This window comes from Myxocyprinus asiaticus, chromosome 23 (genome assembly GCF_019703515.2).
Source record: "Myxocyprinus asiaticus isolate MX2 ecotype Aquarium Trade chromosome 23, UBuf_Myxa_2, whole genome shotgun sequence".
NCBI classification, from domain to species: Eukaryota; Metazoa; Chordata; class Actinopteri; order Cypriniformes; family Catostomidae; genus Myxocyprinus; species Myxocyprinus asiaticus.
In genome coordinates this window covers 9,931,550-10,003,638 of record NC_059366.1, presented here as the reverse complement: position 1 = coordinate 10,003,638, position 72,089 = coordinate 9,931,550, and the positions used below count along the sequence as shown (strand labels likewise).

Here is a 72,089-nt window from a genome sequence, read left to right as displayed (position 1 = left end):
TTTTTTTGTAAATGGGAATAAAGAAACTTGCTGTTCAAAATTTCTGGAAATTGGTTTGGCGCTGAAGTTAAGCTCACCTCTGAAGCTTGCCTGGACAGTAACATTTGCTGTGCATTATCTAGTGAAGTGTGTTTAATGATGTCTTGATTTGAGATTGGGGGGCTTGCCTTGAGGCCCTGACCTATTCTGCCAAGCCCCTGCTGTTGTACCCCCTGTGGACCAACAACATGGGGACCCCCAAAACCTGAACTGATGGCGAACACCAAGGGGGGACCGAGCGATCTCCTTACCTCATCAAATGCAAGCAACCCTGATCCCATCTGTCTTTTTAATTTTCAGTTTCTGACAACTTGCAGTACCTTAATGTGGCCCTGAACAGACTTAACGATTTTCAATGAAAAATGACTTACATTCAAGTTGTTTGCTTCATAAGACTTAGAATATGACACACAAGTCACATTAACTTTTATGAAAATTTTTGGTCCTTTTTTAAACTTTAAAGAGAGTCACTATCAACATTGTTTTAAAAATACAGGCTGGTATATTGATTAAAATGTAGCATTAAAATTGTAAACCTCATATAAAATAAATAGCAAATAGAAAAACATCTTATACAGTAATCTGGCTGACCTTGGACCCTCCGTTACAGCCATCAGGGTTATTTCTGAAGGACTGTGATATTGGTCTCTCCAAAGGCCCCGTCTCTAATGGAAAACTACAACAGATCGTGCAAGTCAGCAGGTCTGAGAGATACACTGCTCATCTTTCAATATATAGTTGTTGACAGATGACAGCATCGATATAAAAGTCATCTTCTTGTACTTCAGACATCAAAGGCCAAGAGCAGTACAGTATGTCAAACCTGAAATAGCATCTCACTTCACCACCTCCATTGCACCATCCCTGACCACCACTAAGAAACACACAAGGAACAGTTGCATTATGGGAACTCCTAAGGGAGCAAAAGAGCAGCTGCTGAGGTACAGCCGAAAGAAACAGCAAACTTGCTTATAATGTTCAGTGTTATTGCTGAATTTACCAAACAGCTATCGCTATAGTACAATCTCACAAATGTGTATCTCTTGCATGTTCCCTCTTTGTGTGCAGTCAAATTAGATAGAATTTTGTGATATTGTAGGTGTAAAGTTGAGTTTTAAGCTGAACCAGTAGTAAACCAGTTTTTTGTATTAGATCTACATACAAATCTGATTTTGAAATGACATTCTACATGTGAAATATGGCAAAACGTCCTGGTTACTTTCGTAACCTCCATTCCCTGATGGAGGGATTGAGACGTTGTGTTGATGTAGTGACACTAGGGGTCGCTCTTGGGAGCCCCAAACACCTCTGATCTTTGAGAAAAGGCCAATGGGAATTGGCGAGTGGAATTTGCATGCCACTCCCCTGGACATACAGGTATAAAAGGAGCTGGCTCGCAACCACTCATTCAGGTTTTGTGCTGAGGAGCCGAGACAGGGTCCCGGCCATTTCAGCGGGTAGTTCAGTGTTGTGGCAGGAGGGACACAACATCTCGTTCCCTCCATCAGGGAATGGAGGTTACGAAAGTAACCAGGACGTTTCCTGTCTGTCACTCACTCAACGTTGTGTTGATGTAGTGACACTAGGGGTACCTATACAAAACGCCACGACTAGCTGAACTGTGTTACGTGGACTGGCATGGCAAGACGGGCAAACCACTGTGTGCCTCGTAACCAGCGCACCCGGCAGTCACGTAACCTCCCCCAACGGCCCTATGAGTGTCGTACGGTCCCCCGCACCTCTGGGACAGGTTGACCGCCCAAAATGGGGACAGGCCGCCCCAGCCCTTTTTCTCCCCAAAAAAGAGTGGAAATCGTTCAGCTGGGGGCCATAATTGTCCACGTCAGGGGGCTGTCCTTTCCCAAAGGGAAGACACCACGGAGATCACACCCTGCCCGAAGGGGAGGTAATTGTGTGGAAATATGTCACATGGTCTTAACGAGTCTTGTCGGCAGTGTCGCATGTGGAGAAGTCCCCGTGGTAGGTCCTACCAAGAGGGGATAGAGCTCTACAAACATGGTGACCAGTGGCAGAAGGGGACTCTCCCCAAGGAAGACGTGGGTCTCGTGGAAGATACATCACACAGGGTTACATACAGGCAACCAGCGAATGTAAAGCACCTACCACATTACAGGGCCTATTAGCACACATACTGGGCCGGCATCAATTTTCTCCACAAATTTGCCTGCCACAGGGCTAAGGAGGAAGGAAATCCAGGGTCCATGACCTCGTGAACATGGCTGGGGGGTAAAAAGCGCACGTCTCCCCCTCCAGGAGGGGAAAGGCACTGTACGCAAGCGGTACACCTGGCCAGTTGTCCCGCAAACTTACCTGTTTGTACCTGACAACACACGGGACGAAACCGGCTCAACCCAGAGATTGTAGAACCTCGTGAATGTATTGGGTGTTGCCCAGCCTGCAACATCTACAGATGTCTGCTAAAGAGGCGCCATTGGTCAGGGCCCAGGAGGCTGCCACACTCCTGGTAGAGTGTGCTCCAAGGGGGGAGGCATGCCCTGGGCGTGATATGCCAAAGTATTGGCGTCAATGACCCAGTGGGCGATCCTCTGTTTGGAGACAGCGCTCCCTTTCCACTGTACTCCAAAGCAGACAAAGAGCTACTCAGAGCATCTAAAGCCAAGATAATCCAAATAGATGCGCAAAGCATGCACCGGACACAGCAACAACAAGGCTGGGTCTGCCTCCTCCTGGGGCAGCACTTGCAGGTTCACCACCTGATCCCGAAATGGGGTCGTGGGAACCTTGGGCACATAGCCCGGTCGGGGTCTCAGGACCATGTGAGAATATTCTGGACCGAACTCCAGGCACATGTCACTGACAGAGAATGCCTGCAGGTCCCCTAACCTATTGATGGACGTGAGTGCAGTCAGGAGGGCAGTCTTCAAATAGACCGCCTTAAGCTCAACTGACTCCAAGGGCTCAAACGGGGTTCCCCGCGGGCCCCGCAGGACCACAGAGAGATCCCATGAGGGAATGAGGCACGGTTTGGGAGGATTCAGCCTAGGAACAAATGAACCAGGTCGTACTTCCCGAGAGACCTACTGTCAACTGCATCATGGTGCGCCACTATAACGGCCATGTACACCTTCAAGGTGGAGGGTGACAGCTGCCCCTCTAGCCTCTCCTGCAGGAAGGAAAGCACCGACCCGACTGCACATCTCTGGGGGTCTTCGCATCAGGGAGAACACCACTTAGCAAACAGACGCCACTTCAAGGCATACAGGTGCCTCGTAGAGGGAGCCCTAGCCTGAGTGATTGTGTCTATCACTGCGGGTGGTAGGCCACTTAGGTCTTCTGTGTCCCATCCAAGGGCCAGACATGGAGATTCCAGAGGTCTGGTTGTGGGTGCCAGATGGTGCCCCATCCCTGAGAGAGGAGATCCCTTCTCAGGGGAATTCACCAGGGAGGGGCTGTCGCGAGGAGTGTGAGGTCTGAGAACCAAGTCTGGGTGGGCCAGTAGGGTGCTACTAGGATGACCTGCTCCACGTCCTCCCTGACCTTGCACAGGGTCTGTGCAAGTAGGCTTACTGGGGGGAACGCATACTTGCGCAGCCTCTGGGGCCAGCTGTGTGCCAGCGCTCTGTGCCGAGGGGAGCCTCGGTCAGAGCGTACCAGAGCGGGCAGTGGGAGGATTCCCGTAAAGCGAACAGGTCCACCTGCGCTTAACCGAATTGACTCCAAATCAACTGGACCACCTGGGAGTGGAGTCTCCACTCTCCCCTGAGCGTGACCTTCCATGACAGCATGTCTGACTTGAGTCACTGCTGACTCCAGAGGAGGAGACGGTGGGCGAGTTGCGACATGTGACGTTAGAGCAAGCCGCCTTGGCGGTTGATGTAAGCTACCGTCACCGTGTTGTCCATCAATGGCTGAAGCCTCCGCAGGGTGAGCAACACTGCCAGCATCTCAAGGCAGTTGATATGCTAATGCAGTTGTGGCCCTGTCCAGGAGCCCGTGGCTGTGTGCCCGTTGCATGCTAAGAGGTTTCTGTCATAACCACGACGCGCCTGGGCACTTGCACTAAGGGGACCCCTGCCTGCACAAATGCAAGGTCCGTCCAAGGGCTGAACAAGCGGCGGCAGATCAGCATGATGACCACGCTATGTGTGCCGCAGTGCCATGCCCATCTTGGGACTCGAGTCTGAAGCCAGTGCTGAAGCGGTCTCATATGCATCAACCAAAGCGGTGTGACTGCCGCCAAGGACGCCATATGCCCCAGGAGCCTCTGAAATTGCTTCAGTGGGACCGCCATTCTCCGCCTGAACGACTTCAGGCAGTTCAGCACTGACTGCATGTGCTCGCTCGTGAGGTGCGCCATCATAGAGACTGAGTCTAACTCCAACCCGAGAAAAGAGATGCTCTGTACTGGGGAGAGCTTGCTCTTTTCCCAGTTGACCCGAAGCCCCAACCGGCTGAGGTGCCTCCGCACCAGGTCCCTGTGCACCCACAACAAGTCTCGAGAGTGAGCTAGAATCAGCCAGTCATCGAGATTGTTGAGGATGCGGATGCCCATTTCCCTTAGCAGGGCAAGGCCTGCGTCTGCGACTTTTGTGAAGACGTGAAGCAACGGGGACAGACTGAAGGGGAGGACCTTGTACTGGTATGCCCGGCCCTCAAAGGCGAACCACAGAAAGGGTCTGTGCTGAGGTAAAACTGAGATGTGGAAGTACGTGTCCTTCAGGTCTACCGCCACGAATGGGAGTCTGTGCAAGGCTCGGTTCAGTACTCGCAGGTCCAAGATTGGCCGCAACCCACCACCTTTCTTTGGTATGATGAAGTAGGGGCTGTAGAACTCCTTCTTCATCTCGGCTGGAGGGACAGGCTCTATCGCGTCCTTCCGCAGAAGGGTCGCGATCTCCACACACAGGGCAGCAGCTTTCTTGCCCTTCACTGAGGTAAAATGGACGCCTCTGAACCCGGGCGGGCAGTCCTGGTCAGCCATTGCGAGGGTTTGGGGAGTGCAAGCCATGCATTAAAGCTCCAGGTGAGGGGGACCAAGGGGACAATCACGTCGGATGTACCGGCGGGTGGGGCCTTGCAGCGGGGCGGAGCAGGAGGCGCCACACTGAGGGGGCTCGGACCCTGAGCTCGTGGCCGTGCTGAGTCTGGGGACATCGAAGCACTTACCTGGTTCTGGGTACCCACCATAGGACCGGTCAGTGATGGGGGAGGAGGGGAACCATCCGTGAAATCCATCACAACCACTCGGGTGTGGGTGTGATTGTGCCGCAGCTGGGCGCGCAGGGGGCCCATAAAGGTGCGGTGTCTGGCGATCATGATAACGACGGACATAAACACTGGGTGTTTGACCCAGGGAAACAGCACTTTTTCTGAAAATGTGGGTACCGCAGCCCCTCGGGCATGTGGCGAAATCAAAAGAAAAGGCAACAAAAGATTCTACTCCCAGCCCTCCACCAGGGGATGGAGTGCTCTGCTTACCACCTCCAGGCCTGTAGTGGGTCTCCACATCCCTGGGTAACCCATCCCTGGGCATCTGCTTCCTGTGGGGGGCTCTACGCCGAGTCCGGGCTGCTGGCCCGGGCTGCAGCGGAGCTGGTGTTGTTGCCGCAGTGGGACGCCCCTGGCGACGAGCAGATGGGGTGCGGGATCTTGATCCGCGCTGGGGCAGGATATGCTGGATGGCCTCCCTCTGCTTCTTAACTGCCGAGAACTGCTGCGCAAAGTCCTCATCGGTGTCGCCGAATAGGCCAACCTGGGAGATGGGGGTGTCAAGGAACCGTACCTTGTCAACCTCCCTTAACTTGACCAAATTGAGCCATAGGTGGCGCTCCTGGACCACCAAGGTGGACATCGCCTGCCCGAGAGTTCGTGCCGTGACCTTCGTTGCATTAATCCCTGGTCAGAACTACCCTCGTGCAGTTCTCTCAACGCCTTGGCTTGGTGCACCTGCAGGAGAGCCATGGCATGCCGGGTGGAGGCGGCCTGTCCAGTGACGACGTAAACCTACAGGTCCTGGACGGGAGTCTCGGACGTTTCCACCAGGTGGCTGTGTTTTGTGGGCACAGGTGCACCGCAACCGTCTTGTCCACCTGGGGAATCGCTGAGTACCCACTGGCAGCACCACCATCGAGGGTAGTGAGAGCGGAGGAGCTCAGAGATCGGGTCCGGGCAGTGAAAGGTGCCCACCACGACTATATATATATATATATATACTCTATATATATATATATATATATATATAAAATACAGAATACAGAAATACAGAAATGACAATATATAATTTAAATTGTATTAAAAGTATTCTTCAGTGTAGTATTTGCTGCACTGATTTAAAAAAAGATTTAAGCCTGTTTATAAGATTTACACATTTTAATTTCATAACAAATTTCCATCAAATTGAATTGTGTGATCTTTAACTAAATTAAATAAATTTGTATTTGAAATGAAATGTGTAATATTAAGAATATTTTTTGAAGGTAAAACAATTGCATTACAGTTTTTTAATGCACACACACACACACACACACACACACACACACACACACACACATATATATATATATATATATACAGTGGTGGCCAGAAATATTGGCACCCTTGGTAAATATGAGCAAAGAAGGCTGTGAAAAATATGTCTTCTATTGGATAGCAAACAATTTCAAACACAACACAAGTTTTATCAAAAAACTAATATTTTGTCAAATATGTGTGTGGCACAATTATTGGCACCCCTAGAAATTCTTATGAGTAAAATATATCTGAAGTATATTCATATTCATATTTTAAATTTTTTAGTACACCTGGGTGACTAGGAACATGAAATTGTTCAGCCATGACTTCCAGTTTCAGAGGGGTATAAATATTAAGCAACACACAAGCCAAATTCCCTTAGTCATCTATCACAATGGGTAAGACCAAAGAATACAGTTATGATGTGCAGCAAAAGGTTGCTGAGCTTCACAAAATGGAAAATGGCTATAAGGAAATAGCTAAAGCATTGAAAATACCCATTTCCAACATCAGGGCAATAATTAAGAAGTTTCAATCAACTGGAGATTTTAAGAATCGGCCTGCAAAAGGACATATGTCTATATAGTCTCCAAGCACAGTGAGGAGGATGGTTCGAGTGGCCAAAAATTCTCCAAGGATTACAGCTGGAGAATTGCAAAATTAGTTGGGTCTTGGTGTCAGAAAGTCTCCAAAACTACAATCAGACATCACCTATATCACAACAAGTTGTTTGGGAGGGTTTCAAGAAAAAACCTCTCCTCTCATCCAACAACAAACTCAAGTGTCTTCTGTTTGCCAGACACTACTGGAACTTCAAATGGGACCGGGTTCTATGGTCAGATAAAACAAAAACAGAGCTTTTGGCAGCAAACACCAGAGATGAGTTTGACGCACACAGAGAGGGAGCCATATGGCAAAGTACCTCATGCCCACAGTTAAATATGGTGGTGGATCTTTAACGTTGTGGGGCTATTTTTATGCCAAAGGTCCTGGACATCATGTTCGGATACATGGCATCATGGACTCTATCAAATACCAACAGATAAAAATCAAAACCTGACTGCCTCAGGCAGAAAGCTTAAAATGGGCCATGGTTGGATCTTCCAGCAAGACAATGATCCATAACACACCAAAAAAACACAAAAATGGTTCACTGACCACAAAATCAAGGTTCTACCATGGCCATCCCAGTCTTCTGACCTGAACCCCATAGAAAACCTGTGAATAGAATAGAATTAAACTGAAGAGGAAAGTCCACCATGTGGACCTCTGAATTTGAAGGATCTGGAGAGATTCTGTATCGAGGAATGGTCTCAGATCTCTTGCCATGTGTTCTCCAACCTCATTATGCATTATAAGAGAAAACTCAGAGCTGTTATCTTGGCAAAGGGAGGTTGCACAAAGTATTGAATAAAAGGGTGCCAGTAATTGTGGCACACATATATTTGACAACAATATTAGTTTTTTGATAAAAACACAACTTGTGTTGTGTTTGTAATTGGTTGATATTAGAGGATAGATTTTTGTGAATATTTTGAATGAAAGATCAAAAGAATAAACAATAAAGACATATTTTTCACAGCCTTCTTTGCTCATATTTACTAAGGGTGCCTATATATTTGGCCACCAGTATATATAAGGTATATGGTATATATATATATACACTACCGGTCAAAACCTTTGAAACACTTGACTGAAATGTTTCTCATGATCTTAAAAATCTTTTGATCTGAAGGCATATGCTTAAATTTTTGAAATTAGTTTTGTAGACAAAAATATAATTATGCCACCATATTAATATATTTTATTATAAAACTAAAATGTAATAAAAAAAATAAAAAAAAGTTTGGACCAAATAATAAAGAAAAGCAGCCAGTAAGTGCCCAACATAGATGGGAACTCCTTCAATACTGTTCAAAAAGCATCCCAGGATGATACCTCAAGAAGTTGGTTGAGAAAATGTCAAGAGTACATGTCTGAAAATTCTAGGCAAAGGGTGACTACTTTGAAGATGCTAAAATATAACACAGTTTTGATTTATTTTGGATTTTGTTTAGTCACAACATAATTCCCATAGTTCCATTTATGTTACTCCACAGTTTTGATGACTTTACTATTATTCTAAAATGTGAAGAAAAATTAAAAATAAATAAAATTATAATAAAGAATGAGTAAGTGTTTCAAAACTTTTGACCGGAGTGTATATAAAAAAGGGAAAATAATGTTATTTATTTATATTTGGGGCAGAACTATATCTCTGGACATATTTTCGTGAGATTTACCAAACTATAATTGTTTTCCAATGACTTCTAGTAATCTGGAGGGTGGGGGAACTGTTTCTTAAACTGTGTATCTTTTAAATTAAACATGAAAACTACATGTTTTTTTTTTCATTTCATACTTTCATAGTCGCATCTGTCTTCACATGACATCTCCCTTCTTTTCGCCCTGTCCTTGCTTGTCACCTTTTCTGTCTGTTGATTGATACACGATGTCTTACTAATATCTTCACCCCCCTTCGATCAGCAGTCAGAGATCAGGTGTCCAGTTATTTTAGCCATCTAATGGTGACGCAGACCTCTTTGAGGTGGCATAGGATGAAACACACACGTGATCTCTTCTGCTTTGAGTCCAAATCTTAATTTTTTTCCAAAACAGTTAGAGGGGGGATTTCTCACATCCATGAGAAATGCTATGAGATAGAGGTACGGGGTGATAGCCAGGGCTTGTATGATGGTTGTGCTCAGTATAGTCCTATACATGTTGAAGGCTCCTTTACACAGTCAGGCTACATATGATTTAAAGCTGACAGGTGTGTGAATACATTATGAACACTTATATCAACAGTTTCATTTAACACTATAACCTTTAAATCAATCAAAGATCTGCCAAACATGGAAAATGGCTCACACACAGTCACATAGGCCATTGCCTATGTACTGTAAACACAAATACACTGTAAAACAGTAGTAACCTGCTATATACCTCAAGGACCTATTTCTGTTTAATCAAACCCATAGAAATTTCTTACGTTGGTGTAAACTAATTTGTCAGGTATTTTAAAAAATAAAAATTGGAATTGGAATAAAACCAGTAAATGTATACATTATCACATGAAGTGCATTTTTTAGGTTACCTGACAAAATTCTTTTTACAGTGTACTATAGGCACTTTCCACATACTGAAGTCCCACTACTGTTTTAGAGCATTAGAGACACACATTTCTTGATATGAGAAAAATATATATGTTAGATATACTATTATCTGCCATAAAATTAAACTAGCATAAAAAGCAGGTATTTTTAAACACATTAAATGTCTGTCACACCTCAAAGGTTTTGACCTTTTTGATTGCATCGAACAATTAAAATCATACAGCAATGTCTTAATTTTGACAATCTGTTATCTGATATACAATGTATTCAATTCACTGTATTAAAAAACAATGAACTATGTTTGTCACATATTTTGCATGCAACCTTGTTCCAATTTTTGTTAAATTTTTACACAAATTGTGTTGGCAAACTTTGTCCCCATTCATCCCCAACTCAAGCATTCAAGCCTGTTAATAAAGTTATAGACAAATGATCAAATAAATTATCAACGTAATTAATATAAGTATATATTTCCATATCCCAAACTACCTAGCCCCAGTTGAGATATAGCTTATTTTAGGCTAAAATTGCAACTACCTGTACCCTGTTATCCATTCTACTGGATATTTTCAATCTGATTCAGTAAATTTAGACTATTTAAAAAACTCATCCTGTATAACATAAAAAAGAGAATAAAACAGTTCAAGTCATATTCAGTTTAAACTCCTGAGGTTGACAATAAACATTTTCTGAAGGTTAAATTCCTACAGTACATGTTGAAAAAGACAGAAAACTGACTTACTGTACATTTTTTAGAATTTCAGGTATTTTATAACCTATTCATGACATTGCCAACTGATCCGTTTATGTCAAACACAGTATTAAATATGGCCTGGTTTTATCACTCTCTTGACACATCTTTGATTTCATTCACAGACAGATCTTAGATCTGTGTAGCCCCCACTTCATTTACAGCACTGTCACTCAATAGTGTGTGAACTCCGAGATCTACTGTTGCTGTTATAACTCTCCTATTACTTTCACATATAAGATGATGAACTGCTTAAAAAATGACTGCATTCAGCTTGTGACAATGTTCATGACTTACTGATCAGCTCTAAACCCTTTCACAGTCTTTTATCATATACTCAAACTGCTATAAATATTTAGTTGGCCTTTGTATGTCTCACACATTGGCAATGTCACATCTGCATTATCATTTAATAACAGTGACGTATGGAACAGGATCAGCCAACAGACAGGTGGTTCCCAGCATACAGTTGCACTCGAGTGCCGTGTGAATAAGATCACAGATTGCAGTAAGCAATAAACAGCCTCAGAGAGTTTGTTCTGCTGTCATAGAAGAGTGTGATGGTGATCTGGAAGAAAAAGAAGAAAAACAGCATTATTTTGGACTGCCGGTTTAAGGTTTCCCTCCTTTCAGACTCAAGCACAGGTAAATCTTTCCTGCTTTGTGAGCTTGTGGCATTTAAACATAATTAGACACTTTCAAGCAAGCGTAGACACGTGTGCTGGAGGAGAGGAACCATCTGTTAAACACATGGACTCTTTTCATCACGCTACTTTGAAGAATGGTTTCACTAAACATTTATTTTAAAAAGAGCAAATGCTATAATATGCTAAATATATAATGTTACTAACTGTTTGATCAGTTCATAAAAAATTTGATAGACTTTTGATTTATATAGATTCAAAATTCTGACATGCAGATAAATAATATACACACACAGGCTTAGCATTACAAATGCTCCCTTTTGAAGTCAACTGACCCTAATTACTTTCTTAACACATATTCCGGGTCTGACCGTATTGCATTTATTGTAATTTACACTATTAGTTGCTTACAAAAAAAAAAAAAAAAAAAAAATTATTTAGTGATCATATATAATTGCAAACTTTTGAATGGCCTTTAAATAAGAAACATGCTTTTTGCAGACATAATGGTGAAGTTACGGTATCTACCAATAGGGGCTAACTGCCGAAACCAACCAGTCAATCCTTGACCCCCTGACAAATCCCTATCACTTTTTTCACTTTTTTGTTATGCCCATGCCCAATTCCTGATCAAGACCTGTCCAAATTGTTTTCATTGAACATTTTTTTCACTTGCATTTTTAAATTGACTTGGTGGTTGTATTAATCTCAAGACAAGGTTTTTTGTTTTTTTTTTGACAGTGAGAAAGCATTTAATCAACAAACTTAGAAGACAGAAGAAGGTTTTTCAGATTACAAGAAACATAAATTCATTTAAATGTGTCCAAACCTTTGACTTGTAGATTATGTATGGTGTTTTTATTTTTTTTGTAGCCAAGTGGAGAAATTTTAATTAACTCGTCATAAATTGGACATGGCCCCTTTAAGAACCAGAGTTTTTCGACACCTGTTTTCTGGCATTCGCTCCTGTTAGAGACATGAAAACATACATTGGGCAGGAGAGCTCCCGGTTTTGTTCATCGGTTGAGAATTCTTTGGGTAAATATCAAATTTTACTTAAAATGCTTATAAATTGCATTAAATATGTGTTCAGAAGAGTTGTATGTTAAAACTGAGTGTTTGTTATGGATCATTTTTGAAGGATGCATATGGACTGCTTGTGTGGAGTTTGACCACGTTTGTGCATACATGTGAGAACTGGGTATGTAAATTTAGTATTAATCATATCGTATTTAATGATTTATAGCCCAGAGTGTTTTCCAGTTTAGTGAATAAGTGTAATACGTTTTATACGTGAAAATATGTGTAATGAGAATTTTATTGTTTAAACTGTTATACATGTCCTTAAAGCTTGGTTAAAAATGCATAAAATGCTTTGAGTGATTTAAGCATGTGTTAAATATTTGTTGAAGTATATGGGTAGGCTAATGCCCTGTTTGTATTTTCATTTAATATTAGCCTCTACCATATTTCTTTCTACTTATTTTTCATTGTGCTGTAATTCAGTGAATAATTTTGTTCTCATTTGAGACATTGTTCTTCACAGTTTATATATTTTTAAATATTTTTTATTCCCTTTTTCAATACGGCCTCATCAACCACTATACTTTTTATGGGACAGCAATCAGTATAAAACACCAAAAGATATTTTTGTATCCATTGTTGTGAATATTTACAACCCACCAGCTCCAATTATTTTAAATAAAGGGCAGAATTGTATAAGGACCTTCTTGTTATACTGTATATGGGTCATTTTTAAAATACGCTTTACATTCCTGTGGTTGAGAGATGCAAGAATTAATAATGTAGCCCAAGCTTTCGCCATGTGCTGCAGAGGTAAAGATCAGATGTCATCTATGCCATAGACGTAGACTTTCTGTACATGCAGTACCTAGTCTACATGATACTTCGCTGGCAAACACGTAGCATTCATTTATATTTGATTGAGGCCCAAGACAACCTTGACAGCCACGCTTATTCACTTTTTACTATCACTTAGCCTAAGAAGGCAAGAGGATATCAGTCAATTCACTAAGTGTTCACATTGTCAGGGAGAATTGGTCTATATGGCTCCTCATTGGATTTTTTTTAAAGGGTTTCCATTGATCTTGTAAAGAGCACTCTTGATGATTATATTAAAACTAATGCACAGGTTGTTCTTTAGGCCCACTGGTTAAGGCAATTTCCTGAGATGATGAGTTTCAGTTTCACTTAGAGTACTCATGCAAAATTGAAAATCCCCAAAAATCAATAAAATTGTGTCTTGTTTGCTAAATAGGCTTTTATTAATTACTCTCCTGAGACAATTTAAAGAAACAGTTCACCCAAAAATGTAAATTCTGTAATCAAATACTCACCCTCATGTCATTTCAAACCCACATAAATGGTTAATTTCTGAAGAACTTTTACACAGCTCTTTGATAATTCACAATGATCAAGTCTGTCAAACTCCAAAGGGGGGGGGGGGCGCTGGGGGGAGTAATAAAAGACATGAGGGTGAGTAAATGATGATGGTATTTTCATTTTTGGTGTAATTATATGAGACGCAGTGGTGCTGAAATGGTTGTAATACTAAATGTTGACATTATCATACTAACACAGTATACATAGTTTGTCGGGTCACAGTTAATGCACTGCATCATGAAACTGTTTTTTCTTGGAGACACTGGGAGCTGGTTGGGGTGAGAAGGTCAAGTTCATAGTAGTCATAAATCAAAACCATTGCAGTGTTTCTAAGGGGAGAGAGCTCAGGTTACATTGTCGACTGCTTTGCTTGTCATTCAAGTGTATCCAATAGCACACGTTATCCCACGGCCAAGAAAATTTAGATTTTATTGTCGATATTGTGAAATGAAAGCAATGCATCATCATTCATGCAATTATAACAAGATTTATAACAATTTAGAAATGTGTTTACATGTGGAATTTCCTGTCCGACATGTTTTAACTGATTTTACATGTATTCATTTAGCAGACTCTTTTATCCAAAGCGACTTACAAATGAGGAATACAACGTCAGTGATTCATCCTAAGGGGGCAATAATAAGTTACAGACAGTTGTAAAAGAGTGGATTCAAAGTTTTGATTTGTTTTTTGTTTTTTTATTTTCTCCCCTTTTTCTCCCCAATTTGGAATGCCCAATTCACAATGCTCTCTGGGTCCTCGTGGTGGCGTAGTGACTCAATCCGGGTGGCCGAGGACGAATCTCAGTTGCCTCAGCGTTTGAGACCGTCAATCCGCGCATCTTTTCACGTGGCTTGCGCGTTACCATGGAGACATAGCACATGTGGAGGCTTCAAGCTATTCTCCGTGGCCGCCATGCCCAACTCAGCACGCGCCCCACCAAGAGCGAGAACCACATTATAGCGATCACGAGGAGGTTAACGCATGTGATTTAACCCTCCCTAGCAACCAGGCCAATTTGGTTGCTTAGGAGACCTGGCTGGAGTCACTCAGCACGCCCTGGATTCCAACAAGCGACTCCAGGGATGGTTGTCAGCATCTTTACTCGCTGAGCTACGCAGGCCCCAAAGTTTTGTTTTTTAAAGAATACAGTGCATTAATAGGATTAAGTCAGGTTCAGATGGAAGAGATGCGTCTTTAGGTAAGTTGCAAGTGAATCAGCTGTTCAAGTGAATTTGGGAGGGTTGTTCCACCAGCGAGGAATGGAAAAGTGATTTTGTGCCTCTATAAATTGGCACCATGAGGCTCCACTCACCCACCAATCACAGCTTTCTGGAGGGCATATAAAGTTATAGAAGTAATTGTAGATAGGGGCTGCCAGTTCAGTGAGATAAAGAGAGGCATGACGTGCGCTCTCTTAGTCTCGTTGTAGACCATTTGAAGAAGTTTGATTGTACATGCAGGAAATCCTGCCAGAAGAGCATTGCAGTTGTCCAGTCTACATTTAACAAGAGCTTAGACAAAGAGTTGTGTAGCATGCTCAGGTAGAAAAGGTCTGATCTTTCTAATGTTGTACAATGCAAATCTACATGATCGGGCTGTCTTTCCCATGTCATCTGTGAAGTTTAGCTGATCTGTTGGGTCATTCCTGGTATTCTGTGCCTTTTGTGTCCCCAGTAAAGATCATGATCTTATTGCCTTAAAATGTTGAACAATATAAATTTTAAAGCTGTCTTTGGCATAAATAACACTATTTAAACTTTAAGCATATAAAAGTTGATTAAAAAAAAAATGAATCAATCATGAAATGAACAATTTTTGTCCACTCTGTTATTTTCGACTACTGTCTCTTTAAATGAAAGCTGGCAAAATGAAGTGATATCATATCATAAAGCTGACATCACTTCCTTTGAGGTAAAACAGCTTGGGAAGATGAGTGAGGTCCTCTATTTTTTAATTGTATTTTTTTACTTATTTTATCTTTACAATCTGATGTGGTCACACTTAATATGTCCACTCTTTTAAGGGACATATGAAAAAAGTCAGAAGTAATACATATTTTTAAAATTAACATTTTAAAATTCAATTAATTCTTTATTTGATAAACCATCTATGTTAGCCTCTTTATGCTTAGACATGGTGCAATATCTGACTTTAGGTCAGAATGTCCACTCTGTAAGTGTCCACCCTGTTACGTCAGAAGACCCAACAGAGTGGACAGTTAGAGTGTACATAATGACAATGAAAGTAATTTATGTTTAAGTTGAAGAATTAGTGTATGTGAACTTCATTGGTAATGTTTACATATTGTTTCCTATTAAAACCCAGTTCAAACAAAAATTATATTGTAATTGGTTGAATGTCTCTCAAAGAATGCTTCTTAGTTCTGCTGAGACACTACACTACAGGCACTACAGAGAACATTCAGGATTCCCAGAGAAAACAGTACCTGGAGAAAGAGAGAGAGAGATGGAGGAGGGATAGGTTTGCAGGCAAGAGGAAGATAATTAGTTAAATCACTGAAAGAGAAAAAGAAAAGAGAGCCTTAAGCAGGGGTGGGGAGTGTCAGGCCTCAGGGTTGTAAGGACTACAAGACCATTTTACCCGGCCCGCGAAACCATTTTACCCTGCCCACGAGGCCATTTGAGAAATAATTTGAAAAGCAAAAAAATAGCCTTGATTCAATTAACTGAAAAATAAAATAGAAAACATAATTAATTGTATAATAGCCCTGAATGGAAAAAAGGTTCCCCACCCCTGGCCTTAAGGAAGAAATGGTGTGATTATAGAAGAGCAAGCAAAGACAAAGCGAGACAGTAGCAACAGTGGACTCCACCTTCAAGCCCAGACAGTGAGCCTAGTCCAGGTATCTCAAGGTTTGTGCAAGGATAAAATATATATATATATATATATATAAACAGGGTTGGGGAGTAACGGAATACATGTAACGGGATTACGTATTTAAAATACAAAATATAAGTAACTGTATTCCACTACAGTTACAATTTAAATCATTGGAATACAATTACATTCAAAAAGTATTTTGATTACTGAAGAGATTACTTTGCATTTTATTGTCATTTGTTTCATTTAATATTTAGTCCTTTCTGATGGAAAACATTTATACATATAAATGATGTGATCCAAAGTGCATTTGAACAGCAGTGAAACACTTTCTTATGATGTGTTACATTCATACGAGCAGACAGAGAAGTACGTTTGAAGTAAGTTTGGAGCAGAAGAAATAGAAATCTTGTGTAAATTGTCAGCTTTACGCTAAGCTAAAATGCTATTTTTAACCATTTTACATGCACGTTACCAGGCACGATCATATTTTTTTATCAAGAAAATTCATGTTGGATCATAATTTCTTTTTTTCTAGTAAGACCTTTGATATTAGGGCAAAAATCATATTCTTGATAATAATTTTTGTATTGTTTTCCTGTAAAAATATCTAAAAATCCTTAAAACAAGATCAATTTGATTGAACTTGTTTTAGAAACAACACTGCATAAGATATTTAGGTTTTTCAGAGAATGTATTTTTAATGTGTGTATTTTGTCTTACTGTACTGGCAGAGTTTTTATAGTCAAAACAAGTGAAAAAATCTACCAGTGCTGAAGAAGTAATCCAAAGTATTTAGAATACGTTACTGACCTTACATACGTTACAAATGACATTTTACAGCATGTATTCTGTAATCTGTAGTGGAATACATTTCAAAAGTAACCCTCCCAACCCTGTATATAAATATATATATATATATATACAGGTGCATCTCAATAAATTAGAATGTTGTGGAAAAGTTCATTTCAGTAATTCAACTCAAATTGTGAAACTCGTGTATTAAATAAATTCAATGCACACAGACTGAAGTAGTTTAAGTCTCTGGTTCTTTTAATTGTGATGATTTTGGCTCACATTTTCAAAAACCCACCAATTCACTATCTCAAAAAATTAGAATACATCATAAGACCAATAAAAAAACATTTTTAGTGAATTGTTGGCCTTCTGGAAAGTATGTTCATTTACTGTATATGTACTCAATACTTGGTAGGGGCTCCTTTTGCTTTAATTACTGCCTCAATTCGGCGTGGCATGGAGGTGACCAGTTTGTGGCACTGCTGAGGTGGTATGGAAGCCCAGGTTTCTTTGACAGTGGCCTTCAGCTCATCTGCATTTTTTGGTCTCTTGTTTCTCATTTTCCTCTTGACAATACCCCATAGATTCTCTATGGGGTTCAGGTCTGGTGAGTTTGCTGGCCAGTCAAGCACACCAACACCATGGTCATTTAACCAACTTTTGGTGCTTTTGGCAGTGTGGGCAGGTGCCAAATCCTGCTGGAAAATGAAATCAGCATCTTTAAAAAGCTGGTCAGCAGAAGGAAGCATGAAGTGCTCCAAAATTTCTTGGTAAATGGGTGCAGTGACTTTGGTTTTCAAAAAACACAATGGACCAACACCAGCAGATGACATTGCACCCCAAATCATCACAGACTGTGGAAACTTAACACTGGACTTCAAGCAACTTGGGCTATGAGCTTCTCCACCCTTCCTCCAGACTCTAGAACCTTGGTTTCCAAATGAAATACAAAACTTGCTCTCATCTGAAAAGAGGACTTTGGACCACTGGGCAACAGTCCAGTTCTTCTTCTCCTTAGCCCAGGTAAGACGCCTCTGACGTTGTCTGTGGTTCAGGAGTGGCTTAACAAGAGGAATACGACAACTGTAGCCAAATTCCTTGACACGTCTGTGTGTGGTGGCTCTTGATGCCTTGACCCCAGCCTCAGTCCATTCCTTGTGAAGTTCACCCAAATTCTTGAATCGATTTTGCTTGACAATCATAAGGCTGCGGTTCTCTCGGTTGGTTGTGCATCTTTTTCTTCCACACTTTTTCCTTCCACTCAACTTTCTGTTAACATGCTTGGATACAGCACTCTGTGAACAGCCAGCTTCTTTGGCAATGAATGTTTGTGGCTTACCCTCCTTGTGAAGGGTGTCAATGATTGTCTTCCGGACAACTGTCAGATCAGCAGTCTTCCCCATGATTGTGTAGCCTAGTGAACCAAACTGAGAGACCATTTTGAAGGCTCAGGAAACCTTTGCAGGTGTTTTGAGTTGATTAGCTGATTGGCATGTCACCATATTCTAATTTTTTGAGATAGTGAATTGGTGGGTTTTTGTTAAATGTGAGCCAAAATCATCACAATTAAAAGAACCAAAGACTTAAACTACTTCAGTCTGTGTGCATTGAATTTATTTAATACACGAGTTTCACAATTTGAGTTGAATTACTGAAATAAATGAACTTTTCCACGACATTCTAATTTATTGAGATGCACCTGTATATATAATTCCATAAGGACAGCAAAAAAAAAAAAAAAAATACAAATAATTCAGTGTCAATGAAAAAGTACTGTAGTATCAATAATGTATTACTTTAAAAAGTAAGCAAAAACATCTTTCATCCATTTGTATCTGAAAACAAAAATTTAAAATGATGCGTCGTCGGAGTAAGTACTTATGAAATGTAAGTACAATTCATACATACATTTCTTCTTTTTTTTTTAATAATTTGTTAACTGATATGCTATTATGAGGACAAAGGAACATGGGTTTTCTAAGATAATATACAGTACTGTGCAATAGTTTTAGGCACTTGTGAAAAGCTTTCAAAGTGAGGATTTCTTAAAAAAATAATGCCATAAATATTTTTTATTAATCAATTAACATCATACAAAGTCCAGTAAACATAAAAAAGCTAAATCAATATTTGGTGTGACCACCTTTGCCTTCAAAACAGCACCAATTCTCCTAGGTACACCTGGACACAGTTTTTCTTGGTTGTTGGCAGATAGGATGTTCCAAGCTTCTTGGAGAATTCACCACAGTTCTTCTATCTGTTTAGGCTGTCTCAATTGCTTCTGTCTCTTTATGTAATCCCAGACTGACTTGATGTTCAGTGGGGGGCTTTGTGGGGACCATGCCATCTGTTGCAGGGCTCCCTGTTCTTCTATTCTATTCTATTCTGTTTTCAAAAGAAATGTTTGGGAGTCTAAAATGTATATTTCCTATTGACACACTAAATCTGAAAATATAAATATCCATCTTAAGACAAATGTTTTTGTGAAACATCTTATGTGCCAAAGACTTTTGCACAGTACTGTACATAATTTCCATACATTTAAATCATAAGTCTTTCAAACTGTTGTTCAATTTTCTAAACGTTATGATGTCCAAAAGGCACAGAATACCAGGAATGACCCGTTTACACTTCCCCAAGGTTTTTGGCTGGATGGTCCTGGATTGTCTAATTGTTGACAAGTCTAGCTTAATGGTGAAGTCATGTTATATTGCCAGGCTCGCTGGGACAAAAAAAAAAAAAAGCTCTGTCTCTGCTAGACTGAGCTGGAGATTATACTGTAATTTTATCCAACACAAAATGTCAAAATGCAGGCCAAGAACCGTGTAGTATAACAGCAGGGGTGCATTGATGCATGGGCTTACACGGGCCCCTCTCGCGGCATCTGCATCCTCATTCTTCCCCATCAGCGTCCGCGGGAGGAGCGTATCTAAATGTTTTCATCGGGAGATGCTGTTGTAAACACAGAGACGGTGCGCAACCGCAAAATCCTTCTGTGTAATGCATGTTCATAGAACAACCAAATTTCACATAGAACAAATTCAATTTCAGCCCGGGCCACATCAACATTGTGTGCCCTCCAAGGGCCGATTGAAAGCCACCTGATTTGGTAGCACCCATGAAATTACCAATATAACTGCATATTTTGTGATTTGAAATTGAATGAGTTTAAGTTTGGGATGCAGATATAAATCATTATATTAACTCTAACGTCTGTGAAAAAACTACAACCTAATTTGTATAGGGATAATTTGAAATATTCTGATAGAGCGACTTAGTTGGGTATCTTTTACAGATTCCTTTCATCATTCTCCTATTGATTAAAGGACAGACATCTCTTGGGATTTATGAAGGCAAACAAAACCAGTTATATTTTCCAACAATCAGAGGGCATTAGAGGAATACAGATTTTACACAGAAGAAAAACTGATAGCTTTGTCCATAATAATTACTGTATATAACATTTTACCATAGTTTTCCATATCCATAGTTTTAACAATGGTATCTGTAATAAGACCATGATGACCACAGGTAAAATAACACTTGACTCCTCACTAACATGGTAACTGTGGTTTTTATATTAAAAACTATGGCATTTAAAAAAAAATGAAAAACAGTAGTTTAAATACATGTAGAAACGTTTTCTGCCAAAATACCGTAGTTAATAGGTTACAATTAGTATTATTACAGTAAATCCATGGTAACATTTTTTAATGTTTGTGATTGGAAAGCTTCTAATTAATGTCATGACACAGAGTTTTCTCCTGTTTTTGTTGTCAGTGCTGTTATGAATGTGAGAGTTGCTTAATATGATTTTAAACTAGTTTAATCATGGAAACATTTGGAGTTTTGCAACAGAGAATTTTGTGCCGCATTCATATCCATTGAGCCATGCTGATAATTGGTGGGGACAGCGCCATTTGTTCCATTATTGTAATGAGCAAAATGCCCTCCAAAAATTACGGTTAGGATGACAGGGGAAGTTTGACACCTGTGATGTAATGTATATGGAGAAGAGGAGAGGTCCTAACACTGAACCCTAGTAGCTAGTTGGAGTGACTTGGACACTGCTCCCCTCCAAGATATCCTAAAGGATCTAACTGTGTGGTAAGACTCAAACCAACAGAGAACAGTTCCTGTGATGCCCAGTGTCGAGAGGGTGAGATGGAGAATCTGGTGGTTTACCATGTTGAAAGCACCAGACAGATCCAGTAAAATGACAACAAATGATTTGGATGGTGCTCTCACCAGCCTCAGAGCTTTAGTGACTAACAGCAAGGAAGTCTCAGTTGAATGTCCACTTTGGGAACCTGAATGATTGCTGTCTACCAGGTTGTTTAAGGAGAGAAAAGAGGAGACCTGGTTGAAGATGACCCATTCAGGTGTTTTCACCATGAAAGGGAGGAGAGAGACTGGTCTGTATTCAGTGGTGTAAAAACAGGGTATGCAGAAAAATAGGAAAAAAGGAAATTTGTTTTAGAGGACATGCAAGATATTCCATTTAGATTAAAGGTTAGAAATAAAAAACATTCTTTGGAATTACATGCACTGATGAATTGTGCATAATACCTTTTGTCCAGTAAGAAAGAACATCTTTTTAAAAGAGCACCACATGCTAGACTGCAATGCGTTGAATTTTTGGAGGCCAAGCTTTTTGAGAGGGAGGGGCTACTACATAACAGGCTGCAAAAAGGGTGTGTTTATACTTGTCATCCATGGACTTCAAGGTTTTAAATGCCCATTGGCCTTTATATTCTTCTCTAGTCTCAGCTGCTCAGGGTCAAGGCCGTCGCTACTGTGGAATGTTTGTTGTTCTTTGCACTGGCCGTTCAGCTTCGTTCTCATTCCAGCATAAACAAGCTACCATGGTGTGCCAGGTGCCTGGAAGCACCTCGGTAATGCATATCTGAGAGTCACTCAATACTATAGCCATCAAGGTCTTTGCCTCTTGATGGATCACCCCTTACCCCATTGCACATTGTGTGTAGATTACTACCAGTTAGAGAAGATGGCATCCCACAGCTGCACAATACATCTAAATGTGCCACCTCTCAACCCCTCAACCACAAGCTATTTCAAAGTCACTACCCATCCGGTCAAAATTAGCCCTCGCCACCCTCCCACAGACCACACAATCTCCCTGCTTGCCTCTCTGCCTCCATTAATGTAACAATGAACTACAAGATTGGGTTACAACAATAGGGCCACATCACTTGGGCCACTGTCCCATAACAACGCCAACAAGAAGTCTCAGGACTTTTACCATGGTGCAATAGGTGCACAATCCCTATCCAGATATGTGACAGAAACCGAGCATCCCAACTATGGAACACTAAACCTCAGTGCAAACTTGTTACACAGTGGAAGAAGGGTGTTAGCGATCTAAGTGGATCTTGTTACAAAACAAACATCTTTAATGTGCAAAGAAAAATAGACAGACCCCCTCTCTTGTTACATTAGTTGCTCCAACTTGCAATCAGGTTTCCAAGATCCAGGGCATTTCCTCCTCAGTTCAGGATGTTTTCCTTTGTCTCTTTCTCTGTTTTTGCCAGCGATTCAAAAGTACTTTTGCATTTTGACATAATTAATGTTTTTGCATGCAACATACAGTATAAATCACAAACATTTCAGTACATTAAGGTCAACAATATAACACAGGAAGTTGACAAGTTTCTATTGAATGTTCTGGTACCCTGATATCGACCCAATTCTGCAGAGTTACCGACAAGTGCCACCTCGCATCAGACATTTTTGCATCAATTAATTTGTTTCTACCTTTTCCTTTGGTGTGGCTGATAGTGTGTTGGCGAGCAGCCTCAAGAGACATGGGTTCTCATCCTGCAAGTAATTGCGTTAACATAATCAATAACGTCAATTAAGTGTATTTCGGAGGTTGCATCTTTCCTCTAAGATTAAGTTTTTACTCCACTGATGGTTAAGTTTAGGGTTGGGGTTTGGGGAAATAGTTCATAAAATAAGCATCCTGTATTATATCACTTACAACTAAAAACAGCTTGCTTTTGATGCCACTCACCCAGAAACTGGAGCTCACACATGCCCATATGTTCAAAAGCACTTCCTGCTTTGGCCACTGGGGACAGTGGTTCAAATTTAAGCAAGCACAGACAGATTTCAGCTAAAGAACTTTCAACCTACTGTTGCCAAATTCACATTGAGAACAGTCTGTTATGGTATGTTTTGCCAGTGTCTGTTTTTTTTTTTTTTCATAATTTTTTTTTTTAATGTAAACAATATAATAGACACCTTTGATGTCATAGCTCAGGATTGTTGCTAATAAAGGGCTTGGGATTGTGTACATTTATGTGGTGCCACCAGCCAATCGACATGAAGAAGAACTGTATCCGAAGTTCATCTGAGCAAAGATGTAAAAATTTTAAACGCATACTTCCGGGGAGTCATGCACATGCCGAGCAACTGCCATTGAGATGAATGGGAATACCTCCTTGGGTCAGCTGGTTGTGAGTTCAGCTGCTCTTTCCTTCTGTGTCGGGTTTCGGCCAATGTAGCTTTAGAGTTCCACCTATCAAGAAAAGCTTACAAAGCGATTGGTGTTCGGCACACAGTCAGATGTCAGGCAGACTAGAAGGGCTCTAAAACTTTGGGTCTTCATAATAAAAAATTATCTGGGATGTCATGACCAGAAAACCACTTTACCTCTCACTGTGGACTGCTCTCTCTTCACAAAGGAGCCTAAGAAATTGAAATGAATTGCCAGCTCACTGCCATTTCATAAATTGAATCTTTGAACACTCTGCTTTGAAGCCATTGGTGGAAATACCTCTCAGCACCAAAGGACTGTAGAAGATTAAGCTGTCTTTAACTTTGTCTGACATAAGACAACCACAGAGCTCCTGAAGAAGAAAATCAACCACAAACAACAACTTTGGGACTTCAGGAACAATAAATCTGGATAGAATTGAATTTGAACATTCTATGCATGTACTGTAGATCAGTGGTTCTCAAATTGTTGGGTTTTGAATGAAAGTTGGGTCGCAGGTCTGTTCTGACAGGGTCACTGACAGCAGGGAAAAGCAATGTAAAATGCAAATAATAAAATACTATAAAAACTACATAACTGGGGGCCTGGGTAGCTCAGCGAGTAAAGACACTGACTACCACCCCTGGAGTTCGCGAGTTCGAATCCCAGGGTGTGCTGAGTTACTCCAGCGTAGAGTCACGTGGGGTAACCTACTTGTGGTCGCTATAATGTGGTTCAATCTCGGTGGGGCACATGGTGAGTTGTGCGTGGATGCCACAGAGAATGGCGTGAAGCCTCCACACACGCTATGTCTCCGAGGTAATGCGCTCAACAAGCCACGTGATAAGATGCACGGGTTGACGGTCTCAGATGCGGAGGCAACTGAGATTCGTCCTCCGCCACCCAGATTGAGTCACTACGCCACCATGAGGACTTAGAGTGCATTGGGAATTGGGCATTCAAAATTGGGGAGAAAAAGGGGAGAAAAAAAACATAATTATGCAGAGTTAGGGTAAAAAAATAAATATGCATTAACTTTTAAAAGGAAAGAAAACACGCATGCCAATATCCTTTTATTGACGTCAAAGACTCAAAATTCTTCTGTTTGGCTTATCTTAATTTAATATTTGGCCCAGTGTTTGTTCATGTGTTAGGTTGCTAAATCACATTTGAATCAAGTTTGATTTTTTAAGGACAACAATTTTGGCACAGTGTTGGGTCACCACTTGATTTAAAATTTGGCTCCTGATGCAAAAACAGTTGAGAGTCATTGCAGTAGAGGATGTAGCCTACAAGATGTTCCAGAATTGAAGATGCTTTAACTTTGCATCTATAATCAGGATTAGGAACGTTCTCTTTCAAATACCTGATTAATTCTCTGAACTCTCTGAGCCAAAATAACCCACTAGGTTTCCTGAGTGGAGTAGTGGTCTTATCAAGGTGTTAATTTAACACTGCTTCAGACTAGTCTAACGATGTGCTTGGTGACAGAGGACGAACGTGTGCCTGTCGCTCTACTCCAAGTGACATTCTCTAGGGTGTGAACAGCCCCCTGAGTCGGAGTAGCAGGGCAGGGTGAGAGTCTGTGAAGTGCATGTACGTGTGCGCCTCCTTTTCTCTTATCTGAGAGGGAGGTTTAGGGTGAAGGGGAGGTCAAGCAGACCCGTCTTCATGCTGTCTGCAACTTAGACACATGCCGAAATAACTTCAAAGAACGACGCTGGCCTGCATACACTGGCCGAAGGAAAGGCGACACATCTCAGAGGCAGAATACAACACCAAAGTGCACTGTTAAGATCACAGAGAGACTTTCAGTGGATCTTGATTTACTCTGATATTCACGCTGAAAAGAACTCCAGGAACAGGCTATATAGTGGGTAGGTGAAAAACATTTATTTGATGTTTCTATGTAAATTTTTATTTATAGGCTAGTTGTCACACTTTGTACTCCAATTAACATTTCTCAAGGTAGTTTTTTTTTTTTTTTAATGCTTAACAACATACCTTGAAATCTTGGCAACAAAAACCTATTGAACATTCCACCGTCACTGCAGGAAAAAGGTTACAGTTAATTGAACACATGTTGGGCATGTTGTCATACTATGTGGAGTTAGTTGTCACAATGGAACCTTCCATTAAACATCTTATTATAGGCTTTTCAGCAGAATTTACACAGTAGAGCAATTATGAAATATTAAGCAGAAATTTAAAAGGTAACTTTCAAAAATATCAAACCATTGTTTTTGGCAAAAAAATAAATATATATATATATATATATATATATATATATATATATATATATATATATATATATATATATATATACTAATTAGCCTATAATACTAACTATAACTAATACATTTGTTTAATACTTTAAACAAATGTTAAATCTTGAGTGATTAAATATTTTTCAACTATGACATTTAGGATATATACACTATATTGCCGAAAGTATTCGCTCACCCATCCAAATAATTGAATTCAGGTGTTTCAATCACTTCCATGGCCACAGGTGTATAAAATGAAGCACCTAGGCATGCAGACTGCTTCTACAAGCAGTCGCTCTCAGGAGCTCAGTGAATTCCAGCATGGTACTGTGATAGGATGCCACCTGTGCAACAAGTCCAGTCGTGAAATTTCCTCGCTAATAAATATTCCACAGTCAACTGTCAGTGGTATTATAACAAAGTGGAAGCGATTGGGAATGACAGCAACTCAGCCATGAAGTGGTAGGCCACGTAAAATGACAGAGCGGGGTCAGCGGATGCTGAGGCGCATAGTGCGCAGAGGTCGCCAACTTTCTGCAGAGTCAATCGCTACAGACCTCCAAAGTTCATGTGGCCTTCAGATTAGCTCAAGAACAGTGCATAGAGAGCTTCATGGAATGGGTTTCCATGGCCGAGCAGCTGCATCCAAGCCATACATCACCAAGTGCAATGCAAAGCGTCGGATGCAGTGGTGTAAAGCACGCCACCACTGGACTCTAGAGCAGTGGAGACGCGTTCTCTGGAGTGATGAATCACGCTTCTCCATCTGGCAATCTGATGGACGAGTCTGGGTTTGGCGGTTGCCAGGAGAACGGTACTTGTCTGACTGTATTGTGCCAACTGTGAAGTTTGGTGGAGGGGGGATTATGGTGTGGGGTTGTTTTTCAGGAGCTGGGCTTGGCCCCTTAGTTCCAGTGAAAGGAACTCTGAATGCTTCAGCATACCAAGAGATTTTGGACAATTCCATGCTCCCAACATTGTGGGAACAGTTTGAGGATGGCCCCTTCCTGTTCCAACATGACTGCGCACCAGTGCACAAAGCAAGGTCCATAAAGATATGGATGAGCGAGTTTGGTGTGGAAGAACTTGACTGGCCTGCACAGAGTCCTGACCTCAACCCGATAGAGCACTTTTGGGATGAATTAGAGCGAAGACTGCGAGCCAGGCCTTCTCGTCCAACATCAGTGTCTGACCTCACAAATGCGCTTCTGGAAGAATGGTCAAAAATTCCCATAAACACACTCCTAAACCTTGTGGAAAGCCTTCCCAGAAGAGTTGAAGCTGTTATAGCTGCAAAGGGTGGGACGACGTCATATTAAACCCTATGGATTAAGAATGGGATGTCACTTAAGTTCATATGCGTCTAAAGGCAGATGAGCGAATACTTTTGGCAATATAGTGTATATATTGTCCTAAGAACATTCAAGTTCAAAGAGTTTAAACTTTTGACTAAAATCTACTTTCATAATACAGTATAGCTGAGTCATGCCAAAATGTTTGCCAGAGCAGGTTTTATTCTGTTCACTTTGAACCCAACAGTTACAAATGACAAAAATATAACATTGTAGTTTGGAGGATAGAATTCAAAAATTATTATGATTTAAGAGGGTTTTGAACTAGATGTTTGAAATCACCATATAAATCCATTGCTGGAGAAAACACATTTGAGTAATTATACTTTTGACTCAGAACCTTATGGTTACTGATATATAGTCCTTGCGCAACTAGCACTGGTCTACCCTACACAAAACCCTAAACATTTACAAGTATCATTGAAGCAAAGTGTTTGAATCTCATAATTTTATATTATTATTTTGGTTGAGTAATTGCCTTGCCCATTATCTGTGAATTCATGAATTAAGCTCCTAACCGTGAATATATGTACATTCAGTCCCAATTAAAGTTCTTGATTTATAGGTCTGGATGTAATTCTCTCAAAGGGCTTTGCATTGCTCACTAGCAACTCACTCAGATTTGCATACAGACACATTGCTGTGGCATGTGTGGTGTGGAAAACATCAGTGAGTTGTATATGGACTTCGTAAATACCATCACTTCCTAATAAAACTGTGACTCCATAATCTACTTTCTCTGGCACTCGCTAAACTGTCCAGCATAAGACCAGGGACTGACAGACACAAGAACTACACTTATGAGAAGGAAGGACAGACAGACAGACAGACAGACAGACAGATAGATAGATAGCATTACTTCATTGAAAAGGAATAGCATATTCATGGTTTTTCAGACTGAAATTGCCATATGAATCACAGTGTGCCGTATGCCGAGTGCTAAACTCATGTGTTAGAAATAATAGGAAGCAGGCAATCTACTTTACTCTCACTCTGCCATCTACAAACAGAAGGCATCCTCGATCTGTTGCTATAGTAACAGTGACCACCACGGACACACAAACCAGGATTACACAGTGATTTTCATCCACTTTGCTTTATAATGTGAGTGGTAGTCATAGATGCTGTGAAAAGGATGAGTTGCATTTAAAGCCCATCTGAAATTATCTTTTGAAGATGCTTTTATCCTCCACTTCAAGCTAGTAATATAAAGCAGATCCAATCTTCATGCAAAAAGCATGAATATCAAAGGTATAACATTAGCATTGGCTGAGTGTGTACGTTTTCTCGGAAAGACAAATATACCTCCCATCCAAGCTGCTCAGCTGTAAGCTCTGACTGTTAAACACCCACTTAGCTCATATTCATCCCTTCCAAGCATATGAGTCAGAGAAATAAGGTGCAGCGCAGTTGGAACAAAACACATTCAAATACAGATTTTCTAGAGCACACAGTCAGAGTTCCACAAAATGTAGAAAAAATTGCCAAAGGGAATTCTTGCCTGTAAATGAAAGTTTTACTGTAAGATGATAACATGACATGCAGAGCATTCAAAGTGGAAATTTTGCAACAACAATGGGAGCACAAATCCCTTGCAGCAGGTGGGGCAACTGGGCAAAGCTCTGCTAAATAACTGGCATGGAACCTTGAACTGCAGTTCTTTTTTGAATGCTATAATACGAATTCTGTCTTGTCATTTTGATGGATGGATTTTTCATACAAGGTCTTCTGGGTTCTAATTCAGCCTAATATAACTTTTGATTTTAATAAATGAAGAGTGCGGGAGGCCTGGGTAGCTCAGCAATTAAAGACACTGTCTACCACACCTGGAGTCACAAGTTGAATCCAGGGCGTGCTGAGTGACTCCAGTTAGGCTTCCTAAGCAACCAATTGGCCCGGTTGCTAGGGAGGGTAGAGTCACATGGGTTAACCTCCTCATGGAGCTATAATGTGGTTCTCACTCTCGTTGTGGCGCATGGTAAGTTGTGCGTAGATGCCGCGGAGAATAGCGTGAGCCTCCACACGCGCTAGGTCTCTACGGTAATGCGCTCAACAAGCCACGTGATAAGATGCACGGCTTGACATCTCAGATGCGGAGGCAACTGAGATTCGTCCTCCACCATTTGGACTGAGGCAAGTCACTACGCCACCATGAGGGTCTAGAGCGCATTGGGAATTGGGGAGAAAAGGGGAGATTTTAATTAAAAAATAAGTGAAGAGTGCATCTGAAGTGGTTGTATATCATGAGCTCGGACACATCCATTTGCATTGTGCTTTGCAATGTAACTGGAAAGGAGTTTGAGCTGTGGAACAGCGGACTGAGTGAGTCTGGTTGCACGAGAGAACATTGCCACCCGCTGTCACCCAATGCCACTGATTATAGCTACACAGAGCACTCATAATAACATAAAATAAAAAGACTATGGTGCTGGATTGCCACTTATTATAACACATACACAAACATAATGGAAACTCCTGCTCAAGAACTGGAGACGTGTCTTTTGCATTAGACACGAAAGCTATTTCAAAAAGTGGTAGGGACAAAATTGGCAAAGGCAAAAAGTGGTAGGGACCCACTCGTCCCAGCCGCAAAAGACGCCTAGGGGTGAGTAGTATAGTATGAATAGATTCTGGACATACTTCATCCAGGAACGCAGGCATTGTCGCGTGACCCGAATATATAACCTCATAACAGCAACCGTGAAAATAATTTACTATGGTTTCGTTAAACAAGCACCATTTAGCACGTAGTTGAAATGGACTGCCTGATTCATAGTTCTCCGCCATTTCTTTTGAACCCAGCATTTTTGAACTTGACATCTCCTCGGCTCCCGAAGAGATTACAGGATAGAATAGTGTCCAGTGGATGCTCACTTCAGATTCTCGCCAGAAATAGTAGGTCTTCTGGGTGTTTCTCGCTTACTGTTTTATAAATACTGAGGATTCTGACAAACTAATCAATCAAGTATGCATATTCGGATGTAGCACATGACATCTAGTAAGTGCAACTGAATATGCTGTGTGCTATTGCATGTGCTATCTCAAATTAAGTCCTTAATTTTTTTAATTGCAGTACTTGTTGGGACTGCAGTGGATAATGGTGTACATCTAAAGCAGAAAGCACTTGCAACTGAGAAAAGCAGACTTTAAAAACTCTAATTATTGCATTGCCATTTTCAGCACAAACATCATAATCAGACCACGGCAGGGCAGATGTACAAATGTGTGTTTAAATGATGAAGCTGAATGGCTGGAATAATGGGTATGCCATTATCTCAATATAAACATGAGGCAGGCAACCAAAACAAATGAGCTTAGAGTGCTTTCCTATTCATGTGTGCTCAGCTAACTGTGTCTCCCACAGACGATCAGGATAAGACTTCAGGAGCCTACTAAACCCGTCTGCCCTTCTGCTTTTGATAGTAGAGATTCTGCTTTCTGAAAAGAATGTGATAGGCAGCTGCTACCTGCAGTGTTATTATCATGGATGAAAAGAAAATTGAAAACTAAAAGAAAATATTACCTGACCTTACCACTGACTTTCAATCAAGTTAATTACCATTAAGTATACTTGGGTTACGCATATTTCTAAAATAATTTTATGTAGAATACATTTAAAATGTGAATTATATTCATATGTACATCTCTATGTGTTTCTGTGACAGCTAAAAGAACAGGGATAATGAAAAAGCAGGAATTAATTGCTTTGTTAAACCATTCCTTGGAACCAGGTGTGGCCCATCTTCAAGGGAGCTTTAAGGTACCTTTGGGCCCATGGGCTCGGTGTTCCGCGGAGGCCCCCTTCCAGTAGTTTTGCTGCACGGACGCACATCATCTCCATGTCTATAATTGCGAGTCTCGCTGACAGCATTTAGACATGCTCATCCTGCAAACAGGGATGGGGAACATGGGGTGTTGGACACCGCGAGCTGGGCCACATGGAAGTTTATGGGCCCCTAGGCTTCAGCCCTTGTAAGCCCGCGTGTTATACTACAGTCTCATCACATTTTAACTTTTTGTTTAGCCTCCCATTTAGCTCACGAAAACACACTGCGTGATCATGAGGAAGGATTACATCAAGATGCAAACTGGAATGCAGGTGCGGAATTTCATATACTGTAAATAAAATAGTCTACTTCTCTCTCGCCGTTGCTAGCATGCCAGTCATTACCCATCCACGTGCCAATGCTGGCACGCATGCCATAGGTTGCCGACCCCTGTTTTAAAGCTTTCTCTAAACACATTTGCACTGGTTCTATGGCTGTTTAAAAGTTATGACAATATTCACACCTGTGGTGCCGATTTTCATGATTTCGCCTAAGGCCCCACAAACCCATGGGCCGGCCCTGCTTGGAACCAATTCGATCTTCCATTGACTTGATTGGTGCAACTTTGGCAACTCAAGCAGTCCCTCTGACTACAGCAATAGAATAATGATACTAGTGCATGATGTGGACACTCTGCAAACAAAGCTGGCACAAGTGGCAGAGGAAGGTGACTTAAAAGTAAAGTCATAAGTAATGTGATTGCTTTTCCCAAGAGTATCAGTAAAGTAATCAGATTCAAATTTTAAATAATTAGTCATTTGTAGTGGATTACTTTTTTGAGTAACTTTCCTAACACTGTTTAACAGTATTTAAATCACATCAGTTACCGCATTAACTTTGGCAGCCCAAAAATATGAAATGTAAAACTAGAATAAAAACTAAACATACTGTAAAACTAAAACTAAACTAAAACAAGAACACTAACAAAAACTGGAAAAAAGGTCACATCCACACTAATTCACTTTGGTTTGAAAACTTGTTCAGTTCCTTCCATCATTGTTTTCCAAAGTATGCAGTAATGGAGAGCATTTTCTAAATGCTCTGTTTTCGGTGAAGAAAAACGTCGTTCTAGTGTGCATGAGAGGTGTAAACACAGTTAAATCAAGGCACTTTCAGACAAAAACTTTATTAGTGTGGACATGGCATTGGGGTCAATACTAACAAAAACAAACTGAAATTTAAAGGACAAATAGAAAATAAAATAGAAATAAAAACTATTTAAAAAAAAACTATATTAACTTGGGTGTCTACTATTACATATAGTATGCCCACATAGTAATGTACTTGTTTGCCAGTGAGTGAGCGTGAGCAACAGCTTTTGGGCCGGTTTCTATGTAAAATCCAGGGCCAATTTCTCTTCCCAGTCTGCCCCTGGCTTATGTGCTCGCATGTGTGTTTACGAGTGCGGTCTCCAATCACAGTGGTGTGGACATGTAGATGCCTGTTTTCAAATGCTCCACAGGCCTGATATTGTTGAGATAATCTGCTGAAAACTGATCCTCTCTACACTATCGCCTGCAGAGGAACGTGTGGGCACATCAGCCCCCAACATCAGGAGCCTCGTCTGTCGCTACAGCAACAACAAAAAGCCCTTCATTACAGCCACAGTGTTCAAGAATGGTTCTGCCAGACTGCATTTCTGCTAGACTGTTAACAAGCTGGCAAAAATGTGGACAATAGCCACTCTATCAGCTTTGATCATTGGTACAAATGAATGTTTACGGACAGTATGAAACAACAAGACTTGCCATGTACTTGTGAAACTTGAAATAAGTGCCTGAGGGTTTGAGAAAAACCACGATATCTGTGTATTTTGTAATCACCCTAGCGTGATGGATGGTCTTTGAGCTGTGTGAGTAGAGTAGAGAGGGTGGTAATGAGGGTTGCCTGCCTCTTTAAGAGTCAGTCCTTTGGGCAGGTTGGTTTGTTGAGTAGGGAGGTGGATCCTTGTCTGCTTTTACAAACAAGCATTTCTAGTAACCAAACGTGCCTCGCTACCAGGCTGATCTTGAGGGTGTGCTGATACGAGATTGAATAGTGTAGTTGAGCATAATTGTTTTGTTTTTTTAATGACTTCCTCATGGTGTGTGTGTGAGTCCCATTTCATCATCACCTGAGGTTTTCAGAACACTACTGGAGGGACCACCAACAGCTCAGGTGTGTAACATCTAATTTAGATTATTTAATGACAAGATATATAAACACACTTAGAGCTGAATTGTTAGGCAGCTTGTAAAGTAATGTCATTTAAAAGAGCCAGGTTATGCACTACCTTTTGAACATTTTAAAATGAATATGCTTGTGTAGTAAAAGTAGTATTTCTATAAAAGTGTAAACCAGATTTAGATAGTCAGGCTTACTTTAATTAACTATAACTTGATTATTTACACAAACACAATGGCATGGAAATGTTGTTTGTCTTTGCAACATCATTCAAGACATTACTGTTATTTTAGAGTAGGTGTTGTCAAGTTTATTGGCAAATAGTAGGTTTTAAAATACATACAGAGTGATCTGAGTTTAAGGATTACCTTGAGATCCATAAAGTTAATTGATCTCAGATATTTATAACCCTCATATTCTTTTGAGATTGACTGTACTGTTTTTATGTTTGGGGTCCCAGAGGGATGATGAATAATGTATGTGTAAAAATAATAGTAATTTCAAAATCTCTTATTTTCCCTTCACATTTTTTATTTTTAATGTTCTGTGGTTCTATGGATAGTTGCTACATGTTTTAATTATTTGTTTGTTTATTATTTTTTTTAAATGAAATGAAAAGATTTTTAAAATGTATTTACCATCTATTTTATTTACTATTTCAAATTTATTTACATTTTTTTTTTTTCCATTTATCGACAATCTTTTCTCATAAGATTAAGAACAGTAATGAATTTACATGAAATTACAATTTCCTTTAATAGCTTAAAACTTTTTTAAATTAATGCATGATGGCTTTTATAGGCATAAAATGTGTCAGGGCATACTGTGTATTTATAATGATCACCTCTTTAGATTTTCTGCTTTATTGATGAACAGACAACAATGCCTCGCAATTTCTAAGTAGCATTGTCAAAAGTTGCTTCAAACTATTTATTATAAAATAAATAGTTTAGACTCTTACTTCTGATTGGATGAGCTGCATTTTAAGATGTTGTACAATGACAATATTCACACGTTCTATATTAATGCTGCTGCACTATGTGGCACAATCACAGCTAATCAGAAGACGTTTGATGTTTAATGTGAGGGGCAGGATCTTGGACAAATGAGATTGTACAGTGGCCAGGGCTACCCTTCATGACAGCGTTGAAACAGAAACTAAGAGATGGACTATATGTCCTGTCACTGACATGCACAGAACGGGGGCTACAGGAGTGCAAGCCCCTGCCCCTTTCATTCACAAATGTAAAGGTGCCCTTTTAAGCGGAGGTGCTTTAAGAGCACGGAGGTGCCTTCAAGAGCGCAGAGATTTGTCTTTACTACAGTACATCCCATCTTGGCATGTCCCGAGTCTAACATTGGTATCGGAATCGGGTCTGATACAGCGTTCTTGTACTTGTATGACAGCGAGCTGAGTGCTAATTCACTTAGCAGCGCGAGGCACATACAGACTACATATGTATTTAATTAAATAGAAGCCTTTTGCTGTTTAAAAATCACACTGGGTCACATAGCGACCGGCTTTTCCGGAATTGAGAAGCTACCATCAAAAACACACAGAAACCAAAAGGATTTCACTCCGAAATAAAAAGCTCCACCAAAATAAAAGCTAAATAAATTGAAAAAAATACAACAGATATCACTTTTATATAGTAGGGTACAACGGGGCTAAAGGCACACCCTTTTCTATGGTCACAAAGTGTCTCAAAATTCATATATATATTTTTATTGAATATTTATGGAGCAACATAATTTGTGTGAATAGAAATAACAACAGAAGTTTGTTTTGAATACAATTCTCTTTTTTTTTAAACTTGGGGTAAAAGGCCCCCCGGGGGTTATATTGATATAGTGTACACACTGGGGCAATAGATATAGGGCACAATTTGGCAAGGTCAGACAGCAAGATGCTTTTTTAGTAACAAATTAAATGATGCTTACTCAAAATATCCACTTCAGAAAAGGGTGCATAATTTCTTGTCAATTTTATTCACATTTGGCATTTCATTACATCTCAAGTATTTTAGTAACAAATTAATCTCCACTGTGATTGAATCAGTCAATGTGAGCCCACTTTGAAAATGTTTCACTTTGAAATTTGTTGTTTCACAACAAATCTATTCCCGCCACTTAAGAAAAACAGTGTGTTTAACAGGGGTCTTTATCTCCTGCAACAGAGGGGCTTTTTATCCCAAATACTATCCTTTCACTTATGGGACAGATATTGCATTTTATATATATATATATATATATATAATCACCTTGAACAAAATTAAAAATGACAAATAAGTATTTTGTTTCAAAATAAATGTTATAATTTCCAGGATATTCATTAGCTACATAAATTTACAACATTAAAAAAATATATTAGATCAAAATCAAACTTTAGACATTACCTCATGGAACAGGAAAATGTTGCAGTTCATAGTTTCAAACAGGTGCTTAGGAAAGTACTGTGGTAGTTGTTGAAGCTATTTAGTGTTTTGGGAGAAAATAAAATCAATGGAGCCTTTTACCCCATTGTACCCTAATATAATATTTACTGTAATACTACTACTATTAATAATAGGAATAAATCAATAATGATTACATCTGTGATGCTCTGTTATAAAGCACTTTATTGGACAAAAATAACTTTAGTGTTGTATTTTGGATTGTGCTGTGAGGTTCTGTATAAAAGCAATTCATTTGATAAAAATAATACAATATTTTATTTGAATAAAGTTTTAATAAATTCATTTATTTAGACACCATTTGTATGATAAAATTGAAATAAACTGTTGATATGGGATTCTGAAAAGATAAACCCAAAAAACAGGTATCGGTAAGAAAGGGTATAGCCAGGAAATTAGTTTTGGGTGGGTCTCAATAAAATGGATGGGCCAAGTTTTCACCCCAAATTTCTTTATACCACATTTTTCTTAAAAACAATGAAGTGGCACATTCAAAAAGTGCTTTCACACTTTCAGAAATCAGAATTTAGGCATTTTTAAACAAATGTATAAATGTATATTTGAAGTCAAAGAATAATCTCTAATATTCTCTGATAATCTCTAAATATCTACGCCACTCTTGGTAAGCAAGTACCGAAAAACAAGTATCAGTACTACCTGTATTGGAAAAAAAAAAAGGTTTCAGAACATTACTACATTTTTTCATAGAACACAAAAGGAGAAATTCAGAAGAATTCTTTTGATGAGGCAGCTCTTTTCCATTCTACAACAATTCATAGGGACCATGGTTGTCGAACTTTAATAATGTTAAAAAGCACAATACAGGTAGTCCCTACAACTCATGTGCTAATTCCAAGTCTTCTGAAGTCATCTGGTCCTCACATAAAGGACATCAGAAAACTTCAAATATAGCACACAAGAAGTATGAACTACTCTTTTGGTGTTTTCATAGTGCCTTTTTGTCCTTTTTGGAGCTTGACTGCCATGGTTCACATGAAGTGTTGCATGGAAAGTGCTGCAAGTTCTTCAAAATTTCTCCTTTTGTGTTCCATGGAAGAAAGAAAGTCATACAGGTTTGAAAGTATATGAAATTGAGTAAAACATTATATAATTTTTATTTTGGTTTAACTTTTCCTTCAGTAATGAATTTAACTTTAAAATGTTTTTGCTGTTGTTTCTGTTTTATAAAAGTAATAAACCACTCAAGTTCAAGAGTACCTAAGATCACCCCTTACCTGTAGTAAACGCATTGGCCTCGAGTGGTTTATTGCTTTTACTAACATCAATCAGAAAAACAAAACACCTTCCAATCAGAAGGGGCACAGTGGTCACAACTCAGCTGTTGTTAGATGCCTTTGTTTATTTAGTATCTGACAGTAACCCCACAGTAAGTAGTAAGTAACAGACAGCTCCATCAGAGTAAGTTTTAGGAATGTATAACATGTAAATCTATATGAGACATTGTTATAATTATTCACCAACCACTGGATGATTTATTACACTTTGATGCTTTGTGAAAGATGGACCCCAAAAATAACAACAGTGTCCCTCTATTTGTGGTCTCAGCTGGATAAAGGCAAATAAGTCAAATGGCATAAAAAGCTTCTCACTTCATTATTCCCATATGATGTGACACAGATCAAATAAACATAAATGTAACATCATCTTGATCAGTGAATGCACCCCTCTAAGGATGCTTCCAAATCAGATGCATTATTGCAAAATTATGGAGTATGATTTTAATTATCTATCACAGGTTTGTACTATAAATCTTAAAGGAATATTCCAGGTTCAATACAATTTAAGCTCAGTTAACAGAATTTCAGTCATAACAACTCTCATTATGATTTAGTATGTTACTGTGGGTATGTCATATCAATAGTATGTGGTCTTGGCAGACGATATATGCTACACTGCTGCTGCTGCTACTGCAGAGCAAATATGAAGACTTGCTACTGCTAGAACATACACAGACATAATTTGTTAGCATGTTGGCATGCTGTTGCTGCACAAGTAGACACACATACAATCCCCCAACAAAGCAGGGAAGCTGCTCAAACATATCACCAAGTGTATACTAGCTAAGTGTGTGGGCCAGCTTGGCTGAATGATCTAATGCTAATGAACTAAACCTCTATGTGTGCCTGAGCCAGCTTGGCAGAATGGCTTAAACGGCTAGTTACCTGACTCATAATGTGTATCTGGACTAGGAAAACCCAGAGCTTATTTAACTAATTACTTAGCCTAGCTATCTCTGGATTCATTTAAATTTATGACATAACCTAAGATAGCAATGTGTGTCAGTGCCAGATTTGCCTAAGGCTTACCTTGTTAAAGGCTTGCTTCTATATGTCATGGCCAAAAGCTGGCCTTACTGTGCAAGCTGTTAGAAGAAAACCCCAGCAACCAAAAAAAGCATTTTCAGAGAAAAACTCTAGCAACGCGCAAGTAAAACTGGCTGATCTGCAAAACTGTGCTATTTAAATGTTAGGCAAAGAAAGAGTACACAAGTTGATTGGCTTATGGATTACATATCAAAGGACCTATCCTCTTACACCATGCAAGCCAATTGGCTTAATAAATCACATGTGAGCGAGTCAACTGGCTAACAGATAAAAAAAATAAATAAAAAAAAACCTATCGGCTTGTGCAATGTAGAGTTTCATATCTGAATTTTAAGTTATTTATGGCATAATATTGATTACCACAAAAAAATTCAGCCAGTCCCTCAGGATGACAATACAAGGTGGCGCCATGGATGGCAGCCTCAGTGTGGAGTCTCCAATTCTTTTGTTGTTGTTTTTTTTGTTTGTCCTGTGTTTATTCATTTTTTTCCAATCAGTTTTACAAGGGACGAACTGCTGAACATTCGGCAGCACATACCAGACAATCTTTTCCTGGTTTTTGACTATTCAGACGTTTTGATGGACACTTTAGTCAGAGGCGCAGCTGTGTTGTTCAAGCGCGCTATGAGACGCAAGCGAGCGAAGTGAGCTTGACCAGCGCGGCTCTCGAACAGTGCTGCTGAGTATTCATCTAGCGAATCTCTGCTCTCTTCCTAACTAAACGGACAAACTTCATCTCCTCACCCGTACAAACAAGGACTTTTCAAACTCTGCAGCCTTATTCTTCACAGAGTGAAGCCATTCCGGACAGCACGTTACAACTGCTGGGCTTCCAGCTGTTCCGAGCCAATCGCAATGCAGAGTTAACGGGGAAAACGAGAGGTGGTGGAACATGCTTTTACATCAATGAAAGTTGGTGTACAGATGTAACAATGTTAAAGAAGATGTGCTGTCCTGATTTGGAAGAGCTCTTTATCAACTGTAAGCCTTTCTACTCACCGCGGGAGTTTTCCCCGTTTATTCTGATGGGTGTTTATATTCCTCCACAAGCGTGTGTGAGTGTAGCACTGCAACAGCTGGCTGATCAGATCACAGACACGGAACAACAATACCCAGACTCACTTATTATTATTCTCTGCAATTTTAACAAAGCTAACCTCACCCGTGAGCTGTCAAAATACAGACAGCACATTACATACCCCACCAGAGACATAAATATACTGGATCACTGCTACACAACATTAAATGATGCATATCGATCTGTCCCTAGAGCAGCTTTGGGACTGATCACTGTCTGGTTCATCTTCTTCCGACCTACAGGCAGAAACTAAAATCAGCTAAACCTGTAGTAAGGACTTTAAAGAGATGGGCCAATGAAGCAGAGCTGGAACTAAAAGCCTGCTTTGACTGCACAAGTGTTTTTGAAGCTGCAGACAACAATCTGGATGAGCTCACATATACTGTGACATCATATATCAGTTTCTGTGAGGATATGTGCATTCCTACTAGGACTTATTTAATGTTCAACAATGACAAACCATGGTTTAAAGCAAAATTCAGGCAGCTTCGTCAGAGGATGCTTACAGAAGTAGGGATACAATCTTGTACAGTCAGCCCAGAAACACACTGATAAAAGAGATTAGAGTGGCTAAATGAAGCTACTCTGGGAAGCTGAAAAAACAGTTTCAGCTAACGAACCTGCATCAGTGTGGAGAGGCCAGAAAGACATTACTAACTACAAGACACCATCCCCCAGCACTGTAGGGAATCAACAACTGGCTGATGACCTGAATATGTTTTACTGTAGATTTGAAAAGCCCAGTCTCACACCCCACACCCGCTCTGACCTTCACCTCACACAAACATCAACACCTCCTGCAACCACCCTCCTCCCCCCTCCTGCTACTCAACCTGCACTTAAGATCTGTGAAGAGGATGTGTGTCAGGTCTTCCTGAAACAAAAGATAAGAAAAGCACAGGGCCCAGGCGGTGTTTCACCCACTTTTCTAAAATCCTGTGCTGACCAGCTTGCCCCCATCTTCACACAGATCTTCAACGATCACTGGAGCAGTGTGAAGTTCCCTGCTGCTTCAAACGCTCCAACATCATCCCAAAATCACAGGACTTAATGACTACAGACCCATCACTCTGATGTCTGTGGTCATTAAGTCATTTGAGAGACTGGTGTTGGCCCACCTGAAGGATATCACTGGACCCTTTCTGGATCCCCTTCAATTTACTTATAGAGCAAACAGGTCTGTGGATGATGCAGTCAACATGGGATTGCATTATATCCTGCAACATCTGGACAGACCAGGGACATATGCAAGGATCCTTTTTGTGGACTTCAGTTCAGCTTTCAACACCATCATCCCAACTATTCTCTGGACTAAATTAAACCAACTCTCTGTTCCCATCTCTGCCAATCAGTGGATCACCAGCTTTCTGACAGATAGGCAGCAGGTAGTGAGACTGGGGAAATTCACTTCCAGCACCTGTACGGTCAGCACTGGTGCCCCCCAGGGATGTGAGCTCTCCCCACTACTCTTCTCCCTGTACATAAATGACTGCACTGCCAAGGACCCCTCTGTCAAGCTCCTGAAGTTTGCAGATGATACTACTGTCATCGGCCTCATCCAGGATGACGATGAGTCTGCATACAGAAGGGAGGTTGAACAGCTGGCTGTCTGGTGCAGTCAAAACAACCTGGAGCTGAACACACTCAAAACAGTGGAGATGATAGTGGACTTTAGGAGGAACACCCCAACATTGACCTCGCTCACCATTCTGAACAGCACTGTGGCAGCAGTGGAGTCATTCAGGTTCCTGGGCTCTTCCATCTCACAGAACCTGAAGTGGGAGACCCACATTGACTCCATTGTGAAAAAGGCCCAGCAGAGATTGTACTTCCTTCCCCAGTTGAGGAAGTTCAACCTGCCACACGTGCTGCTGATACAGTTCTACTCAGCAGTCATTGAGTCTGTCCTCTGCACTTCAGTAACTGTCTGGTTTGGTTCAGCTACAAAATCGGACATCAGAAGACTACAAAGGATAGTTCGGACTGATGAGTGGATTATTGGTTGCCCCCTGACCTCTCTTCATGAACTGTACACTTCCAGAATGAGGAAAAGGGCTGGAAAAATCACTCTGGACCCCACTTATCCAGCCCACTACCTTATTTTTATTCTATTTTTTATTATCTCTGTCTTGTTGTTGTATTGTTTGTGAACTGGAAGCTTCTGTCACCAAGACAAATTCCTTGCATCTGTAAGCATACTTGGAAATAAAGCTCATTCTGATTCTGATTTACTTTTAAAGAAGCAAAAATCATGGTTACTGTAAGTTAATGTGGCTAGTCTGTAAACTTTAAAATACAGCTGCAAAAGTATAGCCACAAGACGTAAACATTATACATGCTAATGTGACTTTATTGTGTTAAAATAATTTACTAAACTTATCTGTGTTAAGTTATATCCAATATTAATTTTATATTAGTATAACTTCATTGTGACATGACAGCGAAACCCTAAAATACTAAAATCATATTAAATAATGTTAACATGTATAATGTTAACATCTTTTGAAACGCCACATATTTTAGCGTTTATGGACTGGCCCCATGCACTTCCATATATATACATATGCATTCATAAAGTATTCAGACCCCTTCATTTTTTGACAATGGGATGCACCTGAGCTAAATTTCAAGTGTCATAGCAAAGGGTCTGAATACTTATGGCAATGTGATATATCAGTTTTTTTATTTATTTTTTTTTCCCCTCCCCTTTTTTCTCCCCAATTTGGAATGCCCAATTCCCAATGTGCTTTAAATCCTCGTGGTGATATAGTGACTCGCCTCAATCCAGGTGGCGGAGGACGAATCTCAGTTGCCTCCGTATCTGAGACCATCAATCCGCGCATCTTATCACATGGCTTGTTGAGCGCATTGCTACAGAGAAATAGCATGTGTGGAGGCTTCACGCTATTCTCCGAAACATCCACGCACAACTCACCATGTGCCCCACCAAGAGAGAACCACATTATAGCGACCATGAGGAGGTTACTCCATGTGACTCTACCCTCCCTAGTGACCAAGCCAATTTGGTTGCTTAGGAGACCTGGCTGGAGTCACTTAGCACCCCTGGATTCAAACTTGCGACTCCAGGGGTGGTAGTCAGCGTATTCACTCGCTGAGCTACCCAGGCCCCCTCAGTTTTTTCTTTTTAATAAATTTGCAAAGTTAGCAAAAATCTGGTTTTTGCTATGTCATTATGGGGTATGGAGTGTAGATTGATGTGAAAAAATAATAATTTAAAGCATTTTAGCATAAGGCTGCAACATAACAAAATGTGAAAAAATGAAGGGGTCTGAATACTTTATGAATGCACTTTATATATATATGTATATATATATATATATATATATATACACCACCCATAGTGTGAGTTCATTTGGAGTACTCACATAATGTAACAAACACTAGAAAATGAGACACAACAACGAGCCGTTCATGGTATTACTTTATTCACCTAAAATTTAAATGACGAGTGCCACAACAACAGTTTGTGCCAGTGCTCGTCTCAGAATATGTGTCCATAGATAGTTGTAACCTGTGTAAATATGGAAACAACTTTGGGTGGGAGTGGTGTGGTCTTGTTGTAAGTGTTCACCTTGAAAGATTCACATAGGGGTTTTAATTATTAAGTGGGTGTTCTTTGGCTGTTCTGTGGTCGGGTTTCTCTCTGTTTGATGTTTGGGGGGAGTATGAAAGTGTTCCAAGCTCTTCATCCTGGCCTGTTCCGAATCATATTTGAAGTTATGGGTGGCCAACACCCAAGCATGCCTTCTTTTCTGACATTTATCAGTCCCTTTATATGGATATTTATATTCAGTTGGTATGCATTCATAATATATGTACACCGCAAACTTCAATGGTTTGTTCTGTGTTCCTATTTATTGTTTCAGATTGCCCTGCACCATGAAACTAACTGGAGTTCTGCTGCTCTGTTGCTGCTGTATGCTATTAATACAGAACTGTGAAGCCCAAGGTAAATATATTTCCCCCCTCACTAACAAACTACATTTCATGCACCTTAAACATTTTATTATGAATTTGTAATATATTCCTGGCCACTAGTTTCAGTTCTTTCACAGCAATTTTTACAGTAGTAGTTCTACAGTTTATTACAATTACATGACAACTGCATATGCAAATAAGATCCAAGGCCCTAATCAGAGGGAACATGATTGTGTCTTCCAATATAACACAACAATAACATACAACAAAACAGCATCAATGAAACTAAACAGAGCTAAATAACATTACATCATTCTGATTAACAACTCTTTTGTGACTTACATCCCTATAAATCCCATTAGCTGCTTATTTTAGTTTTTTTAGTGACAATATGACAAACATTAAAAGCTACCAACTCCATATGAATCTTCAGTTTTTGTGCAAACCAGCCAAAACTGCATCAGTCTTGTTATGACATTTCTGTAGCGTCATGCAGGGTAACCCCTCCCACTGTGAAGTCTCATGGATGAAAATCCTGCTCCTCATTACTGTACATTAAACTTGAAATATCTGCTGTGATTGTGTCACTTCGCACAGCAGTTTTGGAAAGACAATGGTGTATCTTGGCATACTTGGCATATCACACTTGGTTTGGACACTGTTAATAAGGTAACAATTTACATAAATGTTCCCTTTTTATTAAGGGTTTATAAAGGGGTTAATTTATGACTAATAACCCATTTACAAATGCATTATAAATCACCGTATGTGGTTATAACAACATGAATAAAAAGTGAAACTTTCATGCAAGACTTGCCAAATAGTACGTATTTTAACTTGCATGTTATAAATGCTTAATAAACACACTTATTCATACTCACAGTATATTAATTAAAAAAAAATTGAATTCATATGTCAGTGCAGCAAAGATAGATTATTACAGTGAGATTAAAAAGAGGGATAATGTAATTTTGCTACAGTCCACTTTGTGTTTATATTCATGACTGTAATGTCATGAATCATTTGTGTTTTTCTTGTGCACATTGATATCAAAAGAATGGTGCTATTCTGACTGCTGTCCCAATTTACTTTGTCCTAGTTACCTAAAGTCCTATGTAAAAACACTTTTCATGCCCATTCACAGCAAATACAGTATCATATAATAAAACCTGATGACCATTCATCTATACTGAATTTTATGTATATAGGTTTCTAATGTTGGCAACTTTTAACAAATTCTTCATATACTGTATGTACACTTTACATTAAAGTACATTTCCATAGGATATTAATGATGAAAACATTTTATTAAGCATTTATAACATGTAAGGTATTGCATTGAAAATTTCTGCTAAGTTCAGAATCACATGTCAGTGGAGGCCCGAAACCTGCCACTGCAATGTAAATCTAATATTCATTTTACATTTATTAATTTAACAGTATTTTCCCTACCTTATTGGCACATTTTTAAGCATAAACCTCACTAAGAAAAAAACAGTAATTCTTAATAACTTGCACAATTATGCTTCTCAATTGAACTTTTTTAAGGATGTTTAGATATTTTTACTGGACAACAAGACAAAAACACTTCTAAACACTTTATAGCAGCTTTGATGTTGTATAGACTAGTCATGGTACATTGTTGTGTCTTTAAGTTTCATGTGTTACTGTGTGACTATATCTTGCAGCGAAACTTTTTTCTCTCATATTCGTGATGCAATTTCTTGTTATTTGGAAATTACATCTCACAGGGGTCAACAACAGGGGTCTTCAAAGAGCCTACTGCCCCTAAGCCCTCGTAGGATCATAATCCATTCTTGCTTGTCTGTCCAGGCTAAACATTTTTCTAGCAGTGCAAATGGTTGAGTGCATACTGGGACTGAATGATCCTTCATTTCACAGGGATCTGGTTACCTCTGTACGACCGGCCTTCTCTTACACTCCACCTACTACCAAATGAGAGCTTAGACACACACACTCCGAGGTCTGGGGAGTGCGGCCTGTCTGGGGTTAAAATCGAGGGGAAACCCATACCTGCATGTTTCACTGGCACCAAGGTGCTGAGCGTGGCCACATGGGTTCTATAGAGACAATATTGGGTTTCATGGTGTGAATAAATTTAGATCACTCTGGTTTTCTGATTGAGGTCCCCCAAGAGGTGAACCACAGAGACTTTAGGAGTCGCAGCACCTGTTGCACTACTATGATGAGCACTCTTAAAGCACTCAACTCCAGGAAATGCAACTACGTGAGCTGTTGGCAACTCAGCCATTGTTAACAATCGAAATGATCACTATGGGCTATTGGAAGATCTCTCATGCTTCTACAGTGTAAATCAAGGCCTGCTAAATCAGCACATGACAGATCAAATCAGCAGGTGTCTGGGTGAATCTCACAAAACCTGTCAAGAACATGTTTGTGTCATATTTTACTCCAACAATAAAAGAAAGGGGAAAAAAGAAAGAAAAGAAAATGAAGCCTATTAAGATTTTTTAGCATGTGACTTTATTTTGAAAACTATTAAGCACTTATTCCCTCTCAACTGTCATTACTAAAATGCAAAAAAGCAAAATGCAAAAAACAAACAAAAACAACAAAAAGCTCATTACTGTAATGTGCAAAAATTAATGATGTATGACTTTAACTGTAAAGCATTTATACATCATGGTAATTGTTGTACTGCCTTTATGCTGATTTAAATAAACAAATAAATATATGTCAGTAATTAATTTGTCTAATATAGCAACGAAAAAAGTGTATTAAATTGAGAATCGAATGAGAATCACCATTGAGAATTAATGGGGAAAAAATGTAAATGTCTGGATGTATCGCAGTAATGAGAATTTGATGGATTTTATTATTATAAAAATAGGGATGCGCCAATCAGGATTTTTACAGCCGATACAGATTACAGATTTTCTTGTCATCTGATTGGTCGATACCGAACATTTGACTTTTTATCAGGGGCTTTGTCATAACCTATGTAAGCTTTCTGCTCATTGTCACTGTTAACCCTTTATGCTCTGAGGGTGTTTTTAAAGATTACCTGTTTCAGTGGCATACACAAAATTACAGGCTTAGAACTTGACAAAAAAATAAATAAAAATGCTTCAAATGTTTTAAAAATAAAAAAATGTATGATCATTCTGAGACTCTAAGCCTAAGAAACTGCTGAAAATCAGAATTATTTTTTTAACGTTTTTTCTTATTTGTATATTTTTCTGATTTGAAATTAAAACAGCTGCTTTTGATTTGTTCCCAATGATGTCACGTGTAACTGAATAAAATTGTGTAGATACAACAAAGCAAAAAAAAGTTATAGCATTATAAAAATAATTTATCCTAGTTTCCAAAAACATCTCCAAGTGTCTCAAAGCCTCTCCAAACAAATAAAACATAATAATTGTACATAAGAACTAATTACACATGCAAACACAACAAGGAATGAAGGTTTGCATAGCATCCAGACATGATTGAGTTTCATTCTGTGCCATTTGAGTTATCATTATGTGCTTGGTGCCATCACCTGGTGAATGGTCACATGACTCTCTGCCCAAATATGGAGGCTAATCACCACTGGCTGGAGCTATCTGAACCAAATCCGATTGGTTTAGCATTCCATGATGCTACAGCATTTCCGATGACGTCATTTGATCCAGGAAAGCTAACGTGTTTGTAGCCAGATAGCATCCCTCACCACCCCCCCCCCCACCCCCCCCCAAAAAAAACCTCATTTAATAACCCTCGCTATTGTTATGAAAGCCAACCTATGTCTGGCGGAGACTGAGAGGCTGCTGCGTCTTTAGCGCCTTGGGTGATCGGTTTATGTGATCTGCCATATTATGAGACCACAGATCGAGTAATAGGAAGTTCACATCGGCCGATACCAATTGTTGGCCGATCAACTAGAGCATCACTATGAAATAAATTTACTTTGTACAGTTACCATTACAGAACAGACTGATCTGGAGTGAATTCGGAAATAGTAGGTTGACTTTTCTTGAGCTAAACTCAGTCTGCTTACTGAATTTAAAAACACTGCCCCTAGTGCCAAAAGTGGAAAGTGTTTTTGAACGTATGGGCACATGTGAGCTCCAGTTTCCAGGTGAAATGGCCACAGAGGGGCACCAAAAGCAAGTTGTATTGCCTTAACCCAAACCCCAACCCTAAACCTAACCATCAGTGGAGTAAATATTTAACATTAGAGGAAAAATTGAACCTCCAAATCACACTTTACACTGATTATGCGTATGCATTTGCTTAAAGTGCTTGTCAGTATTTTGGCATAATGGGATCGATTTCAGGTTACTAGAACATTAAGAAGCAACATGTCAACATCCCATGTGATCATGTTGCATTTAAGGTGCAATACAGAGGAACTTTATGGTGCATCTTGTCTCTCTGTGCAGACTATTATTAAAGGTTACTTCTAGGGGTGGAAAAGTACATTGTTGCATCACGATAATTGGTTATAATTACTATAATGTCTAATTTATTATGCATAATTTCTTATAAAAAATACAGTTATTCTTTTTTTGTAAAAACCCACCAAATCCAAAGGAAATGAGAGGGAAGGGAAGTTTATTTGTACCACTTCTGTCTGTCAGCACCCTAAGCTGATCAGACTTCTGTTTGCTTTAGTCCTCTCCTGCTTTCACACCCACACACCTTCTTCCTTTAAAATGTGTAGTGTTTAGATTGTTAGATGTTTTTCAATTTGTCCATTCTGGATTTAAGCAATGATTCAAACATCTGAGTTTGTTACGGCTTGATCCTTCAAAGGTTTATTCTCTTTTCCCTGCCAAAAAACTCCCAATCCTTGTAGTACGCAAACAGCAAGTTTTTAAGTTATTATAATAAATGCAGAGGGCAGACAGACTGTTTGTTTATATATGTGCTTATATTTTGGCCAGAAATTATAGTTCTCTCTGGTTCAAAGGGAAATTGTTTTAAGCCTGAATATCCCATTATGCATGTAAAATGTTCAGCTTTGAATTATGCATTTCATGTGTCTTTGGTAAGAAAGCATCAGCTAAGAATGTAAATGTTATTGAGAGCGCAAGCCATCAATTCAAAGATATTCTATTTAAATTTCAGATCATTACCTGAAAAGCTTACAATTCTTCTATAATAGGCCTCTTCATATGTATTGAGCTGTAAAACAAGAATGTTTGTTGTGACACCAGATTATTTTGTTCTTAAATGTTGCTTCAATTTAGAGCTAATCCTGGGCTTTCTCAACTGTCTGCATTTAAGAGATTATGTTTCATATTGTTGTTCAGGGTTGCCCCAGCAGATAACACATTGTTCTTTTCAGCTGTTCCACTGATAGCGAAGAAACGCCGGGCATGCATTGTTCAAGGCCCTATCTGTTTACCAGAATATGGGTCTTCCAGTCAGCCAGATTCAATGGAAAATGCCTCCCATTCCAGCACTAGTAAATGAGTATGAGCTTACACATGTATTGCGTCTCACATACCAGTTCCTATCGGAAATCTGAATCAGCATTTTCGACTTGTTTTCCAAAACAAACAAAAAAACCTTCCTAAAATATAAAGAAGCTAAATTGTGTAGGATAGCCTAATGTTGTCATTACTGGAAAAATCAAGTTGTCTTAATTAAACATTACTTCATATGTCAAGTTTTGGACACATAACTCAAATATCTATGTTCCATTAACTTATTTATCTTAAAAGTCTATAAACTTAAGATTTTAAGTGTTAATAACTCAAAGTATTGAGTACAAAATTGAGACTATGGGGAATAGGCCTGAATTATTTAATTATGCTTCCTTGGTCAATGGGAACATATGGGGGACTTTAAATAGCTGTCATTAAGAATTCATAGAAGTTTTAGCACTTTGTAGTATTATTTATGTTGCTTTGTCACCATTAGGATGATCTGTGTTCAAGTTGGTACCTGTTAACTCTATTTCAGTTTACCTTGTGCATGTGCAATTGAAGTATAGGTATATATGCATTTCTGAATTAAGTTAATTTAATGATTGTCCTAAAAATCTATTATAATCTTCTTTATTTGAGCTGTTATTGTACATTATAAATTTGAGTCAATTCAACTAAAATAATTAAGTAGAAACAAAAATATTTAAACAGTAAATCTGAGTTAAGTCTACTTTCATCTAGTTACCTTAACTTAAATAGTTATGTTTTTTCAATATTAGCACCAAGTTAAGTGAACTTAACTATAGACGTTTTGGAAATGCCATTACTCAATTCAACTGAGGGAATTGGTTTACTCAGTCAATTGAGTAAAGTCAACTTATTAGGGTTTTCAGTGCAAGTCTTGTTTACTGAAAATTAATCTTGAGGTTATTTTTCCTACCCTATTGGCAAATGGCTTTTTTATTGTGAGAATAAACCTCACTAACGTGTTACAGTATATTTATGCCTACAACAATAAAAATACCAATTTGGTACAATCTGAGATAAGAAAAATAAACTTCATTCAAGACAAATTCTATGAAAACAAGTATTATTAACTTTCACAATTTTTCTTTTTTAAGGATGTTTAGAAGTATTTTGCTAGAACACAAGACAAAATTACTTTCAAATTTTGTACGTGCAATTTCCTGGCTGTTATGGATATACCGTTGCATGTTTGTGAAAATATACAATCCCTCCAGATAAAACATGTGATGTAACAAGCTCGCTGTAAGCACACTTGGCTTTTGTGTACTGTTTAGAGGCATGTAGGGGTTGGGCCCTGGATGATTGTGAATTCTTGTGATGTTCGGGCAAAGCTCATACGGGCGGAGACATGAGCACATTCCTCTCCTCCCGCCACACACGCTCCCCTCGTGCCCATCACCACAGACACATGCGCTTCCTGGCCGGCCTCCAACACACACTTACACACCCTACACTAACATGCACACACCGTAATGCAAAACCCAATACTGGATAAACGTCGCCAAGAAGGCTAAATCACTCCCTTAAGGGTGATGATTGAGATCAGGCATGAATCCTTTACTGTATTATTAATCTTCAGAATAAAACTTCATGTAAATATAAAAATACATGTAGAATATTAAAAAGCAGTGTGGATAAACTTTCCGTGTTCTCGCTGACTGATTTGACAGATTGACCTTGAAGGAGTATTGAAAGGGGTTGTTTAACATGCACTGTACTGGCACAAATCATATTGGAGAAAATGCAAAATTAAAGGTAGTGTGTATTTCTTCACCACTAGTGGCAACAAATGGAATTGCAAAAATAATGACTGTTTTCAAACAGGTTTCCTGAACACAAGCCATTGGTTGAGCCAATGTTGCTGTTTCCGGCTGGTTGGGATGCTCAAACAAACATATAGCAATATTTTGATAGTGTTACAGAGACACAATGTTTACACTTTTTGGGGAAATCAACCTACAAATGATTTACTTGTAGTTGTCTCTGCAAAACCTAAGAACCTACCCTAAACCTTAAACCTAAACCCAACTGATATTGTCATAAAAACAAATATGAGATGAAAAACAGTTGAGGTTTAAGGTTAATGCTCTATCGAGTTTTAAATCCACAAACCTACCTACCTCCCTACCCTAAACTTTAAACCTAACCAACCTCATGATCTGGGTGAAAGTGAATAAAAGTCATTGTTTGTTGTAGCATCTCTAATGTTCGTTTCACCAGGAAACTGACACGATACGTCCAACGAGCAACGTAAAGATCATTACGCAAAAATGTAGGTACAGTATAGTAATGTGATTTTATGAGACCAAGTTAGTAGTTTGAAAACTGTGGCAGTTTGAAGAGAGATTTGAACTTTAACAGTTAAACCTTGTGTACTTAGCATTACTAAGCTGTTGATAGTTGCTTCACTAGGTTGCTAAGGTGTTCTGAGTGGTTGCTAGGGTACTGCTAGGTGATTATTAGACAGACAGAAAGACAGACAGATGTAAATAACAGTTACAATAATAGTTGACTTGACAGCCGATTTTGACTGCCACTGGTTTTTTTTAGCTTGCCAAAATAAAAATTAGCTTTTCTTCGGGCAAGATAACAACATATGCATTTTAGTCAGAGACTAAAAACAGTTCAAGAAATGAAAACCGAAAACAAATGACATTTCATGAAGAACGTAACTGAAATGGGGGGGGGGGGGGGGGGGGGATTTTCAATTGTTCAGGAGTGAAAACCTTATTTTTATTTTTATTTTATTTATTTTTTTAACAACATTTTTTATTAAATGTTTTTTCCCCAAAAAACAATCCTGTGGTCACAAATAAGTAAATATATACATACATACACATACACACACATATATATACACTACCAGTCAAAAGTTTTGAAATACTTGACTGAAATGTTTCTCATGATCTTAAAAATCTTTGATCTGAAGGCGTATGCTTAAATGATTGAAATTAGTTTTGTTGACAAAAATATAATTGTGCCACGATATTAATTTATTTAATTATAAAACTAAAATGTAATAATAAAAAAAAACTTTTTGAAATGGATGACTTGGACCGAATAATAACGAAAAGCAGCCAATAAGTGCCCAACATAGATGGGAAACTCCTTCAATACTGTTTAAAAAGCATCCCAGGGTGATACCTCAAGAAGTTGGTAGAGAAAATGTCAAGAGTACATGTCTGCAAATTCTAGGCAAAGGGTGACTACTTTGAAGATGCTAAAATATAACACAGTTTTGATTTATTTTAGATTTTGTTTAGTCACAACATAATTCCCATAGTTCCATTTATGTTATTCCATAGTTTTGATGACTTTACTATTATTCTAAAATGTGAAAAAAAATTATAATAAAGAATGTGTAAGTGTTTCAAAACCTTTGACCGGTAGTGTGTATATATATATATATATATATATATATATATATATATATATACATACATACATACATACATACACATACATATACATATACACACATGATAATCATACTCACTTAAAAACTATACTACAATACTCTCTCCACACCCCACCCGAGAGCCCCCCAAAAATTCCAAATACCTGCCCCATTTCTGGACAAACAAATCTAAATCACCCCGTCTTCCCAACGACACCTCCTCAAAAGCCGCTACCCTCCCCATCTCCGTGCACCACTCCGGATATGGGGGCGCACAAGCTGACCTCCAACCCCTCAAAATAACCTGCCTGGCAATCATCACACAGGTCAGAACCCAGTTCTCAATATGGCCATCCCCTACATCGATGACCGCCCCATCGCCCAGAACACAAAGTCTAGGGCAAAACGAAACCCAAGTGCCAACCACGTCGCACACAAAATTCTGAACCTTTGACCAGAATTTCTGGATCTCGACACACCACCAAAAAAACATGGGCCATGTCTCCATCCTCCGATTGGCATCTCCAGCAGGTGGGTGTGTCTTTAAGACCAAGCCTATACAGTCTAGAGGGGGTCCAATAAAATCTATGCAAAATGTTTAATTGTATAAGACGCACCCTTGCATCTCTAGATGCAGACTTAACGTTTTTAAGAATCTTAGCCCACACTCCTTCCTCCAATGCCAAGTTTAAATCTTTCTCCCATACTCTCTTGAGAGAAGTTAAGGCTCTGTCCCCCAGACTCTGAATTAACAGGGAGTAGCACACTGATGCCTCATGACCTTTTCCAAAAGCCGCAATCACCTCTCCCAATGCATCTGCCTCCTTGGGGTGGCGCAGTTGTAAATACCTATAAAACTGAGGTCTGGGGATCCCAAAATGTTGGACCAAGTTTTCAAACGATCTCAACACTGCACTTTCATATAGGACACCGAGTATAGCAACCCCTCTCACAATCCACTCTGGCCAGCAGAAAGGGGACTTGCCAATACACAATCTTGGGTTCTGCCATATGCTCAAGGCAACATTTAAATAAGTGTCCAATTTAAACAATCTGGACACTTTAGTCCATACCGAGTGCAAATGCGGAATAACGGAGTGTAGCTTAACTTTTCCGATTAGTTAGATAGAGATGCTTTGTAATGGCGAAATAGGGGCAAGAACTGCCTGTTCAATAACAAGCCAGGGAGGGGCTCTCTCAGGTGGAAGTGACCAATGAGCTAAATGTCTGAGACTGAACGCATAGTAATAAAACAAAATCTTGTGTAGGCCTAGCCCACCTTTGTCTATCAGCCTATGTAACTTATTAAAATGCAATCTGGGACATTTACCATTCCAAATGAAGGACTTCGCTATGCTATCAAATTGCTTGAAATAAGAGAGGGGGACATCTACAGGGAGAGATTGTAGCAGGTAGTTAAATTATGGAATACAATTCATTTTAATAACATTAACCTTCCCAATCATCGATAAATGTAATGAAGCCCACCTGCCCACATTGCTCGAAAACCTTTTTATTAAAGGGTCAAAATGAACACTAACTAAATCAGACAAATTTGCTGGGAATAAAATCCCCAAATACTTAATGCCCTGTTTGGGCCATTGGAAGGCGCCCAGCTGAAAAGCCGTTACTGAACAGTACGCTGTCAGAGCCAAAGCTTCGAATTTAGACCAACTGACTTTGTATCCTGAGAACATGGAAAAGGAATGAATAATTCTGTAGAGGCAAGGCATAGATCTAGTAGGTTCAGGGACAAATAATAAAATATCATCTGTGTAAAGCAGAAGTTTATGCGCCACACCTCCCGCCACCACCCCTGGAAAATCATCCTCCCCCCCTTATCGCGGCTGCTAATGGTTCCAGGGCAAGACAGAACAACAAAGGGGAAAGAGGGCAGCCCTGCCGAGTACCCTTATCCAGAGTAAAATACCACTGCTACAGGGTGTCTATAAAGTAACTTAATCCAACCAATAAATGTACTCCCAAACCCGTATATTTCCAAAATCTTAAAAAGATAATCCCATTCTACCATATCAAATGCCTTTTTGGCGTCAAGTGAGATGGCAGCGACCGGAGATTGATCATTCGCTACTGACCACATGATATTGATGAAACGCCTAATGTTATCAGAAGAGCTACGGCCCCGAATAAATCCCAACTGAACTATATGTATAAGAGATGTCATAACCTTACTTAATCGGTCAGCCAAAATTTTTAACAATATTTTTACATCTAGCTGGATCAGGGAGATTGGACGGTAACTTTTACACTCGCTTGGATCTTTGTCCTTTTTAAGAATCAGACTGATCCGGGCTTGTGTCATGGTTGGAGGAAGCTTTCCCTTCTTTAATGATTCAGTATAAACTTCTAAAAAAAGTGGAGCCAATTCTGTAGCATAGGATCTAAAAAATTCTGCAAATGCAAAACCATCTGGCCCCGGAGACTTGTCAGTAGGTAGGGACTTAATTACCTCGTCAAGCTCCTCCAAGGTTATTTCAGAATCAAGAAAGTTTTTTTGCTCAATCGTCAATTTAGGAAGATCTAATGGTTCCATAAAGTTTCTAATATCTTCATCAGTTGACAAAGACGTGGAACTGTAGAGATCAAGATAGAATTCATTAAAAGCATTATTAATATCAATGGCTGAGGTAAAAAATTCACCACCAGCAGATTTCACTGAGGGAATGATAGAAAGAGACTCTCTCTGCTTTATATATCTAGCCAAAAGCTTCCCTGCTTTGTCACCTGACTCAAAGAATGACTGTCTTGCCCTGAATAACCAAAACTCCACTTTCCGCGACAAAATAATATTATATCTATATTTCAATCGGGTCAATTCTCTGAGGCCATCAGATGACATTTGGCGCTTCAGCTCTGCCTCGGCATTTTTAATATTTCCTTCCAACTCCACAAGTTCTTGTGCTTTGGATTTTTTGGTGAATGAGGCATACTGTATGATGACCTTGCCATCGGATTGCTCAATTTTGCCTCACAAATTTGGGAGGCAAAATTACATAACAGAAAATACTTTGTAAAATAAACCCAGCCAATAGGAATAATGAACACAAAGAATGTGTAGATTCATTCACAGAACTGTCTCAAAGGTGTGATCTTCCACAAAACAAATTCCAGCTGATATAAAACCGTTCAGATAACTCAGACAGACAAACGAATGTTCAGTGAGCCAGCTATTATGAGTTCAGCGGATGACGTAATCATTCCAATGTCCTGTAAAAAAACTCAACAAAACAAACTCCAGCCAGCAGGAGGAATAAGCACGAAGAACGAACAGATTAATCCACAGCTTTCCAAAGGAGTGTTATTCAGCAGAACAAGCTCCAGCCGCTAGGCGGAGCCAACACAAAAAGAAACAAAACCAGCATCCCGGTTCCCCGGATGGTCGAGTCAATTCACTTGGAGGACGCATAAAAGTATATACCATGACTTACATAATCCATCAACTTTATAAAAGACATCCTTTGTGTGAGCATATAGATATTTTGCGGTCATCCGTAGTGTCCACTCTCAAACTGGCCGGGAACTTCAATGCAAAAGTAATCTTCCGTCAATGCAAAAGTTTCTTTAAGGAAAAGTGTTATTCACAAAACAAGCTCCAGCCGCACGGCGGAGCTAACGCAAAAAACCCAAAATGTCACCCAGCTTCCTCAAGAGTAAGTACAGCGAGTTGACCCACTCATATGAGAAACATCCAACAGTTTACTCAGCTATTGATTCAATAAAAGACATTGCCTGATTGGGACATGTAAATACTTTGCGACCGACCATCATTTCTATTCTCAGTTTGGCCGGAAACATCAGAGAAAACAAGATCTTTTGCCGATGTAAGAGTTTCTTACATTTCTTGAACCGATCGCGTTTCTCTCTTGTCGAACTCGCAAAGTCCGGGAACAAGAAAATATTATGGTTCTTCCAAAAAAGCTTTCCTTTTTCACACAAGATCTTTATCTGATGATCTCAGAAATCTGGCCAGAATCGGTCGGGGCCTATCTCCCTCAGCAAATCTGTGAGCTGGGACTCTGTGAGCTCGCTCGATTTCCAGCTGTGGCCTGTTATGTCGAGCAGACTCTGGAAAAACTCGTCTAGGAATTTCACCATATCTCTGCCCTCCTCATGCTCAGGAATTCCAACAGTTCAAACGTTATTCCTGCGGCTTCTATTCTCAAGATCTTCAAGCTTTTCAAGGAGATGTTCCAAATCAACTTTGGTCGTGAGTGGATTAGCGGTTAATTCCCTCTCTGATGAAAAAATCGATTAATCTCTCTATTATTTTTCCATTGCTGTAATCGATCGATGTATTACGCGCCACCCAAATCGAGTCCCCGGTCCACAGGGCTGTCTGAGCTTTCATCTTGAACCCGTAAGTGTCTTTTAATGTCTCCAGAGCCCGAGGATTTTGACTTCTTTGCCATGTTTACCTCAAACAGCAAATGTGTAACTGGGTGTATCGAATCTCACCGGATTATATCATGATCATGAAATAATTTAAAAAAATTAGCAAAGTGCGCAGAGCTGTCTCTCACACGTCTGCCCTTCACATGGCGTCACGTGGCTCTCCCAAAAACGTTATTTTTAAATGCTGGTAACCGGTTATAACCGGTTAATTTTGTTCCGACAATTTTTTCATGAAACCATAGGCCAAAGGGTTTATCACAGTAGATTTTGGTTAATGATACATGTGCTTTGGTCCTGAAGAAAGCTGCTTCATCACACATTTCTTTGCCTAATTGCCCGTTGTGGATGTTGCATTCTGTGAATGAAGACCTTGTTTAACGACTATATATATTTACTACATATACTGTACATGCACGGCTAATCCAAAAATTGTAATTGCTTATTTTTGCTTATTTTGATGTGGCAAGTGGCTTAATTTGACTTGTTTCTCTTGTGAGATCTGGCAACACTGCAACTGGTATTTCACCCACCCCTTAGCACAGAGTACTGTCATTTTAAAAAGAATGTTATTAACCGTTCTTTTATTTTGTTCTAACCGGTAACCTTTTGGAAAGGAGGCTGCGGGACTTCTGAACCGGAACGAAAAAATACAGTTTTTGCTCAGAACGAACCGAATGAAAAACATTTTGTTTTTAGTTCCTGATTTTAGCAGTGCACTAAAGCATTTATTCGCCATAGTCATGATGCTGCATAAGCTGTTGAAAGAGACACCAATCACACAGATCAGAGCTGCAAATTCTTAAAGAAGAGTCAGAGCTTGTTATGGGATCTAAAGGACTAATTTTCTAATTTAATAGAGCGATCATCATTACCAGTGCTTGCATGGTTACAAATTATATTTGGCAGTAAACTGACAATTTAAGTGTGTTAATATAAAAGTAAGCCTTCAGGTTATCTATTTTGTTTGCTTACTTTTTCTTCCATGGTCACACACCATCAAGTTGTACTTTAACTATCATAATAAGTGGCCTTGAGTAGCAGTATACTTTATAGGGTCAAGCACATATATGAAGATCAGCATGATGTATCAAACATTATATTAAATATACACTTCTCTTTACAGTTTCATTTTCCCCAGATGAAACAGCTCCGACGCCCTTAGCCAGTAACTGCACGTGTGAACTTGGCCATGGAAAATGTGCTGAAAATGGTGACTGCAGGTGAGCCGGTTCATTAAGCTCAAAATATCTGGCATACGTTGGAGGTTTTTAATATATGTGTTTGGAATATTAGGTACTGAAACTGTGTTGTATACTGCTTACTTTTTTTTAAATAGTGAGTGAAACAATATCTGCTATCCCACAATAAGCTATTCAAACAGAAGTATGCAACAATTTAGTCACATGACCTCACAAGATTGGATATCAGTAGCATCCAGGTATCATCTTGGGAACAGATACAGTTATTTAGCATCTGCTACAGTGGTCACAGCCCTGTATTGTATAGTTTTACTTTACTGCATAACGAGACTGTAAACTGATTTAACACCATTGTGAACATTGTGACAGGTGTGATCCGGGGTGGGGTGGACCACGCTGTGACGACTGTGTGCAGATGCCCGGGTGTCTCCACGGCACCTGTCATCAGCCCTGGCAGTGCACCTGCATGGATGGCTGGGCAGGGCGATTCTGCGACAAAGGTGATTCACTGTTCATTACTGTAAGTGGCAAATTATTTATCTACAACAAAATGTTTACCATGACAGCATTGACTTGTTTTTGCAGACATTTACGTGTGCTCCAGAGAGCAGCCATGTCAGAATGGTGCTACTTGCGTCTTGAATGAGTCAGGGGAATATAACTGCTTGTGTCCTGAAGGCTTTCATGGACGGGACTGTGAACTGAAAACAGGGCCTTGCCAAAAGACCAAGTGAGTGTTTCAAATATTGTAATAACTGTCAGGATCTAATATGATGAATTCAATAAGAAATATTTACCCTATTTACACTTTTAATACATGTTCCTTCTCTTATTGTGCACGATTCAATGGTGCACGTTATTCCAGTAAAAACTGTTTGTCTTTGTATTCTTTCATCAAAGTGTAGTAAATTCAGATTTCTCTGGCGTAGTGTATTTCAGAGTTTCCCAACCTTTTCTGCCTTAAGTACCCCGACTGTACCATCAGTAAGGCTCAAGCACATCTTAATTTATATAAAACCAAAGATGTGTACCAAAGGCTAAACATAATTTACATATATAACTATAGAAATATAATTTATATATATCATTTATGATGTTTTTTCATCAACAACAACAAAACGGTCTGTGAAATGCACAATTATAACAGAATAATGCTGTTAATTATACAGGGCACGGGATCCTTTAACTTGGTACATTGCAACATTTTTTTATTTTATTTTTTTATCATTTTGATTATTTCGGTAGAAAGTAGGCTATATTAACATGTATAAACAATTAACATGTAGCCAAACAATATATTATATAATATATACTGTTAGGCATGCATGTTCATTGTCTACATGTACAATTTGTACAATTTAAAAATATTTACACTGATATGTAGAACAAGTGCTTAAATGGTACTGTCTCTTTGAGAAAACCAGCAGTTCCACATGAAAGAGTGTCACAGCTTCTTTGTTAAAATTAAATGTTTCTGTTTTGTTGTTTTTGATCAATAACTGACAGTAAAGAACAGAATGGATATTAAAAGAGACATTATCAATGACAAATGGATTGCGTGGATCTCTTCTTTGGACAAACATTACACAGAATAAGTCAAGCTAAACTTTTACTCTCAACATGCTGTGAAATGATCTCTGTGCTTAAAGAAATGTTCCGGGTTCAATACAAGTTAAGCTCCATCAACAGCATTTGCGGCATAATATTGATTGCCACAAAAATTTATTTTGACTTGACTCTCCTTTTCTATAAATTACAATGGAAGTGAAAGGGGGACAGTTTTTTAACATTAAAATACTCACTTTTTCAAAGGTATAGCCACAAGACACAAACAATATGTGTGTAAACATGATTTTAGTGTGATAAAATCACTTACTAATCTTTTCTGTGTAAAGTTATAGCCAATTTAACAACTTCATTGCCATGACGATGTAATGTCAACAAACCCTAAAACCTTAAAATGACTGTAAAAATGACGATTGAAACAACATTACAGCTCAAATAATACAGGAGTTTTAACAGAAGAATTAATGTAAGTGCTTTTATATAATAATAAGCTTCACATTTCTGCTTTTAAACTCTCCTAAAATTGGCCCCATTCACTTCCATTGTAAGTGACTCAGTGTAACCTCGATGTTTGATTTTTTTAAAGAAAAGGAAGGAAGAGACAAAATACATTTTTGTGGTAATCAACATTATGCCATAAATGCTGTCGATTGAGATTAACTTGCATTGAACCTGGAATATTCCTTTAAATTTGCATATTAAAAGATACATTTTGGGATTTCAAGAATGGATATGAGATTGTTCAAATGAAGATCGTGATTGTTCCGAAAATATATATTTTTACCCAGCCCTAATTCCTATTATATTTATTTTAAGTCATGCATGTTAAGTTCAACATAGCAAAATCCAATTTCATAGCAAGTATAATGATTGGACATGGGTTCAGAATTATGAGAAATAATTACATTTGTTTTTTAAATAAACATTTTCTTTAACTATGATCCTTTATCAATCTAGTGGCACTCATACTCAGACACACTGGCACAGACAACGCAACAGCCTGGTCAATTTGCAGCCTCTAGAGGGCAATCATGTAATTCAATGGGCTCATTACAGGCCCTGTAAGAGCTTGCTACAGCCCCTACTGCTCTTCCCAAAACAAACTGACTGAGTGGTTTCCAGGGTAACGAAATTGCCTCAGACTGGAGCAGTTACAAAATTGCTAGTTTACATGAAATGTTTCATAGCTTGTGCACTCTACTGCACAGTGACCTGCTGTACTTTTTTATGTTAAAACATTTTCTCCAACCTAGTTTAATGTTAATAGGTTGATTCCCTGAAAAGTGTTTGAGCATCCCAACCAGCCTAACACTCAACCAATGGTGTGATTTTGTGGTAGGACTATCTGTTTGCTGACCAATAAAAATGGGGGGATTGTTCAGAATCCAGTTATTATTTTTGCAATTCGGTGGCACTAGAGGCACAGAAATGACTGACTTTGCCTTTAAAACATTGTTAGCACTTGAAGTACAGGCTTAAATGATAGATATATAACATTTTAATTTCTGTATTCTTATGTTTACTGCATCATTTACATGTTTAAATAACACAGATAGTCAACCTTAAAACTTGAAGTGATCGACAAATTTAAATTCACTCAAAAATTAAAATTCTGTCACCTTCATTTCGTTCCAAACCAGTACGACTGAGTGTGTTTACATGCACACCAATACGCTGCTAAGTACCAAAATACAACTTATTTATAAAATCTGACAACGCAAAAGTACCATGTTTACATGAGACTTGAAATCATTTGATTATTTTCTGCTTTTGACATCATAACGTAAACAGGCACGCGCACAACACTTGCGCATGTTGGATATACAGGTAAGAATGCCGGAAAAGGTGTTTACATGCAACACAAAATCGTGGTAATCGTTTTGTTTTTTTTGCGTAAACCGTTTATGACCCGTTACCCTGATGACAAAAGTACACTGTGTAAGGCGTTTACATCACTTTACACTTTGTTGGCTTATTAAGCATAATCGGTGTAAGAATGTGCATGTAAACATGCTCACTAACTTTCTTTCGGAGAACACAGAAGGAAAATTTCAGAAGAATCTTCATGCAGCTCTATTCCATACAATGAAAGTTCATAGTGACCACAGCTGTTAAGCTCTAAAAAAAAAAAAAAAAAAAAAAAAAAAAAGAGAGAGAGGTTGAGTGTTCAGGAAACCTGTCTGAAAACAGCCAAATATTGTTGGCATAACAGTGCCCATCCACATTTTCAGCTGTTGGTTCTGGAAGTATTTATAGGGATTTCATAAAAGAGCTGTCAGCCATGAACCAAACCAACCAGTTCTCAGATGAATCACAACATTACATTTATTGATTTAAAGCAAAAAAGTATTTGGAAATCGGACAAAAAGACAAATGTACAAGACTCGATTGCATCATTCACAGTGATTTACTGACTGGTTGATTGTTTCTCTTCAGGATCATGGAAAGTGTAGTTCTTCACCAGCAATTCTGTTCTAAAAAATAAAGTTTAAATAACAAGGACTGATGGCTTCAACAGAAGCATAAACCATAGATTAAAAACCTCTGAGCTCACGGTAGGGCTGCCTTTAAAGGTTTTTAAGTTATCTGTAAAAACTAATTCACCTATGGCAAAAATTAATGGGATTTTTTTACTTCCAGAACCAGGCTGTTGTGCTCTATTCTAGGCATAAATTATATATACTGTATAAGAGATTCATTTTCTTCTGTTTACTGCTTCAGATCCCCATGCAAGCACGGTGGTCTTTGTGAGGATCTGGGTGGTTACGCTCCAGAATTGTCTTGTCGATGCCTGGCTGGCTTCACGGGACCTCGCTGTGAGACCAACATGGATGATTGCCTAATGCGTCCCTGTGCCAATGGTGCCACCTGTCTGGATGGTGTGAACCGTTTTTCTTGCCTGTGTCCTGCTGGATTCACCGGCCGTTTCTGCACCATCAACCAGGATGACTGTGCCAGCCAGCCCTGCCTCAATGGAGGACGCTGTGTAGATCGAGTCACAACCTTCCAATGCTTTTGCCCTCCAGGTTACACTGGAAGGACTTGCGAGATTCCCCTCTGGGAGATGGGATCTCCAGCGGTGTCTCCAAATAGGGACGGGTCTAGAAGGGGTGGGCAAGACAGTGTTACCCAGAGTAAGTCTCCTCCAGGGAATGACTCTCGAGGGACAACCGCTAGTGGCGATGAGAGACGCTTCTTAAAAATTTCAGTGAAGGAGGTGGTGACTCAACAGGGTGCTGCTGGACTGTCAGATTTGCAGCTCATCATCCTGCTGGTATTAGGGGGCATGACTTTGGCTGTGGTGGCACTAACAGCTGGTCTGGTGCTACGTGGACATTGCCAGGACAGATCTGCTCGCTGCCAGTGTAGACCACCCCCCACACACCATTACCCATTCCACCGATGTCGCACACAGATGCAGCACTCGGTTCCTGCTCAACAGGAATGCAAGATCAGTTTTTTCGAAACTCCAGCTCCATCAGAGCTTGAAAAGAAGAGGCTAAACATGGACATCATTTAGGGTGTTGTCACTCTTGATTCGACTACGTAGTCTGAACACCTGAGTTTGATTCCTCCCTCTTCCTCTGCCCGCTCTGGTCTCTTTTCATATTGTACTTTGGGGTCCGAACCGCAGTATGATTGTGTCATCAATGTGAATACTAGCAACAGCAGTTTATCACTGTTGCTAGGTAATGACAGAAGGAGAAGACACTAGCTTCACTGTTCTATTTACATTTGTGTCCTTTTGGATTTACCTCCAAAACATTACATGCACGGAACAGCACTTCCTTTTGTATGTAACGGATGCACTGAGAGAGATGCGAAGAATGCCAGTTGCGCCATGAGGGCATTTTAATCAAAGACAAGCAGCTATGAGAATTGCAGTGTGAGCGGGAGCATGCAAAAATGCAAATTACACATCATTAATAGCAATTCACTTCTGCAATTTAGGAAGCCGCAAACCGATACAGAGTTCAGATGAACCAGACCACCTTTTCAAGTGCTGTTCACTGGTGCGCACCCAAGTTCGGAAGACTTTCACATCAAATTATCGAACCGAACTCTGACGCCAAATGGATTGGGTTGTGCACCAAAAGTGCTAGAGTGAAAGGACACTGAAACCCCTTCCACTTGACTTGTGTCAAAGCTGTGATGCACTGCTCAACACCAGCATCAAGTGCTGCTACGACCTACAAATAAGATTGCGCAATTATGTTTGATGAAGTAAAAAGGCCACTTTTCACCTCGATGACCAGTTGCATAAGCGGACACTCGAAAGCTATACACAGTACAGATGAACGAGATAGTTGGTTTTTGGACACTGATGGTGATAATCCAGAAGGATTACACTAAACAAAAGAACCAAACTATTTTTATTAAATCGGAGATGCCACAAATGAGGCACAGACTGCTTTGGGAACATTAAGTCAGTTAAAGTCAACATAAAACATAAGTTTACCCTATTTATTGTATGAAAAGAAAAAAAAACGTCTGTCTTCTTTAATGTGCCAGCCGAGCAACTGTTTTTGAGATGAACGGGAATGCTAACAGATAGCTTTCTCCAGGCTTATTAAAACTCCTCGATAAAGATCGGTTTTCATGATACAGTCAATTCCTGATAGATAAAATCAAGTCCCGTCTTACCTTTTCTATTTAAATCTCTTGTGTAACTCTGAAATATTACATAAGTAAAATTTCAAGTTGACTTTACTGTAAACACTACTTGGGAACTATTTGTTGATATGAGGTCACTCTGTACTCAAAGAGTATTTAGCACTACATGGGCTGCATGTAAAATAATGAAAAAGCACTCACACACAAACACAATGCGTTAAACAAATCAGGACTTTATGTACTGTATGTATATAGTATAATCAAGTCACATTACTAGAGAAGCTCTTCAATTTAATTCCAGATGTACTAATCTAACGATTTGCCAAAAGCATTTCATTTGTTGGAGTTGTCACAGTGTTCAAATGATAAAATATTTAAATGTTACTGAGTATATGCCAAGTTAGTTTATTTTATTTTTTTAGTATATACTGTTTTATGACATACTTTTAAAAAAAATGTATCGGTCCCATTACCTTTGTTGTGATGCTTGTTCAAGCATAGATAGCAATATCAATAATTTTATGGGAATGATTTGTGATACATAATTATACATAAACATCAGTATTTGTAAGAGTAAATATAATTTATTTATGTAATTTATTGGTAAAATGTATATTTGTTTTTTATGTGTATTTTTTATACAGCAATGTGTATTCAAGTGTGTATTAAAGATTTAAACTGTGGAATAGTGAAGCTCAAGTTCATCAACTACAAAAATGTTTTCTTCCACATTGTTGTTAAAAAGATTGTTCACCCCAAAAAGGTGAGTAAGTAATCACAGAATTAAACAATTTTCAGTCAAATATTACTTCAAGTATAGCTAGGTACCTGTGAATCTTGTATAGATTATAAAGCCACTTACCCTCATAAAGTGAGATGCAAAAAGGAGCATGTGTGGATTTCTGTTACCTTGGGTTGCAGAAAGAGAGGCGTGAAGCTAGCAATAACAGAGGACCCCTGGTGGACGTTTAAAAACGTCTAATAAACTAAATGCATTAAATTGCCTAATTGTAGAACATTTATATGTACATTTATTTAAATGAACCAATGTTTAGCTAGAACAGATTTATTCACATTTAAGTATAACGTTACACTGATTAATGTACTTTTTCATTGATATTAAAAATATTCTCAATAAATGTAAACTCAATTACTAATTACAAACTAATTATGGCCCACTAATAACTTAAAGGGGCATAACATAAAAAAGTGATGTTGACACATATGCATATGACACACTAAAATCAGTTCTTGGCGAGAGAATCAACGTACTTCTCCAAGCAACTCTCGACTTCATCCTCTGTGTAGTCCTATACATGGAAGATCGAATCTGTCGTTCTAGTTGCAGCACCTCTAATCATGGCAGACAGCATTGGAGGGTGGCAAATGAGAATATGTTTTACAGTACTTACAATCTATTAATAATCACCATTGAGAATAACAAGAATTATTAAAAAACTCAAAAGTAAAACATCCGGATGAATTACGGTAATGAGACTTTGGCATGAAATGTGCTTAACTGTCATGAAAATATTCATCTTAAAGGTAAAAAAAATAAAATCTGTCATCGTTTACTTAAATATAAGTAATCATTCACTGATAATCTATTTGCTTTTTTATGAGCTGTTAAAGGGATAGTTCACCCAAAAATAAAAATTCTCTCATCATTTACTCACCTTCATGCCATCCCAGATGTATATGACTTTCTTTCTTCAGCAGAACACAAAAGACAGATTTTTAGAAGAATATCTCAGCTCTGTAGGTCCATACAATACAGGTGAATGGTGACCAGACCTTTGTAGCTCCAAAAATCACATAAAGGAAATTTAAGAATAATCCATACGACTCCAGTTGTTAAATCGACGCCTTCAGAAGCGATATGATAGTACGATAATTTATTCATTACATGGACATCGTTATTTAAGATTTTAAGATTAAGATTAGAAGATTTGAAATCTAGTGCATAAAATGTGACCTGGACATGTTTATGCAAGAAGCATCCATATGGGGAAATCTAATCTATGGCAATGAAACTCCATTGTGTAACAGTATAACTCCACTCCAACATAAATATGGCATACATTCTGCTGCCATTATGCGCTTTTTGAAGCTTCAAAGTTCTGGTTACCATTCACTTGCATTGTATGGAATATGGAATATGGAATGCAATTGCTGAAATATTCTTCAAAAAATCTTTGTTTATGCTCAGCAGAAGAAAGAAAGTCATACACATCTGGGATGGCATGAGGGTGAGTAAATGATGAGAGAATTTTCATCTTTGGGTGAACTTTCCCTTTAAGTACACAATCATGTTAAAAATGATGCTAGAATTTTCTTCAAATCTTTTCTCTGAGCCATTTTTTAAATGAGTTTTGACTTAAATATGGACATGCTCCACTAGCAACAAGTGTCAGCTAGCATTTTGAGTAGCATATCTATTGTCTAATCATATGAAACCAAACAAATTCAATATTTTTTTTAATGTTTTGCTTGAAAGTGTCTTTGTGTTATATTTCTTCAAAATAAACACCACGTGGTTTGATATTTTATCAAAGCAATGCCTCCTCATTGTGGCTTTAGTAATGAGTATACTGTTGAATCAGTTGTTATGGTTGAGATACTGAAAACAATGGTGATGAAAAGCACTACAGTTTATATGACCCCTCACCTTCAGACATCATCAGCCACTTCATATCCCGGTCATGAATTGCGTTGTCTCCATCCAAAATGGCGTCCTCACCTGGACAGACACAGAAGTTTACTGCTCACCTGCCAATACTCTATTAATGACTTGGTGCATGACTATTTGTAGTTGTTTATAAACCGTATGGGATTAAATCACCTTTAAGGTTATAATAGTTTTATATTTATTTCTATTTCATTTTAAATTTTTCGCTCCAATTTAGTTTAGTTTTAGTTTTGTTTGTTAGTTGTTAGTTTTAGTTTTAGTTTTTAAATATTTTATAGTTTAGTTTTAGTTTTTCATTACATTTAGTTTTTATTTTAGTTTTTATATCAAGTGGTACATATAGAATAGGGAAAACAGGCATTTGTGCAACGTGGGTCATATAGCTGGACACCCAAATGTACAGTTTGTAAATAATACATATAATATTAAAAATCTTCATTTTAATAAGACCAACTGAATTTCATTACTGATATTACAGTAGAAGAAAACACATAATTCAGATTTATGAATGCTTCTTTTTTATTGAACTTTAACCACAAAGTCCTCTTTAGTGCATTTCAGAAAGAAAGTCTTCAAAACATCAAACAAAACTCTATACCAATTCCAAATGAAATGAAAAACAAATCACAGATTGACGGTGTAAAACAGAATGAGTGCAAAGACTGTGTGTGCGTGTGTATTTATATATGAGTGTGTGTATATATATATATATATACATTGTATTAAAATATGTAGCTACATTCAATATAACATCTCTTAGAATGTGAATTTATTTTATTATATATTGTTTTATATGATTTTAACCACATTTTATATATTTGTCAAATGTACAAATTCCTATTCTATCCATATGATGTCATGTTGTAGGTGTAATAATGATATGACTTGTCAGTGCTTGAAATTTCTTGCCAGCTACAAATTTTTACACAAAATTTGCAACATTGGAACTTAAAAGTTAAAATACAATTCCGCATTTCCACATGTAAGTGCTTGTAGTATTTATTTAAAAAAATACAGCTGTATGAATATGACCTGCAATCTCTTATTTAACACTGTGGCCATGAGAAAGTGATAGGGAGAGGAGATATCACTTATTTTCTTTTCGATCCGATACCAATAATTTCAAGTCCAATATCAAGTACCAATACCAGTACCAATACATATATAAAATAGATTTTTTGTGATTTCTTGGAATAAAATGGGTAATTTAAAATATAATTTTATTAGAAATAAGAAATGTCACCCTTAGATATGTTGTTAGTTTAGCGTGAATCTACTCCAGAAGCTGTTTCTCTGATTTTTTATCATTACCTCTACAAGGCACTGATTTTTTAATCTAATTTTTATTGCAGAAAAAAACATTTACATACAAATACAAACAAAGAGGATTACAATGTGCTCTCACTGTTACAACAGTACCAAAGTAAAACAACAAAATACAAATAATAATAATAAAAAAATACATATAAATACATTGTCGAGGGAGTAAAAGTTGAAAAGGCTTCAAATACTCAATACAATCGTTTTGCTTTTTTAATTCTTTTAGAGTCTCAATATACTGCAACAACTCAGTTTTATATTGGTGGATGTTAGGTGTATTATTTGCCCATTTCTGTTTGTGAATATGGTATTTTCCATATATGATAAATACACTGATTACAAAATTTAGTTCAAAACTCTTGTTCTTATAATATAAAAAAATATCTTCACCTGTTAGCCGAATCTTTGATTTTGTTAGTTTAATTATTAAATACTCTATGTCAGTCCAAAATATTTTGGTATACATACATTCAAAAAATAAATGATTTATGGTCTCTTCCTCTATGTTACAGAAAACACATGTGATCTCCATGTCTTTGAAAAATCTGTATAAATTAAATGTATAACTTTATAAGTAAATTCTTTAACTTTATTGGTGAGACAGTATTTACTAGGCAATCTCCAAACATTGTTCCATTCAGTTTTAAAATACTTTGAAATCCAATATGCTTTGCATCTAGGTAACGAAGTATTTCTGCAGGTTGTTCTGATAAAATATTTTTTTAATTTATTTTCTAAAAAGTTGACACCATTCACTCTTATTTGTGTATCATATGTTGAAAGATTCATACCTCCAGAAGACATGTCAACTGATATAAGTTGAACAAGGCATTCCAGAATCTGATAAAGATTAAGGAATTCATATTAATTAAAAAGTTTTCCATCACTCTTAAATAACTGTCTCACCATTAAAATACCGTTATCATACCAGTTTCTGAAAAATAAAGACTTGTTCTTAATCTGAATATTCTTGTTATTCCAAATAACAGATTTGTGTGGAGAAAAGTTGTGTTTGTACATGAGCATCCAAGATAATAAAACCTGTTTATGGAAATGAGCTAACATCACAGGAACCTTGTTTACATCAAATTACATTTTAGGAAAAACTCCAAACCACCCATCACCCATCTTATCAAAAATCAAATTGGGGATGATATTCCATATTTTGTCTTTCCAAAGAAAATAATTTTTTATCCATTTATTTTAAAGAAACAATTCGAAGTATTAAAATCAAGTACGTTTAGACCACCTTTTTCTATTGGATTGCATAAAATACCCTTTTTAATAAAGTGACGTCTGTTCTTCCAACTGAAGTTAAATAATAGGCTATCTACTTCTTTTATAGTGGATTGTGGAATGTCTAATGCAAGTGCTGTATACACTAAGCGTGATAACCCTCCGTTTTGGACAGCTATATGCTACCCTTCAAAGATAGATCTCTCATTAAACATGCATTACATTTTTACTTCATTCTTCCTATAACTGGAGCAAAGTTCAAATTATTCCTCTCCTTTTGGTCTTTACAGATCTTGATTCCTGAATAATCGACATCCTTCACCAGTATCCCATGTATAATATCCATGGTTCATGTTTTCAAAGGAAACAAAACACATTTTTTAATGTTTAAGGACAAACCAGACACTGATGAAAAAATATTAAGACAATCAATTGCTTTCTTGATTTCGGTTTCATTTTTCAAGAAAAGAGCCGTATCGTCAGCTAATTGGGAACATTTAAATTTTTTGTCTAAAAGTTGAATACCTTCAGATCTATCTTTTTTATATGTATGGCCATAGTCTGTGTGACTAATAAAAACAGAAACGGTGAGTTTGGGCAGCCCTGTCTTATACCTCTATTAATTTTAAACCGTGATGTTGTTCCAAATGGCAACTTAATTGAGCTGTTACATTCGTTGAACAGCTCGTTTCAAAAACCAAAAAATTATATTGTCTCCAACATAAAATTATGATCTTCAATAAACTTATTGTAATCAGTAAAATCCAAAACAAGCCTTATATTGTTACAAACCCTTCATAAATCCTGATTGACAATCGTCAATAATGGGATCAAGACATGTCTTTAATCTTTCAGCAAATATCCGTGCAAAAAGTTTAGCATCATTATTAATTAATGTAATCGGCCACCAATTTTCTAAAAATAAAGGGTCCTTATTGGGCTTTGGTAATAAAGTTATCAAACCTTGCCTCAAAGAATTGGGTAAATAACCACACTGAATAGACTCTCTGAATACAGCTCACAAGAAAGGTGATAATTCATCTTGAAATGTGTTGTAAAATTCACTAATTAACCCGTCATTTCTGGGTGACTTATTATCCTTTAGTTTGTTAATACAAGAAAGTACTTCACTTAATGATATCTCTTGGTCATACATTTTCATAGAGGATTCACTTAACTTTATAGCCTCATCTTGAACAGAAACTAAAAATGATTATGCATCACTCAATCTGTCATCTATAGAGTACAATTCCTCATAAAATGTTGTCACATACCTAGATATTTCCATAGGGTGTATTGTTAACTGTCCCTCAATACTCAACTTAGCCATAGATGTGAGTTCTACATTTCTTTTTTTCCTTGTTAAAAAAATATTTTGTGCTTTTCTCTCCTTCCTCTAACCATTTCTTCCTTGATCTAATGAAGGCACCCTTTGCTTTATATTCATACATTCTTTACAAATCTAACTGCAATTTTAATAATTAATTTTTCCCTTCTTGATCTAAGCTATCATTTCCAAAGAGACTAAAGATTTCACTAATAATTCTTTATTAATTTGCTCTTCTATGTTTTGCAATATCTCTTCCTCTCTATATGGCCAAACCTAACATTTTGTATTTCATTAGTTCCCAATTTGTACTAAAATAATTTGTTAAGTTTGCATTCTATAATAATATTTTTAACATCTTCTCTGAACTGATCATCTGTCAATATGGTCTGATTCATTTTCCAATAAGTAACTGATTTCACATCACTGTTTTTAGTTGTATTTAGTGAAAGAAAGATGGCTTTGTGGTCTGTAAGAACAGAAGGTTCTATAGAGACTAATTAAGGTATTTTTTAAACCATGTAAATTTAATTTTGTTGGGATTCTTAAATCTCCAAATATCCATCAGATCAAACATTGAACATAAATTAAACATTTCTGGAAGAACAGACCTAGCACTTGTAAGAGGAGGAAAACAATACTTTTCAGAATCCCATATTGTGTTAAAATCCCCTCCAATTAATAATTTAGCATTGCTAAATGTATCCAATATTTTCTTTAATCTGGTCTTCAAAATGAAGGAATAAGGCTTTATCTTGTGTGGTAAAGTTAGTCATGTATATATTTCCTAAAATAAAGATTTCAGAGTTATTTTCTATTACCATTATCACCTATTTACCTGAGTGGTGCATATTAGTTTGAATTATTTTCCCTTTAAATGTACCTTTTAAGATTGTAACACCTGTTGATCGATTATTCCCATATGGCATCTAGACATCATCCCCCCATTTACTCTTCCAATAATTATAATCTGACAAAGATGCATGTGTCTCTTGAATAAAAAATTAATAAAAATAAAATCACATTTGTATCTCCTGAGAAATAAAAAATTGCTTTTCTCTTTAACAAATCACAAATTCCCCTGACATTTAATGAACAAACTGACAAAGATACCAATGTACTGTATTATCAATAACTTACCAAAAATATGTTACCATCACCTCAATAACAATCAATACCTGAACTTGACCTTTATAAACTTAACTCAAAGCCTTAAAATAACTCTGATTGTAGTGACTACAATTTAACTTTTCTGATGAAAAGCCTTTCTGTCTACAAACTTATCTCCCATCAAATGATGACCAAATAATTTACTTACATGTATGAGCATCTATAATTGTGTCCATGTGCATTTCTTCTTCAAACTACCCTATCCACAATATTTCCCAAGAGTCCCAAGACGCTTTGCGGGCGATGTGGGCGGAACTTCCAGTTAAGCGTAAACAATCATTATGTTTTGTACTAACGCAGCATTAAAAATGACAGAAACTTGAGAACAAATGATCACAGAATTATAGCGAAGCGATATAGTTCTTCCCCACCAATCTGTTAATGATTATGGATTTCAGGATGATGGCCAAATATCGCAAATAGAAGCATTTTAGTTATTTTGAGTATTTATCCATCAATGGAAGATCCTGAGCAGACTAACCTGAAAATCAGGCACGATCATATTTTTTTATCAAGAAAATTCACGTTGGATCATAATTTCTTTTTTTCTAGTAAGACCTTTGATATTAGGGCAAAAATCGTATTCTTGATAATACATTTTGTATTGTTTTCCTTTAAAAATATCTAAAAATCCTTAAAACAGTTTCAGTTTGATTGATCTTGTTTTAGAAACAACACTG

General features: G+C 38.4%; 1 protein-coding gene across 1 annotated transcript; it reads left to right on the top strand.

The window, feature by feature from the left end:
- Positions 1-33,079: 33,079 nt before the first annotated feature.
- Positions 33,080-64,393, top strand: LOC127413708 (protein delta homolog 2-like). The gene is made up of 6 exons (XM_051651064.1): positions 33,080-33,228; positions 42,998-43,080; positions 57,412-57,508; positions 57,857-57,987; positions 58,073-58,217; positions 61,775-64,393. The coding sequence occupies exons 2-6, from the start codon at positions 43,011-43,013 to the stop codon at positions 62,571-62,573; spliced, it is 1,242 nt and encodes a 413-aa protein (XP_051507024.1). The 5' UTR covers positions 33,080-33,228; positions 42,998-43,010; the 3' UTR covers positions 62,574-64,393.
- Positions 64,394-72,089: the final 7,696 nt, after the last annotated feature.

Bases quoted from the DNA above. Each gene is read 5' to 3' on its own strand.
- LOC127413708 (XM_051651064.1), top strand. From the start codon at position 43,011: ATGAAACTAACTGGAGTTCTGCTGCTCTGTTGCTGCTGTATGCTATTA. The intron at 57,509-57,856 runs GTGAGCCGGTTC...ACATTGTGACAG, and splicing joins GCTGAAAATGGTGACTGCAG to GTGTGATCCGGGGTGGGGTG. The intron at 58,218-61,774 runs GTGAGTGTTTCA...TTACTGCTTCAG, and splicing joins GGGCCTTGCCAAAAGACCAA to ATCCCCATGCAAGCACGGTG.